At 38.6% G+C, this 54,151-nt stretch overlaps 2 protein-coding genes and 1 non-coding gene across 6 annotated transcripts; 2 read left to right on the forward strand and 1 right to left on the reverse strand.

Moving 5' to 3' along the window:
- Positions 1–5,297: 5,297 nt before the first annotated feature.
- On the forward strand, positions 5,298–21,515 carry prr5l (proline rich 5 like). 2 transcript variants are annotated; one of them, XM_051692936.1, is made up of 10 exons: positions 5,298–5,511; positions 6,464–6,485; positions 6,897–7,055; positions 10,408–10,488; positions 11,166–11,214; positions 11,476–11,533; positions 11,651–11,742; positions 11,836–11,970; positions 20,404–20,524; positions 20,632–21,515. In XM_051692936.1, exons 3-10 carry the CDS (start codon positions 6,937–6,939, stop codon positions 21,012–21,014), a joined length of 1,038 nt encoding a protein of 345 aa, XP_051548896.1. In that variant the 5' UTR covers positions 5,298–5,511; positions 6,464–6,485; positions 6,897–6,936; the 3' UTR covers positions 21,015–21,515. The 2 variants fall into 2 exon arrangements, with proteins under 2 accessions (XP_051548896.1, XP_051548895.1); XM_051692935.1 differs by lacking the exon at positions 6,464–6,485.
- trnag-ucc (transfer RNA glycine (anticodon UCC)) lies at positions 18,777–18,848 on the reverse strand. The gene has a single exon. It is a non-coding gene; the product is annotated as a tRNA-Gly (tRNA).
- A 6,841-nt stretch (positions 21,516–28,356) lies between the features above and the next one.
- LOC127437764 (apoptosis inhibitor 5-like) lies at positions 28,357–47,604 on the forward strand. 3 transcript variants are annotated; one of them, XM_051692921.1, is made up of 14 exons: positions 28,357–28,638; positions 29,177–29,338; positions 29,448–29,541; positions 29,720–29,785; positions 32,644–32,795; positions 32,928–33,134; positions 33,740–33,844; positions 34,204–34,293; positions 34,417–34,595; positions 35,389–35,482; positions 35,601–35,657; positions 35,788–35,876; positions 38,562–38,704; positions 46,765–47,604. In XM_051692921.1, exons 1-14 carry the CDS (start codon positions 28,567–28,569, stop codon positions 46,842–46,844), a joined length of 1,590 nt encoding a protein of 529 aa, XP_051548881.1. In that variant the 5' UTR covers positions 28,357–28,566; the 3' UTR covers positions 46,845–47,604. The 3 variants fall into 3 exon arrangements, with proteins under 3 accessions (XP_051548881.1, XP_051548882.1, XP_051548883.1); XM_051692922.1 differs by lacking the exon at positions 46,765–47,604 and adding an exon at positions 40,194–43,215; XM_051692923.1 differs by lacking the exon at positions 46,765–47,604 and adding an exon at positions 39,097–40,170.
- The last annotated feature ends 6,547 nt before the right edge of the window (positions 47,605–54,151 follow it).

Raw genomic sequence — 54,151 nt, forward strand, 5'->3', positions numbered from 1 at the left:
TGAGGCAGTGCATAGCTCATATATCAAATGTGGCATCTGAGGCCAGAACCCTGAGGCATTTTTTTGCTGAACTCCTGAAAGATTCACTTTTATTTCTATAGCTTTGATATCGTATAGTAACTTTCTTGAGTCATTAATTTAATTTGTTTTAGTGCCATGTAAGGTCAAGTCCTCATTGTAAACTGCCCATCCTTTATAAAGCAAGCGCTGGACTGATTGCATTTGATAGATTATAGTAATTTCAATAATGGAGCTAAATTTGGAGGTGGATAATGTGAGGCAACACAAATCCCACCCCTACAGTCTTTTGTGATCACAACAACAATATGGCTCGGTTATTTATCCAGAAAACCCTGCTGTCACTTACTGTCCTAGCTTTAACTTGGCTCATTGATCGTCATGCAACCAATTCCAAACTTTACTTTTCAATAGCTCACCTTCACCATTCAATACAACACATTTTGAAGAAAATGTAGCCAAAGGGATAGTTCACCCAAAAATGAAAATTCTGTCATTTACTCACCATCATGTCTTTTGAAACCTGTATACTTAATTCTGTGGAACACCAAATTAGTTATTAAAAGTAGAATGTCCAAGCTGCTGTCAAGCAAGGATTTAAAGGCAAGATTTTCAGTGAAGTAAGACTGTGATTTTCATGTCCTTTTTGGAGCCTGACTGCCCCTGGTAACCCTCTTCAGGCTCAGACATTCTGGTAAACATCTCCTTAAGTGTTTCTCAAAAGAAATAAAGTCATACTTTTTGAAACAACATGAGAGTGAGTATTTATTTATTTTTTATTTATTTTAGTTATCCCATTTAATAGTTTTCTAAATGAACATTGCCCCCTGTTGCTGGGCTTGAGCATTGTAACTATAATTTGTATGATTGAATACAATTACGTCACTAACTAGATCTGTTATCCATGAACATGAGACAATATGCTAAGAATGTTGCTAGGATACTGGGCGCAGACTAACATCTCAATAGACATTAAATAAAAAGAGCAGGGCAGTGAAATGACGGAGAGTGACGAAAGCAAAAGAACCCACGGAGAGCCAAAGTGGGAAATCGCCAGGGAAATCGAGGTGACAGAGACTATGAGAGAGCGAACGGCTGTTTCTGCCTTGTTGCTCCAGAGATTCATTGCAATCCTCATCAATCATGGAGACCTGATTACATTTTTCCTGCCCAGAGTGAGCCTCGTGGCTCTCATGTGCAGAGTTGGCATAAATCCTGGTGGCAAGGAATAGAAGTGGATTATATTGAGCAAATTAATTGTTGCTCGAATTTGCCACTTTACCTTCCTGCCTGGGGAGGGCTTGGAACACGAGCACCATATTGTCGTATTCTCAAAGCAGTTATTTTGCTGGCACACCTCCTAGTTTCTTGCTTTCTCTAAGGGATCATATCAAGAATTTTCATGTCCAAGGATTCCAAACAACAGGTCAAAATGGACAAATCTGACAGCCTGCAGATTGTATCTTCATTATTTCATTATGACTTTTCCATGACCTTTCCAGATCTTTGTGATTAATGTGTTAGGAATTTTAAAAATCATTTTGATTCAGACTTATTCACTAATATCTAGCCAGGATCTAGCTGATGAAATGCTCAACAGCAGAGCATAGCTAGAATAATGTTTATGGATTGCCCGGATCTATTAAATTACAGTGTTCAAAAATACATTTAAAAAAATGCTATTTACTCAAAATGCCTCTACTATGATGAACATGTTTTCAATTTCTGAGATCACAGTCATTTTGATATTTTTCCTGAGGTAAAAAATATCTAAGTGATGTAACTGTCCGGAGACAGTCAAATAAAAATGGCATGTAATTTAAAGCTGACATTCTTGAAAAAGGAAATGTTCGCATAAATTGTTTGGAATAATATTTTATTATTAGTTCTTAAAAAAATAAGCAGTGAAACAATTTTGTTTTCAAACATTATTAATGGAGAGGGAAGGTGTCCAAGTCACACCAACTAACCACTGGTGTTCCTCAGGGATCAGTAATTGGACCCCTCCTCTTCTCGATCAACACTTCATTACTCGGACTGACCATTTAGGCACATGGCTTTTTCTACCACTGCCAAGCAGATTATCTGCCGTTTTACCTGTTGTTCCAGCCAGACGACCCCACCGTCTCAGCTCGTATCTCTGCCTGCTTCGTGGAGATCTTGACCTGGATGAAGGAACGTCACCTTCTGCTCAACCTTGCCAAGACTGAACACCTCTTGATCCCAGCCAACACGTCTGTTGACCATAACCTTACAATTTATCTTGTTTCAACTCTACAAGCGCCAACCACAACAGCCCAGTACCTGGAAGTGGTGGTTGATGATGCCTGAATATGCTGTGCAGCTCCTGGTCCAAACTCTGGTCATTTCAAGACTGGACTACTGCAGTGCTCTTTTGGCCGGCCTCCCAGCTAGCACGATTAAGCCACTGCAGATTGTGCAGAATGCAGCAGTGCGTCTGGTCTTCAATTAGGGCTCACGTCACCCCACTCTTGCTTTCACTCCACTGGCTACCTGTACTGTAGCTGCTCGCATCTAATTTAAGGCTTTGGCCTTCAGGACAGCCAGTGGAACAGTACCCTCTTACTTCAATTCACTCCTCCAATTGTATGTCACCGCTCGCTCTCTGCGGTCAATGAACGAGGACTGCCTGGTGGTCCCATCGCAGAGAGGCTCTAAGTCCATTTCACAATCATTCACTTTCTCTGTTCCTCTGTGTTGGAATGAGTTTCCAAACTCCACATGATCTGCTGAAACCATCTCAGCATTCAAGAACCAGCTGAAAACACATCTATTCAGTGAGCACTTAACCAGTCCTCACTAACTGCACTTATTTAATTATAATAATATAAATTAAAAAAAAAAAAATCTTTCCTTGTCTGACTCTTTCTTCTGCGCTTGCTTCTATACTACTCCAGAACTGGGCAGCATGATACTCCAAATATTGTTGACTTTTGTATGACAAATTGCTTGCTGTTTCTAAAGTCACTTTGGATAAAAGCATCAGCTAAATGGCTAAATGTAAAATCTTTTGTCCTCTAAATCAAAGTCAGGTGGTGTAACCAACATGCAACTAACCATTTTGCTAACTTAAAAAATATGTTTGAACCCTTTTTTGAAACTAAATACCTTTATCAACTTAATCATTAAATACATTTTACTTGGTGGTTACACCACTTGACATTTTACATTTTTTATCTTTCTTTTATGAAGAAAATGCAATAAATGTTTTTCATAAATTTATGAAACCAACATGGACACAAATATAAAATAAAATCTAAAAGCTTGATACATGTGTTTTAAACTAATTCTAATTTTTATCAACTCGAACAACCTTATATGTAGATGACCCATATTCACTATAGAAATGTCATGACTTTTATTTTTTCATGACTTCCCTAGTTCTGTAAAACAATTTGTTTTTCATGAAAATTAGATATCTCATTTGTATCATCTCGAACAACCTTATTTGTCAATAACCCAATTTCACTATAGAAATGTCATGACATTTATTCTTTTTCATGACTTCTCCAGTCCTGTAAAACACAATTTAAACTCCCTGATATTATCCAGGTATTCCATGACTGTGGGAACCCTGAAAATCAGTCATGCACACCATCAGATGGAAGACTGAAGAACAAACAAAGAGGCAGTGCTCCCTATACCTGCAGATCACTCATTAATTTGGTGGGTTTATTTTTAGAGCACTTCCTCTTTGTTTGATCAGGCTGGAGCAGTAAACAAGCTTTGGGATCGTCTCTCTCATTAGTGTTTATCATGCGACTCCTTCCGTCAAGGTCAACAACACCCCCGTGCCTCAGCCACTGTCAGGAGGTCCACGCCAAGACTAATGATTTGACCAATGGTGACAGAGAAGGACTTACTAATTGCACCTGTTATTTTTATTTGCCTGCCATTATTTGCTTCAGACCATTACTGTCACTTGTTTGACACAAACTGGAAGGTAATATAATGGATGCTTTAACTATTTTGTTTTGTTGTGTTTTTGCATTTGTTTTGTTTGCAATTAGTTATAAAGTGTTGATGCTGGGGGGGGTTGGAATGCAAAAAAAAAAAAAAAAACATCTTAAACTGGTTGGCTGGTCTTGGTTGCTAACCCATTTTAGAGAGGTTTGTGCACCTTTTAGTTGGTCAGACTCGGAGAACAGCTGGCCTCCCAGATGAGCACACTGCCAGATCTAGGGGGGTGTGGGGATGGTGTTGACTTTGCTTGTTGGACCTCCAGTCGGATGGTGAAACGACCAAAGGGAACCACCCAGTCAGACGAAGAGAGAACATATTGCCCATCCAAAAGGTCAAACCCCAACCCCAGGCTGTGTGACCATCCAAGCGGCCTTTTGTTGTTGTTGTTGTTGTTGTTGTTGTTTTCTTTCCCCAGCTGGATAACTTTTACTATTAGAGCTATATGCTGTATGTCCTTTTGTCCAAAACAGTGTAAGATATATTCAAAACACTTACCTAATTGTCTCATATGTCACACATTTTGAATAGTTTTATTAGCTTGTTACATAAATTCATTCATGTAATGTTGTGCGCCCATACAACTTATCTATTTGTATTTTAATTACATATTATTGTTAGCATCTCAGGCAGTCTGAAGCCAGTGCATTCAATTAAGAGCTAATGCACCATTCTAATTAGTGTCTCAATTTTTACACAAAGAAGCTTTCATAAAAATTCTTCCTACATATGCTAACTGTAGGTTTTCTTTGTTAAACAGATAGAATATTCAAATGATAAATCAGCAAAAAAGAAAACCATTCCATAGCATGTAAATGCACCGCTATTACAACCTGTTGTGAAACAAAAGCGCTGAACTGCAACTCACAAGCAGTGCAATACTGCACTCTAGAGGAATTCACTGCGTGGGAACGACGTCCTGCACTTGCACTTGCGCTGAGTCCTACATCAGTTACGTGCTCACGTTATCAGTGTCAAATCTGTGCTTTTTCTAAAACGATCAGTGGTACATCTTAAGAAAAATATATTTCTTACAAGGACTGGGAAACATGCACAAAGTGTTCTCTAGGCTTGAACTTCACAATATATTGTGAGAGTGCTACTTGGGGATTAAGGCAAACAACCACAAAATATGGACCTAGTTTAAATTCAAATACCGATCTTATTTCGTGCAGACAGAGTCTTGTGAGTCAAACGCACATCAAACTGCAGTTGTTGAACACACTTGTTGCATGTGTGAAACAGTTACAGCAGTGTCGGGCAAACTCCTCCCATGCACCGCCCACGGGGAACAGCTCCTCACATCTGAACGTTTAAATCTTCCGATCTTGTATCACTAGATGCATAATAAGGTGACAAACAGGGTTGAGGGTTAAAGTTGTAATATTACGTGTTTAGACTGTTAAAGTCGAAGTTGTTTTGAGCGTTTAATACATGAGTTCAGCAGTCTTGGAGATTACGTTGTGGCCAATGCCAAACTAAGATTCAGTTACGACTGAGAAGAACAATCCGGTAAGTACACATAACTCAACTGCAGCGATTCGACTTGTTGTTTCTCTAAGTGGATGGTTCCACAAACAACTTTTATATATACCTTAACTGGTATGTAACAATTGGCTGCGTCTAAAAATCTGGTGAGATACTTTCCTAGGCAGCATTTTGGGCATCATATGCGCTTCTTTGGATCAGTGGTGAAGAAGATTTATTTTGTGACTGACTGAGCAGCATGTGTATGGGCCGTTCACACCGAACATGTACTTGCGTCAAAAATAAAAAATAAATAAATTTAAAAAAAATAAAATATTGACAGTGCCTCGAACGCAGGTGTTTCTTTTTTTAATTATTTTTTAAGTTTTAAGTTCTTTTTTTACTTGACACGGCTTCTAAAAATAACACACACACAAAAAAAAAAAAACAGCGCGGACGGACGCAAGTTCGAGCTCGGTGTGAACGGCCCCTAAATCTGTATTATTGCGTTTTCATAATCAAGCAATGCAGTTCAAATCTTTCTTTAAGTCATTTCAGCCTCAACATAATCAGTGGTCGACCAGTATGTAGGCCTATTGCAGAGGCCGATGTTTGTTTTTTATTATTATTATAATTTTCATGGTCGGCTCATTTTCCTGTTTGGACGGTATCGCAAGCTGCGACGGCGCAGAATTTGTTTTTTCCGTTGTGTGCCATCCTGTTACCACAATAATAGGCATGTCATTAATATATCATATTAAACTGTGTGATATTATATATAGGGCAATATAAATTTGGGATTATATCGGCCACCCTGCTCTGATATCGGCACTTTCATCGGCTATTTAAAACCCAGTGGATCACTAAACACAATTAAAACCACAACCAGATTAAAAAATGAATAAAGACTGACTAAAAGTCCTAGACTTTCTGTTTAAAAGTCTTTTAGTAGGCAGTTGACATGCTGATGGGCTTTTTTTTTTAATTCGTAAATCAGTCTGGGAAAGAACAACATGAGGGTGAGTAAATGATGACAGATTTTTTTTAATTTTTATTTCTGGGTGAACTATCCCTTTAACTGCATCCTTTTCTTAAAGCTTGCACAACTGATTTTTTTTAATGTTTATCAGATACCTCTGATAACATGCTGTGCAGTGTGTAACCATAGTGCAGTTAGTACATGTGCCTAGATCACCAGGATGCCTCAAGTTAGGCTGCACATCAAAGGAAGTGTGCTTGTTTGTATCATAGATGTTCTGTGTGGCTTTCACTACGACACAGGCAATGATATAAATGAGTCACCATAGGTAAAAGCTGTAAAAAGCTCCCTTGCAGTGGTTTCATGCATTCATTTCATCATCGAAATCTCTGTGGTGTGCATTGTGGGGAATTTAGTAACGTGACTTCTTTATCTTGCACATTTGTTCTAGACTTGATCTGGAATCTGCTTGTCCCCACCCCAGCTGAACCATGGGATCATGCCGAAGGCCCAGACCCCGTTTTATGAGCTCGCCTGTGCTGTCAGACCTCGCCCGTTTTCATGCCAGCTCGCCAACATTGCAGCTGTCCAATGCTATCGTTTGGAACAGGTGGGTGGTTCCCTTTCCCAAAGAGGATGAGGAGGAAAGGCATTGTTTCATTAAAGGGATAGTTCACCCAAAAATGAAAATTCTCTCCTCTTTTTACTATAAATCTCCACTTTCAGTTTCACATTCTTCTTGTGTTTTTGGTGATTCGCATTCTTTGTGCATATTGCCACCTACTGGGCAGGGAGGAGAATGTATAGTAAAAAAGGACTTAACAATTGATCTGTTTCTCATCCACACTGATCATATCGCTTCTGAGGACATTGATTTAACCACTGGAATCTTATGGATTTAATTTATGCTGCCTTTATGTCCCTTTTGTAACCTCAAAATTTTGGTATCAATTCACTTGCATTGTAAGTCGAACAGAGCTGAAATATTCTTCTAAAAACCTTAATTTGTGTTCAGCAGAAGAAAGTCATACACCAGTGTTCCCATGGATCCTTAAAAAGTCTTAAAATGTCTTAAATTCAGTTTTCTGAAATTTAAGGTCATAAAAAGTCTTAAATATTTTAAATGATACAACAAAAGTTGTAATTATCATTTAAAGAGGTCTTAAATTTGGGAGCAGAAGACAGAAATCGTGATATGACCTAATCTGATTATCAAACTTAAATTTAGATTTAATAAAATAAATGCATGCGCTGTGTTCTTCAAAGTGAAAACGTGGCACTGTTATATTTTGTCCGAGCACGTGGGGGCTTGTCAGTGTTTCCAGCTGTTGCAAAGCAGTTCGTAATCATTAGGCCATATCGGAAATTTATGACAAGCGATCATTAATGATCAACTGTTGTTGAAGATGATGTAGCATTGATGAAATATGACAGTGTTTACTTTTAATTGTTTATATTGTAATACATTGTAGATTATTGTAGGAGTGCACATTTTATATCCCTTATCTGTTTGAATGAGCAGCTGGAAGCAGTGAAGCGCAAACATTTCAAAATAAGAGTCCCCGGTGTATTTCAGTCTTTAAAGTTAAAAGTTACATGCTGTGAATCTTTCTTTTTTTTTCCTGGTTAAAAACTGCATCTGAAACTTAATTCAGTTTGGACTCTTGTGGCCTCTGTCTGGCCCTCCCTATCACAGGAAAACTAAGAGCATTTACCATAGGCTACCAATTAAAAAAAAAAAAAAAAAAAAATATATATATATATATATATATATATATATATATATATATATATATATATATATATATTGGTAGATTAATTGCCTTTTACAACACATTGTCATATCAGCAAAATCCAATATTGGTCGACCTCTAATTAGTATTTATTTATATAATAATACATAAACCAATTTTAATGTGATATACTGTATATATGGAAAACATGTCTTGCATACAGTAGATCATACCCTGTTTTACTGATAAATAATGTTAAGACCATGTTGAATGTGTGCCCCTGCCTGTTTAAGTAAGTGTCTGTAATACATTATTTATTTTGAGATTGTTTGGGTTTGTTTTGGTATGGGGATACGGTATTAATTTTATTTGTTCAGGTCTTGAAAAAGGTCTTAATAAGTCTTAAATTTGATTTAAAAACTCTGCACATCTGGGATGGCATGAGGGTGAGTAAATGATGAGAGAATTTTCATTTTTGTGTGAACTATCCCTTTAACTGCCATGAGATTTGTGGATTTTTGTGGTTTTTATAGATCTTTTAAAGGAAAAAGTGAATGTTTGAGTCAGAGGTGCAGTAATTGTAACCACTGACCTTGTTGACTCAAGCTTTAAGTTCAGGCTTCCTGAAAGCCACTAGCTCAGCGATTTAAAATTTTAAATCTAAGGACCTTCTATTTGTTTTCTCAACCTTAAGGAATAAATGAAAATTTTTCCTTAGACTAAAATGGCGAAAGGTCTGGGCTCTGTTGCAGCTAAAAATGTCCAAGAACCGCCCATTTAGACAGGAAGAGCCTGAAATGACATAAAGTCCCGTTTATGTCCCGTTAACGGGCAGGGTTATCTGAAATATATTACGTTTATTACTATATTATCTTATATTTATTATAGTATAGTATAAGACAGGTGTGAGACATTTTTTTTATAACTTTGCAGCAGTCTTCACAAGTGATTGCACAGAAAACTCATAGAAAAATGACACAAAACGTGTAGAAAGTCTTAGTACAGCAGAGATCCTAACATGATCACACGGGAAATTGACATGTAGCTTCTGAAAGTTCATGTACCCTGAAATCAATCATATCAACTCCTGAATTACTGACACATGCCATCTCCCATCAGACATTCTTGCATCAAATAAATGTGCTTTCCTCTAGCACTACTAACACAGGTTCTGGGCCCATGGAAACCAGAAAGTAATTGTGTTCACATAAACAATGTTGAGCATGATTTGGGGGCTGCATCTCTGCTCTAAGATTACATTTTTACTTTACTTTGGTTTAGAGTTAATAAAATACACATTCCTATTGACTGTTTTGCATCATTTACAAACAAAAATGCAACTCGCTTTTGGAACCACTCTGTTGACATTTTCGGAAACTGGAGCTTTCTACCCATACGAGAACACATCCAGCTTCGGCCACTGGGGGCAGTGCTTTTAATTTCGGTAAGTACAGACTGAATTCAGCAGCAGAACTTTCGACCTACTGTCGCCAGATTCACAGTGAGATTAGCAAACAAGACTGAAACAACATGAGGGTGAGTACATAATCACAGAATTTTCATTTATGGGTTAGCTATTCCTTTAACGTAGAGTAAACTAATAAAAAATCCTTAGCTTTGTAAATGCTCTTGATAAGTTGCTAAACTAGTTGCTTTCAGGAAGCCTGAACTTAAAGCTTTGGTTCAGAAAGGTCAATGTTTACAGTCAGTGTACCGCTGACTCAAAAATGAAATCTCACTTTTTCTCGGATGACTTAAAAGTGTGCCATATTTAGTCTTTTGGGAAAAGTACCCCATGGAGACAGGCTGTTTTTAATGGCATTAGAGGAGGAAGCAGACAGCAGCCTTTGCCTTCACCACTTCCTTATGGAAGCAGCACCTCCGTTGCCCCTCTCTCAGGAAGTGTAGCACAGGATGTTAGTCAAAAGTAGTTTATTGATTCGCACCTATTTGGAAAGGGAAGGTTTGGTGACAAGTTGTTTTTATCAAAAAGAGATTTGCTGTTTATGGATAACACTCACTGTAAACAAATTAATGCAGGGGAGGATTTGCAGTAACAGTTGATATTACTTGTTTCTGTCATGTTTTACAAAGCGCAGTTCATTGTATTTAAAGAGATGCTTTGTATAGAATTTTCTTAACTTGCAAAATAGTGGTCAGAGCACTTGAATGAAACATAGTCTCCTCTTTTCTACAGGAGCTGAGTCTTTTTTTAATCTGTTTTTGCAGTGTTCAAACGGCTGTAATTAAAGTGTTCCAAGGAGGGGGGCTGCAGGCCAATGAGCTCTACACCCTGAACGAAAGCATAAGGTCGGAAATCAATACTGTGAATTGCATCCTCTTAAATCACCTTGACTTGGTACTTGCTTGTCTGTTCAAAATGAAGTATTTTATTAGTGATGCATGCAAAGGCAAGCATCACTATTACTAATGCTTATTATTATCTCAAATCATGCAGCTTATTAAGGTACAGGGTGGTAATTGTTTTTCTAAAGTAAATTAAAAGATCAAAGTATTGCAACATTGTTGTGTTACTGTACGTTCCTGTACGTTACTTTACGTTGCGTTGCGGTGTTAAATTATGCAATGTTAGGTTATGTAAATTTGGTACGCAATAAAAAGGGTGAATAGATCCCTTACCGTTACATTGAATGAGGGAACAGAGCCATCTCTAGGGACCAGAATATCAAAGAGACCTGGGGCAGGACTCTTCACATTTAGCAACCACACACAACATCCTAGCAACCACTCTGAATACCTTAGCATCTGCTTAACAACATGCTAAAAATCACTCAAAACAGCTTGGCAACCACATAGCAACACCCTGGCAACCACCCATAACATCCTATCAACCACCTAACAGTGACCTAGCAACCACTTCAAACACCTTAGCAACTGCATAGCAGCACCCTGACAACCACTCACCCATTGGGAGTGATCTTTCTATATTAAGTGCTACTAACTGAGATATTGAACTTTCTCTATAGGTGGCTTCTGAGAACCGAGTTGGGATCCTTTATCACAGAGTACTTTCAGGTAAAATCTATTTTTCAGTCCTGAAGACATATGGAAGTGAATCACAATTAACAGGACACCAATTGTTCATGACAGATGTTAGTCATTATATCCTTAGGATGTGCAAAGTAACTTGAGCATTGCTGAATATTATGAGCCAATGAAAAGGTGTTCATGCAGATAGCATTTAAAAATACATTTACAATCACACTCATAAGGTGCTGTAGGCAGGAATGAGAGTTTAAAATATATTAAAATCCATGCATCATTCTTTCTATTTAGGACCAACTCCTAAATAAGGGTCTGGCGAATATTTTAGAGAAGATTCGTCTTCAAAATGGTGAGAAAGTATTTTAACGTTAGAAAATTACACACTTCACCTTTGAGATTTAATAAGGCATTGTACAGGTGTGTTCAGTTTAGTCACTCCCTGCATTCTGCCGTCTCTCACATCCAGATGAAAATCTTCTCCAAGCTCTGTCTGAAATGTGGGTGAGATTTTTCACAGAGATCCTGCCAACTCTTCAAGCTATTTTCTACCCCGTACAGGTATTAAAATGATCTCACCTACCATTCAAAGTAGTGGGTCAGTGTCAAGTTACTGACACTATGGTGACTGGTCATTTTCGGCTTTGTATCTAGGGTCAGGAGTTGACTGTGAGGCAAATGGCTCTTCTGGGCTTCAGGGATATGGTTCTGTTGAAGCTTCCTCTGGAGACCATGCTTCACGACACCTCGTATCTTCCTTCAATCACACAGATGCTTCTTATCCTACAGGTAAGATTTACGCCATGTTATGTTACTTTCTATTACATAACATTGCATTATGATGTTGCATAATTGAGTACATTTAATTAAAGGTAAGATATCTCAAGGGCTCCATACTGGACTTAACGTTACGTTACTTGTACTTTGCTTTACTTTAGCCTATGTTACTTGACGTTACTTTAAATTATATTATTTTACATTACATAATGTTGCATAGATGTTCCATAATGCGTAAAGTCATAGGCGTAGATTTAGGTGGAGATGATAGGGACATGTTCCTACCAACTTTGAGGAAATTGAAAATGTCCCTTCCAAAATTTGGGCAATTTTAACACTTATAAAATACTAATATGTTTTTATTTTTATTTAAATTACTATTAAAAATTCTCAGTATCATTGTTCATGTGTAAATTATTGTCCGACGTCTTCTGAAGCGGTGCATAAAAGGTGTTGTCACGTGGAACCTGGTACTTTTCTCAATGCTGTTTAAGATGCACCAATCACAGTCGTTTGTGATTACTGTATAAGGGCTTTTTTAATCGTTCTCTGGAGGTAACATGGGCGGATTTCCATTTGTCTCTTAGGTGCAATCCTTTAAACAGTCAAAAGTAAAAAGACGTCCTGAGTTTTTCATACGGCCCAATAGAGGATATTGCTTTTACGGGTGGTAAGCGCCCTCTTGCGGAAGACACTTTTGAATTTGAATGACTGTGCCAGGTAAGGGGGTGTATTAGAGGTGCAGGATTTTAATATGCTAATAGAACTGCACAGACAACTGATTGCCATCACAAACTTAGAATTTAGTGATGGCCAGTGGGGCATCCGGAAAGTATTCACAGCGCTTCACTTTTTCCACATTTTGTTATGTTACAGCCTTATTCCAAAATGGATTAAATTCATTATTTTCCTCAAAATTATACAAACAATACCCCATAATGACAACGTGAAACAAGTTTGTTTGAAATCTTTGCAAATTTATTAAAAATAAAAAAGGAAAAAAACACATGTACATAAGTATTCACAGCCTTTGCCATGACACTCAAAATTGAGCTCAGGTGCATCCTTTTTCCACTGATCATCCTTGAGATGTTTCTACAACTTGATTGGAGTCCACCTGTGGTAAATTCAGTTGATTGGACATGATTTGGAAAGGCACACACCTGTCTATATAAGGTCCCACAGTTAACAGTGCATGTCAGAGCACAAACCAAGCCATGAAGTCCAAGGAATTGTCTGTAGACCTCCGAGACAGGATTGTATCGAGGCACAGATCTGGGGAAGGGCACAGTAGCCTCCATCATCCATAAATGGAAGAAGTTTGGAACCACCAGGACTCTTCCTAGAGCTGGCCGCCCGGCCAAACTGAGCGATCGGGGGAGAAGGGCCTTAGTCAGGGAGGTGACCAAGAACCCGATGGTCACTCTGACAGAGCTCCAGCGTTTCTCTGTGGAGAGAGGAGAAACTTCCAGAAGAACAACCATCTCTGCAGCACTCCACCAATCAGGCCAGGCAGAAGCCACTCCTCAGTAAAAGGCACATGACAGCCCGCCTGGAGTTTGCCAAAAGGCAACTGAAGGACTCTCAGACTATGAGAAACAAAGATTGAACTCTTTGGCCTGAATGGCAAGCATCATGCCTGGAGGAAACCAGGCACCGCTAATCACCTGGCCAATACCATCCCTACAGTGAAGCATGGTGGTGGCAGCATCATGCTGTGGGGATGTTTTTCAGCGGCAGGAACTGGGAGACTAGTCAGGATCGAGGGAAAGATGAATGCAGCAATGTTCAGAGACATCCTTGATGAAAACCTGCTCCAGAGCGCGCTGGACCTCAGACTGGGGCGAAGGTTCATCTTCCAAAAGGACAACGACCCTAAGCACACAGCCAAGATAACAAAGGAGTGGCTACGGGACAACTCTGTGAATGTCTTTGAGTGGCCCAGCCAGAGCCCAGACATGAACCTGATTGAACATCTCCGGAGAGATCTGAAAATGGCTGTGCACCGAGCTCCCCATCCAACCTGATGGAGCTTGAGAGGTCCTGCAAAGAAGAATGGGAGAAACTGCCCAAAAATAGGTGTGCCAAGCTTGTAGCTTCATACTCAAAAATACTTGAGGCTGTAATTGGTGCCAAAGGTGCTTCAACAAAGTATTGAGCAAAGGCTGTGAATACTTATGTACATGTGATTTTGTTTTTCTTTTCTTTTCTTTTAAATTTGCAAAGATTTCAAACAAACTTCTTTCACGTTGTCATTATGGGGTATTGTTTGTAGAATTTTGAGGAAAATAATGAATTTAATCCATTTTGGAATAAGGCTGAAACATAACAAAATGTGGAAAAAGTGAAGCGCTGTGAATACTTTCCGGCTGTGCTGTATATACTGTGTATATATTTAATTTGTGGTATTCAAATTAACTTGTGGTATGAGTATGTTTGTGTGTATGTGTGTTTCTATGACGACATAGGCGTGGGTGTGAAAGAGTCGGGCAAGCAGCTCGTCAAAATGAGTCTATGTTAGCGCAAGGATGTTGGCATTTTTGTCTAATATTTCATATTTTCTGCACACAGTGTATAGCATACATTTAGCCAACATGTGTTTTATTATGCACATTGGAGTAGAACATTGGGGTAAATAGAAAAGCACTGTCAATGAAATAAATTGAGGCTAATATTTATGTAATATGGTGGGGCAGTGGAATAGAAAATTAGACTTGTTATAGGAGGAAATATTGTGCCTAAAGACCGTATACATTCTTGCATTCTTTATATCAACATTTTGAATAATGTCTAACTTGCAATATGTCCCTACCAGCTTTCAAACAAACTACGACCTTGCGTAAAGTAAATTAAAGTAAAATAAAAGTGAGATCTCGGGGGGCTCCATACGGGACTTTCCTTTCCTTTTTCCTTTATTTTATTTATTCATTATGCAACAGTATCTTGTCTTTTTCTGTGTGGTTGTTGTTAAAATATAAATATATTTGATGAGAAATTTAAATGAAAGGATATTGTAAAATGCAGTAGTTGGTAAATGCAGACCACTAAACTATTTTACATTTAGATTCGAACCGCAACTGAAAGATAGCTGCATGTTACTGTAAATGTATTGCTAATGGACCGATTGCAGTGTCATTCCCCCTGGAATGAATTACCTTGGTACTCAACCTGTGGCTCACAAGCCTTTTGTGGATCTTTAATGACTTTCAATGACTTTGATCTTCAAAGTCTCACTTTTCCCCAAGATTTCATCTGAGGCTTGTCAGTTGTAATGACAACTTTTAGTATCATAGCAAGACACATCACTATGATGTGCCCGTATTGCCCTTAGTTTGAGCAAATGATACTCTGTCAGGCTGCTCAAACAAACAGAGCAATGCATTGAAAGGGCCACAGAGCTGCAATGTTTACACTTTTTGGAGAAATCAACTGACAATATAGCAATAGTTATATAGTTATACTTATAGTTGTCTTTGCATATTTTTTTTTTTTATCCCCTTTTCTCCCAATTTAGAATGCCCAATTTCCACTACTTAGTAGATCCTCATGGTGGCGCGGTTACTCACCTCAATCCGGGTGGTGGAGGACAAGTCTCAGTTGCCTCTGCTTCTGAGACTGTCAGCCCATGCATCTTATTACATGGCTCGTCATGCATGACACCGCTGAGACTCTGCATGTGGAGGCTCATGCTACTCTCCGCGATCCACGCACCACGCACCACGCACTTGTGTATAAGGCTGTGTGACAATAAATGTGATTTGACTGATTTGACAACTTACCACGTGCCCCATTGAGAGCGAGAACCACTAATCGTGACCGCGAGGAGGTTACCCCATGTGACTCTACCCTCCCTAGCAACTGGGCCAATTTGGTTGCTTAGGAGTCCTGGCTGGTAGTCAGCGTCAATACTCACTGAGCTACCCATGCCTCCAGTTGTCTTTGCATATTAAGATGGGATGGGAGAGAACGTTTTGACATTGTAAAAAATTGCAAACAGTAGCTTTAACGTGCAGGTGTGGGGAAAAAAACAGGCCCACAAAACATTTCGAAAGGAGTGGGAACTTTTGTTTGTATGCAAAAATGGTGTGTGAACATGAACATGTCTGCTTTGTGGCAGTGTAATTGAAGATTGCATTTAAAGCGACACTATGAAATTAAGCCCCCTGACCCAAAATTCATTTTTAAAATATGGCTTTCCAAAACACAAATCAAAAAGTGTCAGCTTTGTTCACGAACAAGCTAAGGCTGAGTAATGCTGGGGTAGAATGTTTTGCTTAAAGGCATAATGGTGATGAAGCACAATGATGCATCATCCGGTTGCCAAATCACTCCCACTTCTCGGCTGTCTCTGGAATGAACCCAGATATTTATCTATTCAACTTTCTTCATTAAGGGACCAACAGTAAGGGACCAACATTCTCTCTGGCCCCACCACAAAAAACAAAACAATAAAAAATATTTCATATATGTTAATGTGCAAACAAATAAAAAAATAATATATATATATATATATATATATATATATATAAAACCACCTGCCTAATATTGTGTAGGTTATGCCGCCAAAACAGTGCCAACCCTTTTCTTCTCACCATAGTTGTACAGAGTAGTTATCTGAGTTACCATAGACTTTGTCAGTTCGAACCAGTCTGGCCATCCTCTGTTGACCTCTCTCATCAACAAGGTGTTTCCATCCGCAGAACTGCCGCTCACTGGATGTTTTTTTGTTTTTGGCACCATTCTGAGTAAATTCTAGAGACTGTTGTGTGTAAAAATCCCAGGAGATCAGCAACTACAGAAATACTCAAACCAGCCCATCTGGCAACAACAATCATGCCACGCCCCAAATCACTGAGATCACATTTTTCCCCATTCTGATGGTTGATGTGAACATTAACTGAAGCTCTTGACCCGTATCTGCCTGATTTTATGCACTGCACTGCTGCCACATGATTGGCTGGTTAGATAATCGCATGGATGATTGTTGGTGTCAAGATTTTGTTAATGTTCCGTTAATGTTACTACTGTAAAATGTAATACATTTTAGTAACGGTGGGTGATTATCCATAAAGCATGATAAATACACCTTCTAAGGGACTGATGTTGATTGTTCCTAGATCGATTTGGCAAAGAGAAATAATGTTTCCCATCACTATAATGTGAAAAAAAGTAAATTATAATATCGATACTTGGCCTGCAAATATCGATACAATATTATAAGTAAAAATATCACAATATATCGATATTTTGTTTTAATTTCCCACCTCTATTTTATAGTTATACTTATTTTTTTCTGAGGGGTGTACACGAATTACCTATAGACATGAATGGAATAAGTTGCTCGTGGGATGCGCCCTGGCAGAGTGCCCAAAGGTCCCACGGATCCCAAATTTTGCATGCTGACACGTCGAGTGCCCCTTATCGACATAAGAAGACTAAGGCCTAAAAAAAGTATTTTTCATTATTTTCAATAGATCTCTCTGCCTGTCATAGAAGTCTATGAGACAGACTGCCTGAGAGGCCTAAATGCACCAGTACATTCATCAGATAATTTATAGTTATTTGGATGAGTTTTAGGATTACACCGCATGCAAGGCACTCAGGGCTTCCCATTGAACACGTTTATGCAATTTACAATTCATAAACATTTATATTTTGTATAAAAACATCTGTCCATGGACAGGCTACTTGTCAATTAAGTTGCAGGTGGGCACTTATGGCGAAAACACAGGAAGTGCCCTCTTCTGAGCTAACTAGCTGCCTTTTCTCAACTAAACCACTTGTTTTACACCCAGAACAGTCAAATAGTGGTATTTATCAAACTTGCAGTTCAATAAAGTGCATAATTTGCAAACAAAACCACTCTGTCCACAGAAAGCCTATTTGAATTAAAAATAGATTGCACGTGGGATGTACCCTGGGATCACATCCAGGGGGTCATACAGACCCCAAATTTGACACGGTGACACCTCGAGAGCCCCTCGACAACATACTAAGGGGGGTGGCCTTTTCGGTGCCGTTTTGGTTGAAAGTCAATGAAATGGGTTTAAAGGATACTGGGTGGGCACAGCAGGCACCCTCCGTGTGGTCTGGGGCAAAACCGAGTGAAAACCAGCCAAAACATATTAAGTGCCATAAATGACCAAAAACGCACTTATAACGGCTCTGTGGGATGCCCAGGCACCGCCCGTCACGAACTGTGGTGACGATGGGCATCGGTGGGCATCCCAGGGGCTCTGGCATGCAAAAGTGTTATTTAGTAGGTAAGGGGACAAATAGGCATTCTGTGGACATGAGGAAGACTATGGTGAAGTTTAGGTGGCAAGGCGGCACCATAGACACTTCATGGACGTGATGAAGACCATTGGGAAGACTAGTAGGTAAGGGGACAAAATGACAATCTGTGGACACTTATAATAGAGCTTATGGGGAGTGGACACTAGGAGACTGGGGGACAACCCCCCGTATGCCCGTTCTAACCCCAGAGCACCTCTAGTGGTGTCCATGCAGTGCCTTTGACCTCTTGGCCCTGCCTTCAAGGAGTAAGGGGGAAGATGCCAACTCATAACTTATATAGCATGTATGGGGGATCCGAATTCAACCTACAATCCATAGCACCTACTATTTGACCAATGACAGCTTAAACGAATGGGAAAATTTCCACGAACTACCTAGGTTCCCTTACGGCGAGTGTCTTTTTTTTTGTGTTGCTAAACAACTTGGATCACATAAACAAGGTACAAGTCTACTTTCAAGCTGCTGAAGAAATGAGCCATCCAGCTGCATTTCATTATAACAACAGCTTGATCCAAATGCAATGAGTTGGCTGGGAATCGAACCCAGGTCAACTGCTTGGAAGGCAGCTATGCTCACCACTATACCACCAACGCAAGCAGATAGAGACCTTAGGCCATGTTTTATAAAAGTGCTCAAATATACAAAAGCAGGGGACAAGCCTAGATTAACTAAATATTAGTTTATACCCCAATTGAAAATGCATGCCTGCTGTCTGTATCTGGCCTTATCCATCTTGTGGAAGAGAGTACTCCATTTAATGCTAGACAGACCTTAAAAAAAAACAGGTGCACCAAACATTTTGAAAAGAGTGGGAACTTTTTGTTTGTATGCAAAAATGGGGTGTGAACATGAACATGTCTGCTTTGTGGCAGTGTAAATGAAGATTAAATTTAAAGCGACACTATGAAATCAAGCCCCCTGACCCAAAATTCATTTTTAAAATATGTCTTTTCCAAACAAAAATCAAAAAGTGTCAGCTTTGTTCATGAACAAGCTAAGGCTGAGTAATGCTGGGGTAGAATGTCTTGCTTAAAGGCATAATGGTGATGAAGCACAGTGATGCATCATCCGGTTGCTGAATCACTCCCACTTCTCGGCTGTCTCGGGAATGAACCCATATTCATTTATTCAGCTTTCTTCATTAAGGGACCAAGAGTAAAGTTTTTTCACACTTTTTTTTTTTTTTTTTTTTTTTTACAGATTTTTTCTTGCCTTGCCAACATTCTCTCTGGTCCCACAACAATTTATTTATTTATTTATATATATATATATATATATATATATATATATATACAGTGTACATGTATTCCGTTACACCCCAACCTCATATATATATATATCATACTGCCCCCTGCTTATTGTGACATAAATAACATGAAGGTAATACTTTAAACTTAAATTGCTCCGTTGGCAGGAAAGTTTCTTATTATTGAAATTACATACAGTCAGGGGGCATGATGATGTTTCTAATTATGCATAATTATGTTCATTTTTGACATGTTATTAGTTTTGATAATTAACCTGTTAAATCAAGAGGCGTTTTATATATACACCGATCAGCCACAACATTAAAACCGCCTGTCTAATATTGTGTAGGTCCCCCTCGTGCTGCCAAAACAGCACCAACCCGCATTTCTGAATAGTATTCTGAGATGATTTTCTTCTCACCACAGTTGTACAGAGCAGTTATCTGAGTTACAGTAGACTTTGTCAGTTCAAACCAGTCTGGCCATTCTCTGTTGCCGAGCAATTCCGCAGTTCCGACCGAGAACTGCCGCTCACTGGATGTTTTTTGTTTTTGGCACCATTCGGATTAAATTCTAGAGACTGTTGTGTGGGAAAATCCCAGGAGATCAGCAGTTACAGAAATACTCAAACCAGCCCATCTGGCAACAACTATCATGCCACAGTCCAAATCACTGAAAGCACATTTTTTCCCCATTCTGATGGTTGATGTGAACATTCACAACATTGTTTACAGCATTTTTTAATTGGCAGAAATTGTAAAAACAATATTCAATACATCAAAGAAAACTAAATATTTAATATACACAAGAAAGGGCTGGCATCTTTATTGTTGAGGCCTGCCCTTATTAACTAGTGAGCTTTCGGTTTTTGTATATTTATTTTTTTGTTTTCTCTGGGCAGGGCATTCATGAGCCTAATGGACCCACGCAGGAGTATTTCCTACTCGAGAGACTAGTGGATATGGTTATATCCCCCTACCTTGGTAACTACCTCTACATGAGCCAAAGTGACTCTTCTTCAGGTGGTCATTCATTCTACACTTTACCTCAGATATGTTGGTTTGTCTTCTTTATACATATTATAATGAGTGTTTGAATTTAACCACTCTCAAAATTGTTTCCTCACCAGAGGATCACTCGGAACACTTTAGACTGGTTAACGACAGTCCACACCTTAGACAACCTGAGATTATGGTGACGCATTTTAAGCACGAGTCCTTTCTGGCACCTTTATTCGAACATGAAGGTGAAGCCTATTTGGAGAGGACTGGTGGTGTCCGACGCCACACTGTTGCCAATGTACACTCCGACATCCAGCTTCTATCCATGAAAAACAGGATATGTCCAGGAAAGGTCAAGGTCAGTGGAGAACCCAGGATGACCAAGACAGGGAGCAAAAGGACACCCAAGCCTTTCTCCAGTGAACCGGCCTTTTTTGAGTCCCGACCGGTTGCCGTGGAAATCCCAAGAGAGCCAAGCACTGCTGAGATCAAGTGTGCTCTAACCAGTTAGAAAGCAATGAATGTGATGGGGGGGTTGTTCTCAAAACTGAGGAATTCTCTTTGGCCTGTCAGTGTTTCCGAAAGCTTTAGGGCAGAGGTTGTTTTTGTTCACTCCTTTCTTGTACAGCTCACCAAAAGTCACTTTTTTGTCATTAAGGTGTCAAGGTTTTGTGAAAAGGTGAGCAGGCATAGTGTACAGAAGTACAGTAAGGTACTAGCAGAAACCATACTGAGTCTAAGGATCCGTAAGATTATGATCTTAATTGCACTGCCTGTAAATTCCTCTCTTTCACGTTCTCTTCCTTAAGCGATCTTATAGGTTCGATAATTTCTTCATTGTAGAAACTAAACATGCAGACATAAAGAAAAATGTTGTTAGAGTATTTCAGTCATTTTATGAATGTTTTATGGTTTGAATGACTATATTATTGTACATTTTAAATTAAGAAAATGCATTTAATGTGAATGTAAAAAAAAATATTACAATTATTTTTTGTAGTAATAAAGTTAACGGAAAAAAAATTTACTTTTTATTTTTGTGATTTACACCAGCCTTCAATTATTTATTTTATTTCTTTAGAGGTACATGTGAACCTTTCATTACAATTCTTGCATATAGTGTGCTATTCAGAGTTCCTAAAGTAGATTAGCTGTTAAGTAGCTTTGGGTGCTGTACTCAAATCCTGATTGTCTGAGAAACCATTTGTGGGCATGTGAGCCCTGCTTAAAAGGTTTATACTGAGGGTATTAGTCAATGACATTTGACCTCAAGGTGAAATTAAAAATGGCCTGAAAAGTTTTTTGACACTTAAGCCACACTTACAAATGTATGAATGTCATTACATAGATATGCTGTTGAAAGCAACAACAGATAATGTGAAGATATGCACTAAAAGTATTTGGACACTTAAATCAGTGAAATGTATAAATGTGATTGAATTAGATAACAAAATATCAAACCAAGTATCATTTATTTCAATAACAAATTGCACAAGTATGTATCAAGCAAAACATTTAATAAAAATAAGTTTATTCGGTTTTAAATTATAAAACAATAGATACATTGTTTAAAATAAACACAAAAGTATTTGGATACTTTCTGGTTGTCAAATGTTTGTGGAACATGTACACACTGATGAACTACACCAGTGTTTACTCTGCTAGGGAAAAGGTGTTGCATCATTTGTTTGCAAATTCCACTTTGTGATATTTTGTATTACTGCAATGAAATTCATACATCTTAAGTGTCCAAGTACTTTTTGGGGCCACTGTATGTGTATTAGTTGCAGATAATCATATAGGCAAAATGGCATGGAAACACTTGGGATTTAGAAGAGTTGTGAGAATGAGCCAGATTCATTGAAGGAGTTCGTTCTCCTCTGACTAGCATCGGAAGGAAGTTTTTTGAAAATCTTATTTGAGACTCAGCCAGATTAGTTTAGTCAGGTTATCCTACAATAAGCAGATAGGAAAAGAGTGCAGCCAATGGGGCATGATTGCACAGAAAGTCAAAACAGACATTACTGGTCTTTGATGCCATCTTCTGGCTATTCTTCAGAATTTCTATTTGAGTGTGACACAATCATTAAATATAATTTTTTTTTCTTTTTTTTTTTTCTCAATTATCTAAATAAAACAACAACAACAACAACTAGATAGGTAAAGTTTGTAAAGACAAACGTTGATGTTGGCTTGACAAAAGTCTTGTTTAAAATAGTGGTAACACTTTACAATAAGGTTCCATCCACATTATTTTAATAACATTAGTTAAAATGAACTAACAATGAACAATACTTATTAAGCATTTATTAATCTTAGTTAATGTTAATTAAAACATATGCTAATAAAAAAAAATTAAATCAAAAGTTGTATTTGTTAATATTAGTTGATGCCCCATGAACTAACAATGAATGATTGTAGTTTAATTAACTAGCATTAAAAAAGATGACTAAATTGTGTAAAAGATATGGTTAATAGTTTATGATACCTAATGCATTTACTAATGTTAACAAATGGAACCTTATTGTAAAGTGTCACCAAAATAGTTTTAAAAGTTTGAAAGTTATGGTCTTACAGTTAGACACACACAGAAAGTCAAACCCAGAGCATAACTAAGTGGTTGCTAGGGTGACCCCCCCCCCCCCCAAAAGTGAGTAAGTCACAAAGTTTTTAAAATTATTTATTTACATGATATTTATTCCCTGTGTGTGTGTGTGTGTGTGTGTGTGTGTATATATATATATATATATATATATATATATATATACAGTGGTGTGAAAAAGTGTTTGCTCCCTTCCTGATTTCTTATTTTTTTGCATGTTTGTCACACTTAAATGTTTCAGATCATGAAACAAGTTTAAATATTAGTCAAAGATAACACAAGTAAACACAAAATGCAGTTTTTAAATGAAGGTTGTTATTATTAAGGGAAAACAAAATCCAAACCTACATGGCCCTGTGTGAAAAAGTGTTTGCCCCACCTGTTAAAACATAACTGTGGTTTATCACACCTGAGCTCAATTTCTCTAGACACACCCAGGCCTGATTACTGCCACACCTGTTCTCAATCAAGAAATCACTTAAATAGGACCTGCCTGACAAAGTAAAGTAGACCAAAAGATCTTCAAAAGCTAGACATCATGCCGAGATCCAAAGAAATTCAGGAACAAATGAGAAAGAAAGTAATTGAGATCTATCAGTCTGGAAAAGGTTATAAAGCCATTTCTAAAGCTTTGGGACTCCAGAGAACCACAGTGAGAGCCATTATCCACAAATGGCGAAAATATGGAACAGTGGTGAACCTTCCCAGGAGTGGCCGGCCGACCAAAATTACCCCAAGAGCACAGCGACGACTCATCCAAGAGGTCACAAAAGACCCCACAACAACATCCAAAGAACTGCAGGCCCCACTTGCCTCAGTTAATGTCAGTATTCATGACTCCACCATAAGAAAGAGACTGGGCAAAAATGGCCTGCATGGCAGAGTTCCAAGATGAAAACCACTGCTGAGCAAAAAGAACATTAAGGCTCGTCTCATTTTTGCCAGAAAACATCTTGATGATCCCCAAGACTTTTGGGAAAATACTCTGTGGACTGACGAGACAAAAGCTGAACTTTTTGGAAGGTGTGTGTCCCATTACATCTGGCGTAAAAGTAACACTGCATTTCAGAAAAAGAACATCATACCAACAGTAAAATATGGTGGTGGTAGTGTGATGGTCTGGGGCTGTTTTGCTGCTTCAGGACCTGGAAGACTTGCTGTGATAAATGGAACCATGAATTCTGCTGTCTACCAAAATATCCTGAAGGAGAATGTCCGGCCATCTGTTCGTGACCTCAAGCTGAAGCGTACTTGGGTTCTGCAGCAGGACAATGATCCAAAGCACACCAGCAAGTCCACCTCTGAATGGCTGAAGAAAAACAAAATGAAGACTTTGGAGTGGCCTAGTCAAAGTCCTGACCTGAATCCTATTGCGATGCTGTGGCATGACCTTAAAAAGGCAGTTCATGCACGAAAACCCTCCAATGTGGCTGAATTACAACAATTCTGAAAAGATGAGTGGGCCAAAATTCCTCCACAGCGCTGTAAAAGACTCATTGCAAGTTATCGCAAACACTTGATTGCAGTTGTTGCTGCTAAGGGTGGCCCAACCAGTTATTAGGTTTAGGGGGCAATCACTTTTTCACACAGGGCCATGTAGGTTTGGATTTTGTTTTCCCTTAATAATAACAACCTTCATTTAAAAACTGCATTTTGTGTTTACTTGTGTTATCTTTGACTAATATTTAAACTTGTTTCATGATCTGAAACATTTAAGTGTGACAAACATGCAAAAAAAAAAAAGAAATCTGGAAGAGGGCAAACACTTTTTCACACCACTGTATATATATATATATATATATATATATATATATATATATATATATACACACACACTGGCGGCCAAAAGTTTGGAATAATGTACAGATTTTGCTCTTATGAAAGGAAATTGGTACTTTTATTCACCAAAGTGGCATTCAACTGATCACAATTTATAGTCAGGACATTAATAATGTGAAAATGTTCTATTACAATTTGAAAAAAATATTCAGAACTTCTTAAACTACTTCAAAGTGTTCTCATCAAAAAATCCTCTATGTGCAGGAATGACAGCTTTGCAGATCCTTGGCATTCTAGCTGTCAGTTTGTCCAGGTACTCAGTTTCTGATAAACTTTGTAAAGGTTTTAAATGGTAATGTGTTAATAAAAAACATGGGAGTATACATTATATATCATAAAGAAGTGTACACTGTACCGTTACTTGATGACGTCACTTGCTTGGGAAGAAGCCTGGACATTTGAGTGTTACAGTATAAGTTAAAGGGAGTTTTGTGTTGAACTAATCATTAGTGTTCATATTTTGTTAGGAATTGTTATTTGCTGTCAAATGTACTGTATACAGGAAAGCAGTAAGTGACTTCTTAGAAAATACATTGCAACCCGACAGGGACGTGCACAGACATTTTGGGGGGCAGGGGCTCAAGTGGAAAAAAAGGGCACTTCTCATAATTATTTATTTAAAAAAATTGTTTTTAAACAAAACGTTAAATATATTAACACAACTCTGACTTCCTTACCAATTTATTTTAATTCCCTCACACTCACGCAATTGTTTCATACTCAACAGATTTCTACAAAATAATCAGTTCACACAGAGACCATGGTCTTCTTTAGTATTCACTAGGTTTATCACAAGAGCAACAGCAAAGGAAATTATGCCACAACGTGCATGTTTTCTATGCTACTAGTTTCAAGTATATATTTAGAATAAATTACTGCACCAGGGAGAGGGACATAGTTTCACTAATAATTTGTTTATTTTGCACAAGGCAATAAATCGTTTGAATTCTTTTGGTGTTATTGGAATACGTAACACTTCAAAATCAAAAAAAATCTTCACACTAAACTGAAAAAGGCTGTTGCTGCTATTTTGTTAATATTACAGGAAAAAACACTGCAAAAATAATGAAAAAACACTGCAAAAAAAGATTGACAAAATACACAAATACAGCAACTTAACTGAAATTATTACAAACAAAAAAAAAAGATCTTGAACTTTGAAATAAAATCTGTTACTTCCATTCCTTCCATTCCCTTGTTGTCTCTCCTTCCTCCCTTACAGCAGCAACCTTCTGTCTGTATCATGTAAAGATCTATCAGCATACAACAAACTAATAGAATGGATAGTTATTAGATGAGGAGCCTACGATCAAAATGATGAAGTTACTGTTTAAGGCAGGACACTTTTTTCATGTAGTGGTCAATTTTGAGATTTTGGTCTATTTTGCTTCCATGTCTTCTTTTACTCTAATGGAAAGAAAACTTCCAAAATACACATTTAGATGGGGTTTGTTTTAAGCCTACTACCCTCCGTCTGTTTGCATCTGTAGATTTCTTCTAAATGAACCAAAACAAGCTAATCTGCATATTTAAACAGGCACGTGCACACATATACATCAAAGGGGGCTTGAGCACCTGCCCTTTTATTTCCTCAAGAGGAACTGCCCTTTTTTCTGGGGTGATTTTTTTTTTTTTTAAATAAATGAATATATATATATATATTCCTGTTTGCGCACAGCTTCCCTGTCAAACAAACATATTTATTGAATAAAAAATCAAAATATCAGGTCAGGAGATGAGACTTTGTCAAGTTCCGTTGCCCTTCCTCCCCTTTTTTTTTTAGAATTTCAGTTAAGTTGTTGTATTTGTGTATTTTGTCAATCTTTTTTTGCAGTGTTTTTTCCTGTAAAATTAACAAAATAGCAGCAACAGCCTTTTTCAGTTTAATGTGAAGATTTTTGATGATTTTGAAGTGTTACGTATTCCAATAACACCAAAAGAATTCAAATGATTTATTGCCTTGTGCAAAATAGACAAATTATTAGTGAAACTATGTCCCTCTCCTTGGTGCAGTCATTTATTCTAAATATATACTTGAAACTAGTAGCATAGAAAACATGCACATTGTGGCATAATTTCCTTTGCTGTTGCTCTTGTGATAAACCTAGTGAATACTAAAGAAGACCATGGTCTCTGTGTGAACTGATTATTTTGTAGAAATCTGTTGAGTATGAAACAATTGCATGAGTGTGAGGGAATTAAAATAAATTGGTAAGGAAGTCAGAGTTGTGTTAATATATTTAACATTTTGTTTAAAAATTTTTTTTTTTTTAAATAAATAATTGTGAGAAGTGCCCTTATTTCCACTTGAGCCCCTGCCCCCCAACATGTCTGTGCATGTCCCTGTATTTAAACATAACATTTCAGGGGAAAAGACTCTTGATGTAAGTCATTAACTGGGGAAGTTCTGTGGTGATATGCTTTAGTTATTTTATTTATCCTATTCACCTGCAGTGCCTTGTCAAATGTATGCAAATTAGAGCATTTTAATTAGTTAACGCCTCATTTGCATATCAATGTGGCAATTGTGATGACGTTATGATGTTATTAGACACAAATTTTACTGTATTCACCTGTAGTGTCTCCATTAAGTACAGTACATTAGCCTGTATGGCCATGATATATTACCTTAGCTAAACTTTAGCTAACTTATTACATTAGCTAGTAGCTCACGAGTCATGCATGTTAGCAAGACACAAGTTAACAATATTTGGCTTTTGGCTTTTGGCTAATTAGCTGTAAAGTCGAGGCACTGGTAGTTTAGTTTTTTGTTCATCACCACTCAGCTCCACACAAGCCAAGAAAAACACAACTGGGATAGGAGCTGTGAGGGGCTGCTGTCTGCCTGTCTGTGTGTCTGATGTGCCGATGTGTGCTGCACTGCTGTGCGGAGACGCGGAGGCAGGGCATCAGAACTGACAAGTCTCATCTCCCGACCTGACATTTTGATTTTTTACTCAATAAATATATTTGTTTGACAGGGAAGCTGTGCGCAAACAGGAATATGCTATATATAGCACCCCAGAAAAAAGGGCACTTTCTCTCGAGGAAGAAAAAGGGCAGGCGCTCAAGCCCCCTTTGATGTATATGTGTGCACGTGCCTGCAACCCGAGTCAGAACAGTCTGAAGGTGTGTGCCGAGTGTGGTGGATGCAGCTCTAGGTCTAGGAGGAGTTAGTTACAATGGATAATTTTGGTCTTGGTTTAGGGATTTTGAAGGGGAAAAAAACGAACCCAAGTCTGTAGAAAAATAGCAACAACCATTTTTTATTTCCAGACCTTTACAGTCCTCTACCTTTCACTGGTCTTATGGAGCCAATGCCATAAGACTCCCATTCCAGCAGATGGCGCTATGAAGCAGCGACGCTCACAGGCTTGTCGCAAAAGCCCCGAAGAAGTCATCATCCTGCCGCTGCACAGAGCAATAAACGCAAGCTGGTGTGTTGTACGCTAGGGCAACGCTTGCGTCCAATAAAAACTACACTCTAAGCTCACATTATACATATGCTTTAATACCGAGACGCGTTGGAACACATTTCAAGCGGACGGAGAGGAAGTAACGCTAAAAGAGCAGAAAATCTGCCTTTATTCATTGAAATCCACTGCTTGAGTCGGACACGCTGATGGCGGCGACAGTGGAGGAGCTCTACCGTAACTATGGCATTCTTGCCGATGCAAAAGAGGATCTCAGCAAGGTATAGGAAACATATATACAGTTTGTCCATGTGAATAACACTCTTTATATCTTCGTTTAGATTAGCATATTTATATAAACTGCGCTGCTTTGTCTAAGAGGCCTCCTGGTGCTCAGCAGCTCGTATTAGCTTACAAGCTGCTTCTGAAATTTGGGATTGCTCTGGTTAAATAAACGAACGCGCTCATCTCTAAAACGTATAGCCAGCTGTGCAAGTACAAAGAGCCTATTTAAAGTATTTCTGATTAATTCCTCGGTTGTACTTGTACGTTGATGAAGGGATAGCCGTCACGTTTAGTGGGAGGGGAGCCCTACGCTCTTTACGTAATAGGTTCGGGAATGGTGCGTTACGCAAACCTGCGCATAGTAATAGATTAACAGTTTAGGATAAGCATGATGATGAACGATGAGAGATTTAAGTTACCAGTTCAAAACTAATAGCTTTTTACCTTATTCCCCATTGTAAAGTGATTTGATGCCTGACTTTTCTATGTAGTCAACTGCCATTGATTAATAACTGAATATTGTTTGTTTTTCAGCACAAAGATGCCTACCAGGTAATTCTGGATGGTGTTAAAGGAGGCCCTAAAGAGAAGCGACTGGCCGCACAGTTCATTCCAAAATTTTTCAGCAGTTTTCCAGAACTTTCTGATTCAGCCATCAATGCACAGCTTGATCTGTGTGAAGATGAGGATGTGTCTGTAAGTACATTTACATCTGGGATTTGTGTGCTTCTGCTACCATGCAAAGATATGCCTGACAGCAAGTCACCACATTGTTTTTGCTTTTGTTTTGGGTTGTGAATTACAGATCCGGAGGCAGGCTATCAAAGAGCTCCCTCGTTTCGCATCAGGAGAGAATTTACCAAGAGTCGCAGACATCCTCACACAGCTCTTGCAGACAGGTACGGTACTGATGAAATATTTTAATTCTGATCCCATGTCTAATTAAGAATTGGCTGTAAAATGGATACATGGTGTAAACAAAGTATTTGGACATTCTGCTTTTGCAGTTGAGGCTGAATATGACCTACTTATTGTCCTGTTATCTGATCAAGTGTTATTTCTTCTCGTATATTCTAGATGATTCTGCTGAATTCAATCAAGTCAACACGGCGTTGATTTCCATTTTCAAACTTGATCCAAAAGGTATCCATCCAGCACTGGGGCATTTTCATTGTTATCAGTCTCTTCTTTGTAGAATTATGAGAAAACATGGATGTTCTATGATCATTTTTTGGCTGATTCTCATGAAACCTGTCAAGAAAATGTCCTGGGCTGTGTTTCCCAAAAGCAATGCAAGCTTAAGATGATCGTAGAGACTATTGGTTATTTTTAACCACTAATCAATACGGGGAAAAATATATATTAAAAAAAAAATTCTATAAAGTAAATGAAGCCTACATTTAGGACCATTAAGATTTTTGCATTGTGACTAGGGCTGCAACAACTTATCGATAAAATCGATTATTATCGAAATGGAAATCATCGAATTTCATTATCGATTAGTTGGATATTTGCGGCAAGCATGGAGAAGCTCCGCCAGTGACGTCACTTTACAGCCCGGTGGAAAATGTGTTGCATGATGAAACTCGTTTGAAAAACAACGGAGACGAGCTGAAGCGGGAAAAACACGACCCAAGTTGTCCAGTGCATGAGAGAACTTTATAAACACTTCAGAGAAGATCATAATAAGCCTACAGTTTGATGTGGAGCGGTTGCTGCATCAGGTGCATTGAAAGAGGGCATGTGCCAGGGGCGGACTGGCCATCGGGAGAACCGGGACTTTGCCCGAAGGACCGGCCGTGAAACGGGGCCGAATGGGCCGCGATAAGCTGAAATGGGCCGCCACGTTATGCAGAACGGGCCACAAAATTGCACCGCGATATGCCGAAGTAGGCAGCAATATGCAGAAAAGGACTTTTAGGCAAGTTTCTTTGTAAAATCCCAGGCAGTTTTCTCTTCCCAGTCCGCCCCGGCGTGTGCTGTTTGATGTGCTTAAGAGTTGTTTCTCTCCAGCACATGACTTATATGTTACTGCTATTTTGTGTTTTATAATATATACATGTTATGAATTCAAAATCAGGCACATGTTTCGCAAAACTGATTGTTTTTACCACATGCGAGTCTCTGTTAAACTTAACTATCAAGGAAGCGAGCGCGCATCTACGTCAATCAAACCGATCTCAATGGGGAAAGGGAGCACAATCGCTTTGATTAAACTCGTGGAACATCATACCGCACTTTCAGTTTCAATGTAACCAGTTGTGCAGCTTTCATGGATGTCACGCTGATGTCTCAGAGGTCAAAGTGTGCAGTTTAAAGTGTTTTAGATTTCTCATCATGTAAGCGCATGTAATACAGTGAGAACCGGCATGAGACTTTTCAGCGCGAGAGTAAATCTGCACTGCGTTTACAGATGATTGTACTATATTAAACTGTAAATAATGCTGAATATAATGTATAATAATGCTAAGGGTCCTGATATTTGGTTGTCCTGATAACGCCAAATGTAATGTCTGATTCCACCAGTAAATATATACCATGGCAAACATTATTTTACTGGATAAACACACATATTTTTTGAAAAGAATAGTTTAGAAAATTTAATCAGCGACTACTATTTTAAAACCTATAATATTAATTTTAAATACTTAAAATGTATGTAATTAGTGACAGTGTACAAGCATATGTATCTAACATAATTATTTATTTTTCATCTGGGCAGAATTATTAATATTTCTATTCTGGTGTCACTGTTGCCCACTGCTGGGCTGATTTTTAGTCCCAATCCGGCCCTGATGAATAATTTTACTCTTTAATGAACAGTACTTTTTGTTCTACTAAGTTTTACAAGTATTGAAAGGAACTGTTTTGCATATGTACTGAGAGTAATAATAATAAATTCAAACTTAACTTTTCATGATTCAGGCTTTGTTCAAAGTTTTATGAGAGTATAGGATTGTGAATTCAGTAATCCTTACACCCTTTATAATTTCTATTTAAAAAAAAATCATATTTGAATAAAATACAAGAAATAAAATTTCTTTTTTTATTCAATTAATTGAAGAAATAATTGAAGATGAATCGATTATCAAAATAATCGTTAGTTGCAGCCCTAATTATGACATTATTTTCAGGAACTTGAGCTCATTTTACCCCCAAATTCTCATTTCTGTAATGTGCACAGACATTTTACTTGCATTATTCCCATTGATTTCATTGTATAAATATTTCATTTGTTCACAGTAATGAGATTTGGGGGCTACAATGTGCATAACTGCCATGAAAAATTGTCACAATGTAAAAAATCTTAAAGGGATCATGACACGAGGAATCAAATTTTCCTTAATCTTTTAACATATGAGTTCATTGTACTATAAAAACATACTGTAAGTTTCAGAACTCAAAACTTCCTCCTTGTTGCAAAAAAAGAGCATTTGTTGAAACCAAGCTGAAACCAAAACGACTCATTCTCTTCTACTTCCACATTGTGATGTCACTGTAATAGACATTTGCATCTGACCGCCTCCACAACAACACATCAGCGCCTATTTAACCTTAATACTTCTGTTGCCCTGTAGCGGTGAGCAGTGAGATGGCAATGAGAGAGCAGAGAGCCAATCATAACAGTGGGCATTTACTGTCAAGTCTTAAAGGAGAAGCAGCATCAAAACTGAGCATTTCTGACAGAGGGTCAGAATGAAGGTGGAAGATGATTGTTTTACAAATATATGATTTTTTTTTTTTTTTTTTTATGCAAAAAATCCTCACTAATATTATTAGTGAACCTCAAGGAACATATTAAAATAAAAAAAAGGCATGTCATGACCCGTTTAATGGTCCTAAAATAGGCTTCATTTTGTATTAAAATATAATTTCTTGTGATTTTGGAGTTAAATAGGACCAGGACATTTTCTTGACAGGTTTAGTGAGAATCACCCTTTTGTGTTATATCATATCATGACTAAATTAAAATTGTCCACTCTGACACTGTCTCTATAAAGGAACTCTGGGAGGCTTGTTCAGTCAAATCCTACAAGGAGAAGATATTGTTCGAGAAAGGGCGATCAAGTTTCTCTCTACCAAGTTGAAAACGATGCCAGATGACACCATGACAAAGGAGGTGGAGGATTACATCTTCACAGAGACTAAAAAGGTATCTGCACTCAATTTTTTCTTTTTTTTTTTTTTTTTTTAAGACATTACTGTCATTTCTTTATTTTGTGTTTTCCCAGATAATCAAGGCCCTTGAGTTCACACTTGACCTGTCACTCTGTGATTGTCTTAGGTCCTGGAGGATGTCACGGGGGAGGAGTTTGTTCTTCTGATGCGTATCCTGTCAGGGCTGAAGACCATGCAGACTGTGAGCGGGAGACAGCAGCTGGTGGAGCTGGTGGTGGAACAAGCCTTCCTGGAGCAGGCCCTCAACCCAGCAGAAGCTGACAGCGTTGACCGGCTCTTGCAGTGCACACGCCAGGCCTTACCACTCTTTTCTGTGAGTTACCCACAGTAATAGTCGGCATCAAAAATATCATGTAAAGGCCTGTTCACATCAGGTGACAACAACAATATGAAAGTAGAAAACTGGCTAACAAGCAGGCTTTGCCAAAATTTGTTCACACCAAATCTGATGCTGATTTTTGTATTTCTCCAATAAAAAAATAAAAAAAATAATAATATCAATACCTTCATGAATTGTTCAGCATCCCAACAATTAAAAATTGCCATCAATGGCAAAATATATGAAAAATATATATATATATATATCAATCATTGCAGTACAATATTTCAGACTCTATGTGATGAGGTTTCTTAATTCTTAGAGATACATTGTTTCATTTAAAAATATTTTTTTTAAATCATGGATATGACAACAAAATTTGCACTTGCTTTTGCTTTTTGTTCTCACCAAAAACATGATGTTTTGAGCAAAATGCTCTTCATCAGACTCTGACTTAAGTATTCTTATGAGCAACTGTAACAATTTTATGGTTTCTCATTTTTAGTTGTGCACCGTAGGTTTTTTTTGGATGTGCGTTTTATTTATCCTTGTGCAAATTATATTAATCTATAATTTTCTTCCCGTCTTATCTCCTCCAGAAAAATGTGCATTCTACTCGCTTTGTGACATACTTCTGTGAATACGTTCTGCCCAACCTCAGTCTGCTTACCAGTCCTGTAGCAGAACTGGACATCCAGCTCGAGGTATGTACCGTGTTCTACAAGTTATGCTGCCTCTTTCTCATGTTTGGTAGTTTATGTGTATGTCTTCTTTATGAATAAAACATGTATCCACCAAATGTGCGTGTGAGTTTTTTTTATGCTCATTTTGCAAATACAGTTTTTACGTCTTGGTGTTTCCATCCAGCATTTTTCATGCAATATCCCAAAATTTGCATTAAAAAAGTGAATGGACACCAAGCTATTGTGCCCCATGTCTCATTACTTAAGAATGACTCCTTGTCTAAAGTTTCATAGAATGCTACTTTTAAGAGACTGCAATTCTAGAAACTGTTTAATTTGAAGAGCTGAAAAAAAACCTCTTAATGTTTTCCCCTATACAGGTACTTAAGTTAATGGCAGAGATGAGTCCGTTTTGTGGGGACATGGATAAACTGGAGGTCAACCTCAAGATGCTGTTTGAGAAGCTACTGGTAAAGACATACATTATATTTCTGACCTCATGGAGAAATTCCACTTCAGCCTCTTCATTGCATTATAAACTGCATTCTTTCATGCTTTTAGTACCCTCTTTATTTGTTCCTTAATGTCGAAAGGAGTTCATGCCACTGCCTCCAGAGGATGAGAATGGAGAGAATGCAGCGAATGAAGAGCCCAAACTGCAGTTCAGCTACGTGGAGTGCCTGCTGTTCAGCTTCCACCAACTAGGCAAAAAATTACCTGACTTCCTCATCGACAAAATCAGCGGAGAGAAGCTAAAGGACTTCAAGATAAGGTTGGGATTTAATTTGATATATGTATTATATGGCCAAAAGTTTGTGGACACCTGAACTTCATATGTGCTTGTTGAACATTTAATTTCAAAACCATTGGGATTAATCCCACTCTTCTGGAAAGGTTTTCCACTTGATGTTGGAATATAGTTGCATGGATTTGCTCTCATTCAGACACAAGCACCAGTGAGGTCAGACACTGATATTGGGTGATGGATGCTGGCTTGAAGTTGGTGTCCAGTTCATCAACGGTGATTAGTGAGGATAAGGTCTTTGTTGAGGCCAGTTAAATTCTTCCACAGCAGACAGAGTACATCATTTCTTTATGGACCTGGTTTTGTGCACAGGGGCATTATCATGCTGGAACAGAAAAGGGCCCTCCCCAAACTGTTAGAACAAATTTGGAAGCAGACAATTCATTATATTGCTGCTGTAGTATTTAGATTAGTCTTCAGTGGAATTAATGGAATAGCCTAAAGTGGCTCACAACCCTGTTCCTGGAGGCCCCCCAACACTACACATTTTGGATATCTCCCTAATAAAACACACCAAATTCAACTCATCAGCTCATTAGTGGAGACCTGAAATGGGTGTGTCAGAAAAAGGAGATATACAAAATGTGCAGTGTTGGGGGGGCTCCAGGAACAGGGTTGGGAACTGCTATATTAAAAGAGAATCTCCACAAACTTTTGGCCATGTAGTGCATTTTTAAGACATTTAAAGACTTGAAATTGCATTGTTGCATTAGTTTACGAGGCAAGGTCAACAGTGTGCATGGCTGTTTTTTTTTTGCAGGCTACAATACTTTGCCAGAGGACTGCAAGTATATATTCGTCAACTGCGTGTTGCTTTGCAAGGCAAGACAGGAGATGCACTGAAAACAGAGGAGGTATCATTTAAAACATTTAAAACTGTCTGCCTAATGGGTTCTAAAAATCCTGGGTAAATTTAATCTTATGACTTCTATTGCAATTATAGATGACTTTTCAATCCCTTATTTCCCACAGAATAAAATAAAAGTTGTTGCATTGAAGATCACCAACAACATAAACGTTTTAATAAAGGTAACGTATGAATTCTGATATTTTGTTTTAAACCAAGACCTTTGGGAATGGAAATGTCTCATTGCAGTTGATAGTATTTATAATAGTGAAAATTGGGCAAGATTATATTGTTTTCTGCATTCATCTCCAGGATCTGTTTCATAACCCTCCATCCTATAAAAGCACAGTCACTCTGTCCTGGAAACCTGTGCAGAAGACCGAGGCAGCAGCAGCAGTTGGGTAGGTCTAGTCTTTCAGATGCACAACCACACAACATCTTTATTATTTTTTTAGGTTACAACCATTCAAAGTACTGAGATAAAAGTGTGTAGTTAGTTTAAACAAGCTTTTTTGATGCAAAACGTTTTTTCACATCAAACTAAAACTGTTTTAGGTAACTAGTTAGTCCAATCAAGCCATCTCCCAGTTTGTCCGTCAGTCATTTTCACCACATCTGGGGCAACAAGTAGAAGGGCTAGATTATCTTTCCCTTCTTTGCTGTGACACATCCCACACAGCATTGCAATGTAAACAACATGGTCAGTTATCACTTGCTTATCAATGATAGTCTTTCATTATATACAGGTGCATCTCAATAAATTAGAATGTCGTGGAAAACTTCATTTATTTCAGTAATTCAACTCAAATTGTGAAACTCGTGTATTAAATAAATTCAATGCACACAGACTGAAGTAGTTTAAGTCTTTGGTTCTTTTAATTGTGATGATTTTGGCTCACATTTAACAAAAACCCACCAATTCACTATCTCAAAAAATTAGAATACGTCATAAGACCAATAAAAGAAACATTTTTAATGAATTGTTGGCCTTCTGGAAAGTATGTTCATTTACTGTATATGTACTCAATACTTGGTAGGGGCTCCTTTTGCTTTAATTACTGCCTCAATTCGGCGTGGCATGGAGGTGATCAGTTTGTGGCACTGCCGAGGTGGTATGGAAGCCCAGGTTTCTTTGACAGTGGCCTTCAGTTCATCTGCATTTTTTGGTCTCTTGTTTCTCATTTTCCTCTTGACAATACCCCATAGATTCTCTATGGGGTTCAGGTCTGGTGAGTTTGCTGGCCAGTCAAGCACACCAACACCATGGTCATTTAACCAACTTTTGGTGATTTTGGCAGTGTGGGCAGGTGCCAAATCCTGCTGGAAAATGAAATCAGCATCTTTAAAAAGCTGGTCAGCAGAAGGAAGCATGAAGTGCTCCAAAATTTCTTGGTAAACGGGTGCAGTGACTTTGGTTTTCAAAAAACACAATGGACCAACACCAGCAGATGACATTGCACCCCAAATCAATCATCACAGACTGTGGAAACTTAACACTGGACTTCAAGCAACTTGGGCTATGAGCTTCTCCACCCTTCCTCCAGACTCTAGGACCTTGGTTTCCAAATGAAATACAAAACTTGCTCTCATCTGAAAAGAGGACTTTGGACCACTGGGCAACAGTCCAGTTCTTCTTCTCCTTAGCCCAGGTAAGACGCCTCTGACATTGTCTGTGGTTCAGGAGTGGCTTAACAAGAGGAATACAACAACTGTAGCCAAATTCCTTGACACGTCTGTGTGTGGTGGCTCTTGATGCCTTGACCCCAGCCTCAGTCCATTCCTTGTGAAGTTCACCTAAATTCTTGAATCGATTTTGCTTGACAATCATAAGGCTGTGGTTCTCTCGGTTGGTTGTGCATCTTTTTCTTCCACACTTTTTCCTTCCACTCAACTTTCTGTTAACATGCTTGGATACAGCACTCTGTGAACAGCCAGCTTCTTTGGCAATGAATGTTTGTGGCTTACCCTCCTTGTGAAGGGTGTCAATGATTGTCTTCTGGACAACTGTCAGATCAGCAGTCTTCCCCATGATTGTGTAGCCTAGTGAACCAAACTGAGAGACCATTTTGAAGGCTCAGGAAACCTTTGCAGGTGTTTTGAGTTGATTAGCTGACTGGCATGTCACCATATTCTAATTTTTTGAGATAGTGAATTGGTGGGTTTTTGTTAAATGTGAGCCAAAATCATCACAATTAAAAGAACCAAAGACTTAAACTACTTCAGTCTGTGTGCATTGAATTTATTTAATACACATGTTTCACAATTTGAGTTGAATTACTGAAATAAATTAACTTTTCCACGACATTCTAATTTATTGAGATACACCTGTAAGTTTTAAAAGAAAATGTTTATCACTGGAAAGTCTGATATTTCCTAATCTAGTCAATAAGTGAATAAAATGTAAAAATAATTAAAAAATAAAATTTACGGCCCCTGGAGTTGCAAGATCGAATCCAGGGTGTGCTGAGTGACTCCAGCCAGGTCTCCTAAGCAACCAAATTGGACCGATTGCTAGGGAGGGTAGAGTCACATGGGGTAACCTCCTCGTGGTCACTATAATGTGGTTCTCACTCTCAGTGGGGCACGTGGTGAGTTGTGCGTGGATGCCGCGGAGAATAGCATGAAGCCTCCACACACGCTATGTCTCCGCGATTTCGCGTTCAACAATCCACATGATAAGATGCATGGATTGACGGTCTCAGACGCGGAGGCAACTGAGATCCGTCCTCCGCCACCCGGATTGAGGTGAGTCACTACGCCACCACAAGGACTAAGAGCACATTGGGAATTGGGCATTCCAAATTGGGGAGAAGAAAAAAAAATGGACACATCAGTATATTTCCGTAGTGTTTTTTGATAAGTGGCATCTAGTCTACACTATACATGTTAATGTGTAGTTAAACATGATAATTTGAGAAGATCGAGCTAAAATTAATTATGTGGATATACTGAAATACTTGTCTACACTCATCCTAAACCTAATTGAGCATGCATTAAATAACTCACACCAGAGGAATTAATCTGAAAAATCTAACATGTATGCCTAAAGGTTAAAGTTTTGCCATGACATATTTTGTATCCTAAAGCCAGAAGAGGCTGTCTGGAGAGGACATTGGGGCAACAGCAGCAGCAAAGAAGCTTCCCACAAATTTACCCAGGAGGGACGCCCGTCAGATTTACAATCCACCTAGCGGGAAGTACAGCGCCAGCATTGGGAACTTCTCATACGGTGAGTTTGTAACTTCTGTGGTCAATTTGTTAAAATCTATTCAAACAGATTTAACAAATGTTACCTTTTATGAGTGCATACCATAGATGTACTGTGTTTTGTCTATTTGTTAATTACTTCAATTGAATCAATAAATTGAAATGGTCGGTACACTTTCTAAACCCATTAATTTGATAGGCCTAGAATAGAGTATTATGAAATGGTTCAAATGTTAGATGAATGATTAAGAATTCTTTACAGGGGCTTCGAGCCAAGTTAATTTCTGGCCCTGGTTCACAATAGGGCTGTGCCAATGCTATCAGATATCAATATATCACAATACTTTTCCTCATAATGTTGTATCGATACTTTAGATCCCTGTCTGATTTCTGTATTCACTTCATATCCAACAGTTCAATAAAGATGAAGCAGGTCGTCTAAATAACAGCAAACTCAGAGTGGCGTTTCTCAGTTCAGTCAGAGAGACTTCTATGAGGTGCGAGAGAGACTGAAACTAAGCCAGTTTCTCTCGTCGACACGCTGGTCCTCTCTCATGCTTTTAACACAAGGGCTGTGCAAGAATATTGATTTTCTGACTAACCATGATTTTCATTTGATTATATTGATATTGATTCTTAAAATCCCAAAAGCAATCTTTTAACCTATGTGCAGCATTTTACAATGAGCGTATATCTCTCACATACGCAACTTAAAATGTCTGTATTTAACCTCTGCCTGGTAATATTTTAGATTTCACTCACCAGTACAGCTCCGAGTTCAGCATCCTTTCACTGCGTGCTGAGAGTAAAAGTTTGCCTTGTGCTGTGTGTCCAAAGATGAAATCCACGTAATCCGTTTGTCATTGATAATGTCTCTTATAATTCCCTCTTTGGTCTATACAGTTATATGTTGATAAAAAAGCAACAAAAAGAAATGTTTAATTCTAATCGCACATTTGACACATTTGGTTTTAAAGTCCCTGTCCTTAAAGAGACTGTACTGCGTTTTAGCATGTGTTCTACAAATTGATGTAAACTGGCGGCCAGAAGTTTGGAATAATGTATGCATTTTGCTCTTATGGAAGGAAATTGGTACTTTTATTCACCAAAGTGGCATTCACCTGATCATAATGTGTAGTCAGGACATTAATAATGTGAAAAATTACTATTACAATTTGAAAAAAAGTTCAGAACTTCTTAAACTACTTCAATGAGTTCTCATCAAAAAAATCCTCCATGTGCAGCAATGACAGCTTTGCATATCCTTGGCATTCTAGCAGTCAGTTTGTCCAGATACTCAGGTGACATTTCACCCCACGCTTCCTGTAGCACTTGCCATAGATGTGGCCGTCTTGTCTTGTCGGACACTTCTCATGCACCTTACAGTCTAGCTGATCCCACAAAAGTTGAATGGGGTTAAGATCCATAACACTTTTTTCCAATTATCTGTTGTCCAATGTCTGTTTCTTTGCCCACTCTAACCTTTTCTTTTTGTTTTTCTGTTTCAAAAGTGGCTTTTTCTTTGCAATTTTTCCCATAAGGCCTGCACCCCTGAGTCTTCTCTTCACTGTTGTACATGAAACTGGTGTTGAGCGGGTAGAATTCAATGAAGCTGTCAGCTGAGGACATGTGAGGCGTCTATTTCTCAAACTAGAGACTCTGATGTACTTATCCTCTTGTTTAGTTGTACATCTGGCCTTCCACATCTCTTTCTGTCCTTGATAGAGCCAGTTGTCCTTTGTCTTTGAAGACTGTAGTGTACACTCATGAAATCGTCAGTTTTTTTTGGCAATTTCAAGTATTGTATAGCCTTCATTCCTGAAAACAGTGATTGATGAGATTCTAGAGAAAGCTGTTTAATTTTTGACCTAATATTGAGCTTAAGACATGCCAGTCTATTGCATACTGTGGCAACTCAAAAACAAACACAAAGACAATGTTAAGCTTCATTTAACAAACCAAATAGCTTTCAGTTGTGTTTGATATAATGGCAAGTGATTTTCTAGTACCAAATTAGCAATTTAGCATGATTACTGAAGGATAAGGTGTTGGAGTGATGGCTGCTGGAAATGGGGCCTGTCTAGATTTGATCAAAAATGACTTTTTTCAAATAGTGATGGTGCTGTTTTTTTACATCAGTAATGTCCTGACTATACTTAGTGATCAGTTGAATGCCACTTTGGTGAATTAAAGAACCAATTTTATTCCAAAACAGAAAAAATCTGTACATTATTCCAAACTTTTGGCCGCCAGTGTATATATGACAAATTAGGCATCTAGACAATAAACACACACACACATATAAACTCAGCAAAAAGAAACGTCCTCTCACTTTCAACTGCTTTTATTTTCAGCAAACTTAACGTGTAAATATTTGTATGAACATAAAAAGATTCAACAACTAAGAAATAAACTGAAGTTTCACAGACATGTGACTAACAGATATGGAATAATGTGTCTCTGAACAAAGGGGGGATCAAAATCAAAAGTAACAGTCAGTATCTGGTGTGGCCACCAGCTGCATTAAGTACTGCAGTGCATCTCCTCCTTATGAACTTCACCAGATTTGCCAGTTCTTGCTGTGAGATGTTACCCCACTCATCCACCAAGGCACTTGCAAGTTCCTGGATATTTCTGGGGGGAATGGCCCTAGCCCTCACCCTCCGATCCAACAGGTCCCAGACGTGCTCAATAGGATTGAGATCCGAGCTCTTCGCTGGCCATGGCAGAACTCTGACCTTCCTGTCTTGCAGGAAATCATGCACAGAACGAGCAGTATGGCTGGTGGCATTGTCATGCTGAAGGTTCATGTCAGGGTTAGGGTTAGGAAGGGTACCACATGAGGGGGAGGATGTCTTCCCTGTAACGCACAGCGTTGAGATTGCCTGCAATGAAAACAAGCTCAGTCCAATGATGCTGTGACACACCGCCCCAGCCCATGACAGATCCTCCACCTCCAAATCAATCCCGCTCCAGAGTACAGGCCTCGGTGTAATGCTCATTCCTTCGACGATAAATGTGAGTCCGACCATCACCCCTGGTGAGACAAAACCACGACTCATCAGTGAAGAGCACTTTTTGCCAGTCCTGTCTGGTCCAGCGAATGTGGGTTTGTGCCCATTTGTGATGTTGTTGCTGGTGATGTCTAGTAAGGACCTGCCTTACAACAGGCCTACAAGCCCTCAGTCCAGCCTCTCTCAGACAATTGCAGACAGTCTGAGCACTGATGGAATGATTGTGCGTTCCTGGTCTAACTCGGGCAGTTATTGTTGCCATCTTGTACCTGTCCCGCAGGTGTGATATTCGGATGTACCGATCCTGTGCAGGTGTTACACGTGGTCTGCCACTTCGAGGACGATCAGCTCAACTCTCCCTGTAGTGCTGTCTTAGGCGTCTCACAGTATGGACATTGCAGTTTATTGCCCTGGCCACATTTGCAGTCCTCATGCCTCCATGCAGCATGTCTAAGGCACTTTACTCAGATGAGCAGGGACCATGGGCATCTTTCTTTTGGTGTTCTTCGGAGTCAGCAGAAAGGTCTCTTTAGTGTCCTAAGTTTTTAGGGCTGAAACGATTAGTCGATGTTATCGACAACGTCGACAATAAAAAAAAAAAAGTCAACAAAAATTTTCGTTGTCGAATAGTTGTTTGATCTTAACGTAACATAAGATCATATGAAACTCTAATGATTGCACACAAGAGCAGCATTGCAGCTCGCATCTGACTGTGGAGAGGAAGAAAACACATCTCACAGTCCAGACGAACTCTAAACTTTCCAAACAGCTTCAGGTGATGTAGATCGCAAACTATGAGGGAATTATAATGCAAAAAAACAAAATAAGTAAATACAGAAGCACTCTTGTTGTGGAATAAGCAGAGCCGGAGCTGACGCTCAGCTTAAGCAAAACTTGCGTGTTGAGCGTCTTTAAAGGAAACACCCCGGCGTTACATCTTTAATGCAGTTCTATTTAATGAGTTATAGCTTTATTAAAGTTGAAATAATAAGGAAACTTATTATTTCTCTGTGCGGTCAGCGCCTCTTCTATGAGTTGCGCGAAGTGTCCTGATCTAAGGGCGAGAGATTGAAACTGCACCCGGCTGAGGTACACTCTGTTGCGGGGACGCTCATCCCTCGAGTGCGTGTGCTTAATGTAGCTAGATTATAACGCGATGGCAACTTATTGAATCATATGTCACTATGCATTACTTATCGTGAAGAAAATTGGCAAAACGCAGCTTTATTAATGAGAGAGTTTGTTTTTTTGTGAGATAACGATGGATTGGAGTGAACAAAAAGGTGAGAGAGGGTAGTCTTTGCCCCATTATACACTTTTCTTTTTTACTAGTTTTTATTTTGGCTTGTTTTCCAATATAAATATCTAAAACTCCTTTAAAACAACGTACATTTAATTTAGTAGCTATACTGCAGAATATTTTTTTTTGTTTTTATCTGAGAATGTTGAATACAATATTAAAAATACAAATATTTTAAAATATCTAAAAATCCTTTAAAAAAAGATGCATTCACCTTAAAAGCAGCATATAAGATGTTTAGACTTGATTTTAGAGAATAGATCTTGAATATAAGTGTATTTTTTCTTTACTGCACTCGCAGAAGTATAACCAAGTTAAAAAATACACTTATATACAAAATACACTTATATTTAAGATACATTCTCTTAAAGCAAGTCTAAATATCTTATATGCTGCTTCTCAAGTAAATGTGTCTTAAGGAAAAAAGACAAATACACTTGATAACAATAGGATTTTTTTTGTAGAAGTTTTTATTGAATTAAACATAAAAAAAAGTATTTTTAATTCAGTGAATGTCATTTAGAGGTATTTTCAAAAGATGATTTTGTCCTCTTTATTGTTAGCAAGCACGTTTAATACAACCTTTTAAGTTGGGCACTAGCTGAATAATCGGTTAAGACCTAATGATTAATCGTTGCAATAATCGCCCGAATAATCGTTCTAATAAGCGTTAGATTAGTCGTGTGTGAAAATCCCAGGAGATCAGCAGTTACAGAAATACTCAAACCAGCCCATCTGGCACCAACCATCCATGCGATTATCAAATTAGCCAATCGTGTGGCAGCAGTGCATAAAATCAATGCGATACGGGTCAGGAGCTTCAGTTAATGTTCATATCAATCATCAGAATGGGGAAAAATGTGATCTCAGTGATTTTGACCGTGGCATGATTGTTGGTGCCAGATGGGCTGGTTTGAACATTTCTGTAACTGCTGATCTCCTGAGATTTTTTTACTCCGAATGGTGCCAAAAACAAAAAACATCCAGTCAGCGGCAGTTCTGTGGACGGAAATGCCTTGTTGATGAGAGAGGTCAACAGAGAATGGCCAGACTGGTTCAAACTGACAAAGTCCACGGTAACTCAGATAACCGCTTTGTACAGTTATGGTGAGAAGAATAGGATCTCAGAATTCTATTCTGATATGCGGGTTGGCGCTGTTTTGGCAGCACGAGGGGGACCTACACAATATTAGGCAGGTGGTTTTAATGTTGTTGCTGATCGGTATATATTAGGGATGTGCAAAAATAGTCGACATTCAGTCAACCGTTGCAATAACACGTGCAGTAGTGGTCTGCAATTTGATTAGAGCTCACCGAGTTCCGACAAACCGTCTCTGGTGTGCATATTTCATCCAACAATTAGATAAATTCAATGTCATTTTATTTTAAACCATTTAAAAATCAAAGCACCCCCAAAGAGGCTATTTAACTGTAGCAGTGGGACTCCACGCACATGACAATACTCGCGTTCATTCCCTCACAGAAATGTGAAGCTGCCCGTGCAGAGCACATATGCTGGCAGTGACAGTTTGATTATTTATGTTAGATAAAATCTTGCATTAAAGACAATGTATTGTGTTATTTAGGCTCATAGCTCACTGTGCACTTTATTTGCTGATGTTTTGAGTAGTGTTTGAGGAAATTTCATTACAATAAACATCCTTTATTCCTGCAACTCCAGATGAAAAACCGATTAACCGTTCATGAATCTTTTAACCGAATGTTAAAAATGGTAACCGTGCACATCCCATATATATATATATACACTATATTGCCAAAAGTATTCGCTCACCCATCCAAATAATTGAATTCAGGTGTTCCAATCACTTCCATGGCCACAGGTGTATAAAATGAAGCACCTAGGCATGCAGACTGCTTTTACAAACATTTGTGAAAGAATGGGCCGCTCTCAGGAGCTCAGTGAATTCCAGCGTGGTACTGTGATAGGATGCCACCTGTGCAACAAGTCCAGTCGTGAAATTTCCTCGCTACTAAATATTCCACAGTCAACTGTCAGTGGTATTATAACAAAGTGGAAGCGATTGGGAATGACAGCAACTCAACCACGAAGTGGTAGGCCACGTAAAATGACAGAGTATGCTGAGGCGCATAGTGCGCAGAGGTCGCCAACTTTCTGCAGAGTCAATTGCTACAGACCTCCAAAGTTCATGTGGCCTTCAGATTAGCTCAAGAACAGTGCGTAGAGAGCTTCATGGAATGGATTTCTATGGCCGAGCAGCTGCATCCAAGCCATACATCATCAAGTGCAATGCAAAGCGTCGGATGCAGTGGTGTAAAGCACGCCGCCACTGGACTCTAGAGCAGTGGAGACGCGTTCTCTGGAGTGACGAATCATGCTTCTCCATCTGGCAATCTGATGGACGAGTCTGGGTTTGGCGGTTGCCAGGAGAACGGTACTTGTCTGACTGCATTGTGCCAACTGTGAAGTTTGGTGGAGGGGGATTATGGTGTGGGGTTGTTTTTCAGGAGCTGGGCTTGGCCCCTTAGTTCCAGTGAAAGGAACTCTGAATGCTTCAGCATACCAAGAGATTTTGGACAATTCCATGCTCCCAACTTTGTGGGAACAGTTTGGGGATGGCCCCTTCCTGTTCCAACATGACTGCGCACCAGTGCACAAAGCAAGGTCCATAAAGACATGGATGAGCGAGTTTGGTGTGGAAGAACTTGACTGGCCTGCACAGAGTCCTGACCTCAACCCGATAGAGCACCTTTGGGATGAATTAGAGCGAAGACTGCGAGCCAGGCCTTCTCGTCCAACATCAGTGTCTGACCTCACAAATGCGCTTCTGGAAGAATGGTCAAAAATTCCCATAAACACACTCCTAAACCTTGTGGAAAGCCTTCCCAGAAGAGTTGAAGCTGTTATGGCTGCAAAGGGTGGGCCGATGTCATATTAAACCCTATGGATTAAGAATGGGATGTCACTTAAGTTCATATGCGTCTAAAGGCAGATGAGCGAATACTTTTGGCAATATAGTGTATATACATATACAGGTGCATCTCAATAAATTAGAATGTCGTGGAAAAGTTCATTTATTTCAGTAATTCAACTCAAATTGTGAAACTCGTGTATTAAATAAATTCAATGCACACAGACTGAAGTAGTTTAAGTCTTTGGTTCTTTTAATTGTGATGATTTTGGCTCACATTTAACAAAAACCCACCAATTCACTATCTCAAAAAATTAGAATATGGTGACATGCCAATCAGCTAATCAATCAGCTAATGTTGAATTACTGAAATAAATGAACTTTTCCACGACATTCTAATTTATTGAGATATATATATATATATATATATATATATATATATACATACATACATACATACATACATACATACAATCTTTTTACATCATATTTATTGATGGAATACATTACAATTTTATATTTTTTTATTTTTAAAAGCTAAAATGTGACCAATGTGATGAAAAACTACTGATAAAAACATTAGCTGAGAGAAAATTTAATTTGTAAGCAAAATGGATAACTGAAAAATACCAATATTTATTGCAATAAAATTGAGAGCATGTGAATTATAAGTGAATCAACAATGATATCGTGATGTATCGCAATATATTGTATCTTGTCATATGTATCGTTATCCATGTCGTATCACGAGGTGGCTGGCAATACCCAGCCCTAGTTCACACCCACTTCCAGCATAACTTGCAACTCTAGCATAAGTACAGATGTTCATCAAGGCCTGTTGCTGTATGTTTATAACTGATTCCTTCTGTGCTCACAGAACAACGAGGAAGCTTCAGGGGTGGCCGGGGGCGGGGCTTCGGAGGAAGAGGAAACAGAAGCCGAGGCCGAATTTATTAAGAGGATTTCATATACTTCTACACCCATGCTACTGCATAAATACAGCTCTGACACCTTTACACTGTTTTCCTCTGTGGTCCCTCCTGCATCTCACAGACTTAATCCATTCTTTTTTTTACACACATTGTTCCTTATTGAGTGTGTATTGAAAATCTTTAACATAGTTCCTTGTCATTGGGTTTTTTGGTTTTGTCTTTGATCATCTTTGTGGAACAAAAGACTGCCAAGGTGTATTTTTTAAGAGTTTTTGTATGGTCACATACATCCTTTGTACGTTGTTTCTTTTTTTTAACCTTTTAATTTTTCAGAGCTTCTGTTGAATCAAAAATAATCACGAATTTGTGAGACGTTAAAATATCTTGTGAATTTTAACTTGTGTGGGTCAAATCTTTTGCTGTTTTTTTTTTTTTTTTTTTAGGACATAAATATTTAAGTTTGTATGACACTTATGCCCTGACATTTGTTGTTAACTTGATTAAAGTAAGTTGAATATATATATAAATGATTTTTTCAGATATTCCAGGAACATTGTCCTTTTAGAGTAGAAATGCCTTGTTTCTTCATTAAGTTCCAAAAAAATTAACCAATCTTTTTCAGGTATAGTGTGCATAGATTTCAGTATTAGTTTCAATTTCAAACATTTTGCATGCATAGTTAGGAGATATTTAAATGTTTTTGATTTAAGGACATTTATGTAATATACCGGTTTTTCATTTCAGAGATGTTTTCAATTACATTAAAATCTTTTTGCCTTTTTCCATTTTGTTATGCCTTTAGATGGTCTTGGGTTTAACAGTTTATTTGAAGTAAACTAAGATACAAATGATTAACAGAAATCTTTAATGTGGTCAACTACCAATAGTCACTTGGTTATAAATCAAGGGAATATCAAAGTAGATACAAGCATTGCTTCCATCCTTCCTTGCTTGTGTGAATCTAATCAAAATACTCTGAACACTCTTCAAATTTTGTATTTCACTGTAACAGTAAGCTCTGTACTCCTAAAAATGAGTATGCTACTAATGTTAAAATTACTAGTAAAGATTAACTGGTCCAAAATCAGTCCATGTGCAACCTTTGGTTAATGTTGGATGTTTAAAAAAAAAAAGGGAAAATATCTTTGGCTTTTGTCCATTCATTGTATTTCAAAGATGGCTTCATCAAACTATGGCTATGTAAACTCAGTAAAAAAAGAAATGTCCCTTTTTCAGGACACTGTATTTTAAAGATAATTTTGTAAAAATCCAAATAGCTTCACAGATCTTTATTGTAAGGGGTTTAAACAATGTTTTCTATGCTTGTTCAATGAATCATAATCAATTAATGAACATGCACCTGTGGAACGGTCGTTAAGACACAAACAGCTTACAGATGGTAGGCAATTAAGGTCACAGTTATAAAAACTTAGGACACTGAAGAGACCTTTCTACTGACTCTGAAAACACCAAACGAAAGATGCCCAAGGTCTCTGCTCATCTGTGTGAACATGCCTTAGGCATGGAGGCATGAGGACTGCAGATGTGGCTAGGGCAATAAATTGTAATGTCTGTACTGTGAGACGCTTAAGGCAGTGCTACAGGGAGACAAGAAGGACAGCTGATCATCCTTGCAGTGGCAGACCACGTGTAACAACACCTGCACAGGATCGATACATCTGAACATCACACCTGCGGGACAGGTACAGGATGGCAACAACTGCCCGAGTTACACCAGGAACGCACAATCCCTCCATCAGTGCTCAGACTGTCTGCCATAGGCTGAGAGAGGCTGGACTGAGGGCTTGTAGGCCTGTTGCAAGGCAGGTCCTTACCAGACATCACCGGCTACAATGTTGCCTATGGGCACAAACCCACCTTCGCTGGACCAGACAGGACTGGCAAAAAGTGCTCCTCACTGATGAGTCGCGGTTTTGTCTCACCAGGGGTGATGGTCAGACTTGCGTTTATTGTCGAAGGAATGAGCATTACACCGAGGCCTGTACTCTGGAGCGGGATCGATTTGTGTGTCACAGCATCATCAGACTGAGCTTGTTGTCATTGCAGGCAATCTCAACGCTGTGTGTTACAGGAAGACATCCTCCTCCCTCATGTGGTACCTTTCCTGCAGGCTCATCCTGACATGATCCTCCAGCATGACAATGCCACCAGCCATACTGCTCGTTCTGTGCGTGATTTCCTGCAAGACCGGAATGTCCGTGTTCTGCCATGGCCAGCGAAGAGCTCGGATCTCAATCCTATTGAGCACGTCTGGGACCTGTTGGATCGGAGGGTGAGGGCTAGGGCCATTCCCCCCAGAAATGTCCAAGAACTTGCAAGTGCCTTGATGGATGAGTGTGGTAATATCTCACAGCAAGAACTGGCAAATCTGGTGAAGTCCATGAGGAGGAGATGCACTGCAGTACTTAATGCAGCTGGTGGCCACACCAGATACTGACTGTTACTTTTGTTCATACAAATATTTACACATTAAGTTTGCTGAAAATAAAAGCAGTTGAAAGTGAGAGGATGTTTCCTTTTTTTCTGAGTTTAGTTTTTAAACCACTGCATATTGACCTTTATGCTCCTCACAGACAAGCTTGCAATAAAGTGCTCATGTCACTAAGGATTATTACAGATAGATGCTAATACAATCTAGTTTAAATGTTATACATTTACTGCTTTCTTAGGCCTCAATGAAATTTTATTTTCCTCACTTTATCATGGGATAAAGGGAACATAATGTGCATTGTAGGTTGGACATTACTTTTTATGCGGTACATCTTCATGTCCCATTATATAGCCATGTCTTAATATATTGGATTAAATATTAAATCACATGGGGATGAATAAAAATCTGTGTTGTTGAGAAAGTTGCTGTTTTTAATCCCTAGGCGCTGTCTACTAACTTCTAATATGAAAAATGGTGCTTTATTAAGAAATATTCCATATTCATTCTAGCCAAAAGGTTTCAAATGAAACACATTTACTTGGGAATATTAAATTGGTCAATGTATAGGTTTTTCATGTGTCTTCATTTTCACTTTCCATCCTGTTAGAATGTTGTAATATATCTTTAACAAAAGCCAGGAAGTGACATCATTTTTGGAGGGAAAACAACTGGGCAAGCATCAGTGCAAACAAACATAAACATCAGTATCAGCAGTTGTTTATGAAATTCTGCGATTTTTTTTTTTTTTTTTTAGTTGTGTGGTAACAGTTAGTTTGTTTCAATCCAAAACATTCCATTCAGTTCGATGTTTCAAACAGTAATTTGTTAATGTCAAAAAAATTAAAAGATGGTTAAAAATATAAAAACTTATTTCAGGTTAGCACCCTCATATAAGCTAACTCTCCAAGGTTAGGTCTTTGTTTTCATTCTGCTAGCCATCTTGCTAATGTTCTTGCATTTGTGTAAATAATCCTGTTATAATTAATAAAGTGCCTGAGTTTGAACAGAATATATTGGGTTCCACTATTGTCAGTCAAGAACAGAAAGATGAGGCTGCAGTGGGCACAGGCTCACCAAAACTGGACAGTAGACGATTGGAAAAACATAGTCTGGTCAGATGAATCAGGATTTCTGCTGAGGTACACAGATGGTAGGACACTGTAGCCTCAGTTTTCTGTTCTTGGGTGATAGAAGTTGAACCTGACATGGTCTTCTGCTGTTGTAGCCCATCTGCCTCAAGGTTTGATATGTTGTGCATTCTGAGATGCTATTCTGCTCACTACAATTGTGCAGAGGGGATATCTGAGTTACCATAGCCTTTCTGTCAGCTCGAACCAGTCTGGCCCTATTCTGTTGACTTCTGTCATCAACAAGGCGTTTCCATCCACAGAACTGCCGCTCACAGGATGTTTTTTGTTTTTGGCACCATTCTGAGTAAACTCTAGAGACTGCTCTGTGAGAAAATCCCAGGAGATCAGTAGTTACAGAAATACTCAAACTAGCCCATCTGGCACCAACAATCATGTCACGATCTAAATCACTGAGATCACAATTGTTTTTTTCCCATTCTGATGGTTGATATGAATATTAACTGAAGCTCCTGACACATATCTGCTTGATTGTATGCACTGCACTGCTTCCACACAACTGGCTTATTAGATAATCGTGTGACTAAGTAGAGTTGAAGTCAGAAGTTTACATACACTTTTTTTAACCATTCAACAGATTTCATTTTAGCAAACTATAGTTTTGGCAAGTCGTTTAGGACATCTACTTTGTGCATGACATGAGTAATTTTTCCAACAGTTGTTTACAGACAGATTGTTTCACTTTTAATTGACTTTATCACAATTCCAGTGGGTCAGAAGTTTACATACACTAAGTTAACTGTGCCTTTAAGCAGCTTAGAAAATTCCAGAAAATCATGATAGGCTAATTGGTTAATTTGAGTCAGTTGGAGGTACATACCTCTGGATGTATTTTAAGGCCTACCTTCAAACTCAGTGCCTCTTTGCCTGACATCATGGAAAAATCAAAAGAAATCAGCCAAGACCTCAGAAAAATAATTGTGGACCTCCACAAGTCTGGTTCATCCTTGGGAGCAATTTCCAAACACCTGAAGGCACCATGTTCATCTGTACAAACAATAGTATGCAAGTATAAACACCATGGGACCACACAGCCATCATACCGCTCAGGAAGGATACACATTCTGTCTCCTAGAGATGAACGTAGTTTGGTGCGAAAAGTGCAAATCAATCCAAGAACAACAGCAAAGGACCTTCTGAAGATGCTGGAGGAAACAGGTAGACAATGTCCACAGTAAAACGAGTCCTATATCGACATACCCTGAAAGGCTGCTCAGCAAGGAAGAAGCCACTGCTCCAAAACCACCATAAAAAAGCCAGACTACAGTTTGCAAGGGCACATGAGGACGAAGATCTAACTTTTTGGAGAAATGTCCTCTGGTCTAAAGAAACAAAAATTGAATTGTTTGCCCATAATGACCATTGTTATGTTTGGAGGAAAAAGGGTAAGGCTTGCAAGCCAAAGAACACCATCCCAACCGTGAAGCATGGGGGGTGGCAGCATCCTGTTGTGGGGGTGCTTTTCTGCAGGAGGGACTGGTGCACTTCACAAAATAGATGATGGCAGCATGAGGAAGGAAAATTATGTAGATATATTGAAGAAATTCTCAAGACATCAGCCAGGAAGTTAAAGCTCGGTCACAGATGGGTCTTCCAAATGGACAATGACCCCAAGCATACCTTCAATGTTGTGGAAAAACGGCTTAAGGACAACAAAGTCAAGGTATTGGAGTGGCCATCACAAAGCCCTGAGCTCAATCCGATAGAAAATTGGTTGGCAGAACTGAAAAAGCGTGTTCGAGCAAGGAGGCCTACAAACCCGACTGACCTAAGACAGGGAATATTTTCTACGATTAAATGTCAGGAATTGTGAAAAACCGAGTTTAAATGTATTTGGCTAAGGTGTATGTAAACTTCTGTTAAAGGTACAGGTGTTCCTGAGAAAGTGCTCGGTGAGTGTATATTTTCCTAACCACACCACTAGATGGCCATCCAAGTCCACACTGAAACAGACCAAGCAAATTACAGCCACACACATGTGAACTTGGACACTTTTAAGGTAAAATGAATAGTTTTGCACGGAGCAGTGGGACCACAGGATGTTTCCCAGATTTGAGATCTTTTCATCTGAAAAGCATCACAATTTAATTAACACCTGCTTAACACCTTAAACAGATCAGATTTACAAACATTCTAAATCACAAACGTCTCAAAGACATCTGCTGAATGTATTACTGACATTCTAGGCATGCTTATTGACATCTTATAGATAAATATGATGATGTAGATGAGCAAACAACGTGCAAAAAATAAATAAATAAATAAAACACGTCAGGGTGATGTAGCTTACGTGTGCCATTTTCTGAGCCATTTGTCTTCATTTTTTTAATGTAAAAGTTCTGCATATTTTACCAACCAGCCCACATCCTTGATGTGTCAGTTGTGATTAAATCCTATGTCATTTTTAATCTGTGTAATGTCTAATTTATTTGTTGCATCTGTTTGTAGCAACAGATCTTCAGAGTAAAGCCATATTTAATTTTTGGCGGATTGAAAACGTCAAAAAAAAATATATATATATAAAATAAAATATGGCGCTACTCTGAATAAGGTCTATTATTTTTCGCTTTTTTTCCCGCCACACTCCAACAGATATGTCCTCGCACACAATTAATACGGTAGGTGGCGCTCTCAGCCCACTGTAACATCGCCTCTCGCTCGTGACTAGGTATTTCCCAAATCAGTCACTAGCTCTCAGCCTCTCACGCGCCATCTCACGCGTTCATTGAAAGAGTTAACGTGAATGATTAAAAACAGCTCTCTTCATGAGTTAGATCGGTTCGAGGACGTGCTTTACACAGTATTCGTTCTGTGCGTTTAACAAGGCAGGAACAATTAAACACATTAGACGGGATGCAACAGTAGGCGTCTGCTAGTGATTGGCTATTCTTGTGAAAAGACGTGATAAATCGATGGACCAATCAAGAGGTCGGCAAATAGGCTGGAACAACAAGCGCACGATATCAAACAATATGTTCATGATAGGCCTACCGCAGTGAGCAGGTGGGGCTGTTGTTATTGAATCGAATGGAGAAACAAACCGATAAGTCGACTAATTAACGTTATTTGCATTACCGCGTGTGGCACTTTTATAGACCTCAGCCACACATAAAACCATTTTGATTTGAGGTTTCACGAGGCTTCTTTTCTGGGTTAAACATAACTACACGGTGCATTCGTCTAAATGACAATAATTCGAATATATATTTGGTTTAGTGTACTGCAGTACAAGGACGAAAATGGATTGTTGCACCTTGCAAAAACATGCAAATGAAGTATGGTTGAAGAACTGCAAAAAACAAGAATGCTATCCTCTTTTTCATGAAAGACTACCATCCGCCCCCTCATGTACAATGCCTGGAATAGTAACAGCACTGCCAGGCTTACTAAATATAGCAACCAGTGAGTGTTAACATGTCAACTAGCAACCCGAAAGAAGACATTTCCACACGTGTGGCTGTTTATATTGCTATTAATAGACTATGCAACATGTCTTGGATAACTTATATAATATAGATCAACGCTTCATACCTTTTTTTGCTCTTAGCTTGGATTGTTGCGGATCAGTCAGTGTCTATTAACCTTGCATATGTCACCTGTAGGTGCTTAAAGTTCACTCCTTTGATGGTCATAAATGCAATTTTTAATGCTTCAGCATGAAATAATACCAAAGATTCTCAATAGCTTTCTCTCCTTTGTACAGCCTTGTTATGTAATAGGCCTATGTATGTG

Source organism: Myxocyprinus asiaticus, chromosome 48 (genome assembly GCF_019703515.2).
Source record: "Myxocyprinus asiaticus isolate MX2 ecotype Aquarium Trade chromosome 48, UBuf_Myxa_2, whole genome shotgun sequence".
NCBI classification, from domain to species: domain Eukaryota; kingdom Metazoa; phylum Chordata; class Actinopteri; order Cypriniformes; family Catostomidae; genus Myxocyprinus; species Myxocyprinus asiaticus.

Coding starts and splice junctions, on each gene's coding strand:
- prr5l (XM_051692936.1), top strand. CDS start 6,937: ATGGGATCATGCCGAAGGCCCAGACCCCGTTTTATGAGCTCGCCTGTG. Junction 7,056..10,407: donor AATGCTATCGTTTGGAACAG/GTGGGTGGTTCC, acceptor CTGTTTTTGCAG/TGTTCAAACGGCTGTAATTA. Junction 20,525..20,631: donor CCAAAGTGACTCTTCTTCAG/GTGGTCATTCAT, acceptor TTTCCTCACCAG/AGGATCACTCGGAACACTTT.
- LOC127437764 (XM_051692921.1), top strand. CDS start 28,567: ATGGCGGCGACAGTGGAGGAGCTCTACCGTAACTATGGCATTCTTGCC. Junction 29,786..32,643: donor TTTCAAACTTGATCCAAAAG/GTATCCATCCAG, acceptor GTCTCTATAAAG/GAACTCTGGGAGGCTTGTTC. Junction 33,135..33,739: donor AGGCCTTACCACTCTTTTCT/GTGAGTTACCCA, acceptor TATCTCCTCCAG/AAAAATGTGCATTCTACTCG.